Source organism: Silene latifolia, chromosome 1 (assembly GCF_048544455.1).
Source record: "Silene latifolia isolate original U9 population chromosome 1, ASM4854445v1, whole genome shotgun sequence".
In the NCBI taxonomy this organism is placed as follows: Eukaryota; Viridiplantae; Streptophyta; class Magnoliopsida; order Caryophyllales; family Caryophyllaceae; genus Silene; species Silene latifolia.
The window spans coordinates 161,589,391-161,661,479 of NC_133526.1; the positions used below are offsets into that span (position 1 = coordinate 161,589,391).

The 72,089-nt window shown below is 39.9% G+C and overlaps 2 non-coding genes across 2 annotated transcripts; one reads left to right on the forward strand and one right to left on the reverse strand.

Annotated features, from left to right (window-relative positions):
- The first annotated feature begins 18,035 nt into the window (after nucleotides 1-18,035).
- LOC141621468 (small nucleolar RNA R71) lies at nucleotides 18,036-18,142 on the forward strand. The gene has a single exon (XR_012532362.1). It is a non-coding gene; the product is annotated as a small nucleolar RNA R71 (small nucleolar RNA).
- Nucleotides 18,143-37,940: 19,798 nt separating this feature from the next.
- On the reverse strand, nucleotides 37,941-38,047 carry LOC141624460 (small nucleolar RNA R71). The gene has a single exon (XR_012534271.1). It is a non-coding gene; the product is annotated as a small nucleolar RNA R71 (small nucleolar RNA).
- Between the last annotated feature and the right edge of the window lie 34,042 nt (nucleotides 38,048-72,089).

The window sequence follows — 72,089 nt, forward strand, 5'->3', positions numbered from 1 at the left end:
CTAAGTAATCGAAATATTTTATTACTTAGATGAAGTTGTTGTTTACGGAAACAATTAAAAGGAATGAATTGATTATTATAAATACAGAATGTTGTGATTTATGACTCGGGATCCCATTACGGTACAAGTAATTATGAATTACTAGCTTAACTTTATAAGTGACATATTTTATTAATATGTTGATTTTTAATTGTTAAAAATACATTTTGTATACCTAATGTCATGAAACATGTTACATGTGACAAATTGACAAAATAATGTGTAAAATGGATTTTCCATTTTACACCATATGTGCCGAAATAAGGAGGGTGTATTAGGCTTATTTTTGTGTTAATTATGTTTAGTGGAAGGCATAATCATAAGACCTAATGCATAGCCTTACATGCCTATAATTCTTGGGAATATTTGAAGCTCATGCATTGGCCACTACCCACCCCTCCTGCCCGATTTTCCTTGTGAAAAGGCCAAGGGTCTTTTGCTCATTTTTCTCTAATATTCACTACATGCATACTAGTGAATTATTATTCATTTCTTACATCTAAAAATAAACAGTTTTTAGAGAGATTATTCTTCCTTCTTCTCCCTTCTCTTAACCGAAAATTAGGAGACCAAATTCAATATTTTTGGGTCAATTTTATTTAGATTAATATTATTCTAGTATTAATAATATTAATCTTTTAAGGGGTTACCTTGGGTATTCATCTTTGGGAGAGATTATACTCTTGAATATTTGTTCATCCATATTAGGAGAGCTCGAGAACAAGTGAGTAGGAGAACTCGTTTGTGCCCAATAATCCGAAATCTCAATGTAAGAATGACGATTTTTCTTCTATATTTATTTATGTTTGCATGCATAAGATCTAATTAATTTTATGACTAAACTAAAGTGAAACATATATGAATATGTTGAAATAATGAGATATAGATTTCTAACAAGCGGTATCATGAGCCTTAGGTTGTTTGCATGCAAATCGGTTATAGTTTTTCCGAGTTATACGATTAACATATAAAACTTATAAATTTGTGTTTATTATGATATATCACGAAATCAATCATGCATGTTAAAGTTTCTGGTCCTAAAATGTATTTTGGATATTTTGGTTAATTTATGGATTTTTATTGTTCATTTTATATAATAATGGCTTTAAAATGTGATTTTATGATAAAAATGTCATTTTTGGACTAAAATTAGCTAAACTTCGATTTTTCTAGTGGTTTTTGGATATATTTTCACATATATTATCTTATGATGACCTGTAATTTTGCATAATTTTATGAGTTCTTATACTCGAAATATGGCTTTTTCAAGATAAAATCGAATTTAAATGGAAAAATAGGTTAATATGAGTTATATTTCGAATCTGGTCATAGAAGTTTAGTATGTTGTCACATGCAATGTTACAAGATGTGTGTAAAATAATTGGCTATAATGAAGTCTTTATGCATGATTTATGAATTTTTGATTAAAAATAACCTAAATAGTGACTTTAATTAGTATAAATTACTAAAACATACTTCATGACTAAGGAAAAATGTCACATGTTACATTTTATCACCTATTTCAGATCTAAAATTGAAAAGTTGATAAAAATAATTTTTTCTCATATTTTTATGGTTATATTTGATAAATCAGATAAACCGCAACATTGTTTTTCTCGATAAATTTCGAAATTTTTAACCTAAGTTTTTTGAATTTTATGAGTGTCATTGTATTTTTCCAGAATGTTCATGAGTTTAAAATTTCAAATTTATTTGAAATTTTTATGATTTATTTGAAGTTTATAGCATTATATTGAAATTTTGAGTCCATTTATGAACAATTTTAAGAAATTTAAGTTAATTATTGTCAATATGTTAGTGGAGACTAATTTTGAGTCCTAAGATGGTTAGGGTAATTAACTAATACATAAATATGATTTTATGTAATTTATTGTGATTTTTAAAATGTTAAATCACGCAAATCCGTAAAAACCGATTAATATACGATATTGGGTCCTTAAAGGCGATTTAGCATAAAATTGGGCATGTTCATACATATTATAATGCTGCATTTTATTTATGATTGTCATAATTTTATTTTATGTAATTTTTGAATTATGTAATTTTGCTTATTATGGCCTTAGTTTTTAATTGGTATTGCCAGAAATGTATGGGAATATCGATTCGGTTGTAATTTATTGTGATCTCGTATCACCGTTTTGTAATTTAATAGATTTATTTTATTTTAATTACAAATGTATAATAGGAAATTATGTAATTTTATATGTAATTTTATATGTAATTTATTTATTCCGGAGATCCTTGAAGACGGTGTCACTCGAGAAGGCGATCCATTAAAGACGTTGTTACCTCGAGATGCGTGCCAAAACCGAAGTTCAAGGGACCAATGGAGTTGGTTTCCGAATTTGTAATAGTTTATTAGATTTACTATTTTAGGAAGGCCATACTAGGATTTATATTTTATGCTTTGCATTTTATTTATATGTTGCATGCATCGCTAAATCGCCATAACTAAAACATGCATTATCATTTTATCGAGTTTATCGACCGTGTCAATTACAATTATCGTAGTTCACCGCTTTAGTTCACTTAAAACGTGATAGATGATAAATTGACATGACCTCTCGCTAAAAATAAACAATTGAGACTTAGCCTTACCAAAAAGTAGAAACCATGAAAACCTATTTCATGTGGGAGTGCACTCGGCCAGACCGGGGTACAAACCTTGTTACGTAGGGGAAGTGGATGATAAATGTCTATCCACCGAATTCATGTTGATAAGGGATGAATCGACTACACCGTGCCCAAGTTAATGTGGATTTGGATCATGGACACATTTATTCGAAATTTGGGTTGAACTCAACAAAAGTATTAATAAGGGATGAATCGGCTACACCGTGCCCTTGTCGGATGTGTTTTGGGCTAAAGATAAATGTTAATGTAAGTTTATCGACCAAGAGTTCTAAAAGTAGAATCCATTAAAGAGTTAATCTACCGAGTTATATTGATAAGGGATGTATCGGCCACACCGTGCCCAAGTTAATATGAATTTGGATCTTGGAATCATTTATAATAGTTGGGTAGAGGTCACTATATAAATGCTCATATCTTGTTAATTTATTTACAAGTATGATATAAAAAAGACAAATGTTAATATTTCCTTTTCCTACATACTTGTAGTTCATTACAATGAATCCATCAAACGCTACTACACCGATAACTATTGAGTCTTGCCACAATGTTTTTGACGACGTTTGCTTCAACAATGATTTCGGCACTACTAGAGAACTTCATTTTGGGATTGGTTCGGATGGAAACCTAAACTTCATCACTTCTTCTAAACCTCCTACAAGATCTCTTGTGAGCCGGTCTCAGGAAGCTTGCCTCATAAAATCTATAGGATCTTTGTCTTTGGAAGATAAAGATGCCAAAACTAGTGGGAGCTTAAGCAATCAAGTTCTTGCTTCAAAGGGCAAAAAGTTCAAGAAGAAGGGAAAGAAAGGGAAAAACTTCAAGCAAGTTGAAGATGAGTGCCATTATTGCTATGTCATGGGGCATTGGCTTAGGAATTGTCCCGTATATTTGGGAAATATAAGGGAAGGAATCATCGTTCCAAGAGGTAAAAATTCCTAAGGAAATTTATGTTATTGATATAAATTATACTTCCACTACGACATGGGTACTGGATACCGGTTGTGGTTCTCACCTTTGTAATCATTTACTGGGTTTAGAGACGTGAAGAGGCTTAGCAAAGGAGATGTGGATCTACGCCTTGGAAATGGAGCTCGAGTAGCGGCCGAATCCAAGGGAACTTATGTATTAGCTTTGCCTAATGGGTTTGGGTTGTATTTACATAATTGTTTTTATGTGCCTACACTTTCTAAAAACATTATTTCAATCGCTATGTTAGACATGGACGGTTTTTGTTTTGTCATTAAGAACAATCGTTGTACTATTTCTAGGAATGACTTGGTTATAGGCCAAGCTTCTTCCATTAATGACATTTACATTTTAGAAACCTCGAATCTGACTAATGATATCTATAACATCCAATCAAAGAAACTCAAATCAAGTGACCCAAATGAATCGTTCATTTGGCATTGTCGATTAGGTCACATAAACGAGAATCGCATCAAAAGATTAATTTCGACTAATGTGATTACACCATTTGATTTTCAATCATATGGAACATACGAATATTGCCTTCTTGGCAAGATGACTCGTAATCCTTTTAGCGGTAAAGGAACACAAGCTAGTGAACTATTGGGACTCATACATACCGATGTATGTGGACCAATGAGTATCACCGCACGAGGAAATTATGACTACTTCATAACCTTCACCGACGATTTGAGTAGATATGGGTATATCTATTTAATGAGGCATAAGAGTGAAGCTTTTGAGAAATTCAAGGAATTTCAAAATGAAGTGGAGAACCAATTGAACAAAAGGATAAAAGCACTACGTTCCGATCGTGGTGGAGAATATCTTAGCCTTGAATTCGATTCACACTTGAAAGGTTGTGGTATTATATCACAACTTTCTCCACCCGGAACACCACAACTCAATGGTGTTGCCGAAAGGAGAAATCGAACCCTACTTTATATGATCCGATCAATGATGAGTCAAACCGAGTTACCAAACTCGTTTTGGGAATTTGCGATTCAAACCGCAATTAGATCTTTGAATACTAGTCCCACGAAATCAACTGAAAAGACTCCATATGAGATGTGGACGGGAACAGTTCCTAATATATCCTACATGAAAATTTGGGGATGTGATGCTTACGTCAAGGCAAAGACCGACAACAAGCTTGCCCCAAGATCCGAAAAAAGCATCTTTGTAGGTTACCCCTCGACCTCTCGAGGTTACTACTTCTACAAACCTCAAGAAAACAAAGTGTTTGTGTCTTGCGAGGCTGTCTTCTTAGAAAGAGAATTTATATCTAAGAGACAGAGTGGGAGAAATTTTGAACTTGATGAAGTTCAAGAGCCACAAACCGAAGTAGAGATGCAAGAAGATGTTCCTTCGTCATCTAGCGCGGTTGTCCCTCCTCCTCTTAGAAGAACGGGCCGAGTTATTCGCCATCCTGATCGATATGTGGGACTTATCGAAGAAGATGGAACACTCGATCTGTTGCTTTTAGAAAGTGACGAGCCCGCCACCTACAAGGCCGCAATCTCTAGTCCAAATTCCTCCTTATGGCTTGAAGCCATGAAGTCCGAAATGGATTCTATGCATGAAAACCAAGTTTGGAACTTGGTAGATTTGCCTAAAGGGGCAAGACCTCTTCAATGCAAATGGATTTTCAAAGTCAAGAATGGTATAGAAGGACATGATGATGTCTACAAAGCTAGGCTAGTTGCAAACGGATTTACCCAAGTCCAAGGTCTCCATTATGATGAGACCTTCGCCCCCGTAGCCATGCTAAGATCCATATGGATTTTGTTAGCGATTGCCGCATTTCATGATTATGAAATATGGCAAATGTATGTCAAAACCGCTTTTCTAAATGGGCATTTAGAAGAGGAGGTGTACATGATACAACCTGAAGGTTTTGTTGATTCTAAGAATCCTAACAAAGTGTGCAAGCGTAAGAGATCCATTTATGGACTTAAGCAAGCATCTAGAAGTTGGAATCATCGATTCGATCATGTTATAAAAGAGAATGGTTTCACTCGAAGTGTTGAGGAACTATGTTTATATATGAAATTTAGTAGGAGCAATGTTGTGTTCCTAATCTAGTATGTCGATGACATACTACTCATTGGAAATGATATTTCGATGTTGTCTTTTGTTAAGAAGTGGTTAGGTAACTACTTCTAAATGAAGGATTTAGGAGAAGCACAACACATATTAGGTATCCGGATCCATAGAGATAGATCCAAGAGGATATTGGCACTAAGTCAAGAGTCTTATGTTGATAAGATTCTTCGACGGTTCAGCATGGACAAATCTAAAAGGGGATTGGTACCTATGGTAACTGGGATAATATTGAGCAAGTCTCAATCTCCCTCCGAACCCCATGATGTTGAACGCATGAAGATGATCCCTTATGCTTCCGCTGTTGGATCAATCATGTACGCCATGATATGCACACGTCTTGATGTCTCGTATGCCTTGAGCATGACGAGTAGATATCAAGGAAATCCAGGTGAGAGTCACTGGATAGCCGTCAAGAACATCCTTAAGTACTTGAGAAGAACTAAGGATTCTATCTTAGTGTTTGGAGGAGCCACCGAGCTACGTGTTAATGGATACACGGACTCAAGTTTTCAAACGGATAGAGATGACATGAAATCACAAGCTGGTTTCGTTTTCACGCTCAATGGTAGTGTCGTTAGCTGGAGAAGCTTCAAGGAAGTCGTGGATCATGATTCAATAACGGAGGCTGAGTACATTGCAGCATCAGAAGCTGCCAAGGAACCTGTGTGGATCAGGCAATTCACGGAAGGTCTAAGAGTAGTACCTACTGCCAATGATCCCATCACTCTCTATTGTGATAATAGTGGGACGATCTTCCAAGCTAAAGAGCTAAAGTCTAGTAATAGATCTAGACATGTACTTAGAAAATATCATGTAATTAGAGATTTCATTGAAAGAAAGGAAATTGCGATTTATAAGGTTGGGACGGATGACAACATAGCCGATCCACTCACCAAGCCTCTATCGCAGGCCAAGCATGATGGACATGTTGCGTCCATGGGACTTAAACGTGTACCAAGTTTATGTTAGATTTTGAAATGAAATAAAAGTGTTGTTTTTGCTCATGTTCATAATCGCATTTGTCTTTTATCTTTTCTTTATACATTGTTACATCCAAACGGGTTGTAGTGACAATTGAACCCCGTTAAAGTGAACACGGATTAACATAGTATTTGCCCATAGTCACTTGTATGAGGTGACGTCTTGAAGTGACTAGATTGTGATGCGATTGATGGCAAGTTCAAGTGCCATAGAGTCATATGAGAATGACTAGTGGATCACATAGGCAGACTGTTAGAAACACTATGTCGGGCCTTATGACCGCTTATAGAGTTCTGGCAAATTTGTATAGCCTGGTCGTGGCGAGAGCTACTTTAGTATTCTAATGAGTCGATTCTTTTGACTAAAGACTTTTTGCCTAAGATGGCACAGTTTAAGATTAACTTTGATTTGTGTTACTACGACCTTCGTAAATGGGGTCAAATGGGCATATTTTGGGTTATGATGGCTGTGGCTAGTCGAAGGAAATGAGTGCGATAGGAATTGTCCACTCCTTGTCAGGGTTATAACAATATCTCAGGGCCACTCGAGGAGTAATGAACTGGAAATGCGTGGCCACGCTTGGAAGTTATCCAGAGTGGATAATTCCGGTCAATCAGTTATTCTCCAGAACGAGGAAACCACTCTCGATATGATAACTTGCAAATACGACCTGAAAGACACCTTGCATTGAGTGGGAGATAGTAATAGGACAAGAGAATTGGTGACGCACACTTGTCGAGGACAAGTGGGAGATTGTTGGAATATGTGTCCTCCGACAATAATGCGTTCACAACTGTCGATCATGATGATCACATGTTTAAGTCTCATTTTAAGAATACAATTGGGAAGTAATATTTTACTGTCAACTGGTCCACACATATCGGTAATGATTGGCTGACTAGAGTTTGACATTACTGTCGTGCGACGGTGGTGATAAGTTGACCCCCTTAGGTCATACCTAAAGGGTAACACTCTTAATTGATTATTTAATTGATCGTATGTCGATACGAGTTAATTAAATTACTTTAAATTGACGGACGATTTTGGAAGTAATATTGACGTATCTTATTATAATTTGATTAAATAAGATACGGTCTAAGTAATCGAATTATTTTATTACTTAGATGAAATTGTTGTTTACGGAAACAATTAAAAGGAATGAATTGATTATTATAAATACAGAATGTTGTGATTTATGACTCGGGATCCCATTACGGTACACGTAATTATGAATTACTAGGTTAACTTTATAAGTGACATATTTTATTAATATGTTGATTTTTAATTGTTAAAAATACATTTTATATATCTAATGTCATGAAACATGTTACATGTGACAAATTGACAAAATAATGTGTAAAATGGATTTTCCATTTTACACCATATGTGCCGAAATAAGGAGGGTGTATTAGGCTTATTTTTGTGTTAATTATATTTAGTGGAAGGCATAATCATAAGACCTAATGCATAGCCTTACATGCCTATAATTCTTAGGATGATTTGAAGCTCATGCATTGGCCACTACCCACCCCTCCTACCCGGTTTTCCTTGTGAAAAGGCCAAGGGTCTTTTGCTCATTTTTCTCTAATATTCACTACATGCATACTAGTGAATTATTATTCATTTCTTACATCTAAAAATAAAGAGTTTTTAGAGAGATTATTCTTCCTTCTTCTCCCTTCTCTGAACCGAAAATTAGGAGACAAAATTCAATATTTTTGGGTCAATTTTATTTAGATTAATATTGTTCTATTATTAATAATATTAATCTTTTAAGGGGTTATCTTGGGTATTCTTCTTTGGGAGAGATTCTACTCTTGAATCTTTGTTCATCCATATTAGGAGAGCTCAAGAACAAGTGAGTAGGAGAACTCATTTGTGCCCAATAATCCGAAATGTCAATGTAAGAATGACGATTTTTCTTCTATATTTATTTATGTTTGCATGCATAAGATCTAATTAATTTTATGACTAAATTAAAATGAAATATATATGAATATGTTGTAATAATGAGATATATATATTTCCAACAGGACTAACCATAGTTCCTAGTTCGAATGACCCAATCACCATCTATTGTGACAATAGAGGTGCCATCGGCCAGGCCAAGGAGCCTAAGTCTAGCAACAAGTCTAGACATGTACATCGGAAGGCTCACTTGATCCGTGATTACGTGGAGCAAGAGAAAATAGTGATTGACAAGATTGCTTCGGATGACAACATCGCGGATCCTCTCACTAAACCATTGAAATATGATAAGCATGAAGGGCACGTTATTTCCATGGGAATTAAGCGTGTTCCTGAGTTGTATTAGTTGCTTATGGATTTGATACATTTTCTTTTTCATATGCTATTTATAACTTCATCGTGTTATTTCATATTTTGTTTTTCATGTGGATTGTACGACAACATTGAACGTCACAAAGTGAACTGAATTACATTATATTTGTTTTGGTCCGTAATCGCCTACATGAGCTGATAACTCTGGCTATTATATTGTGAAGTTGATTGATGGTGGGTTCAACGAGCCATAAGTCAAACGGTTGGCTGATCGATCACAGATGCGAGTTATAACGATACCTCGTAGGACATTGTGACAATGTAATGGAGTCCTAAATGTTTAAAACATTCGGTGCCAGGTCATGGATTGGACATCCATTGTGTTCCTAGAGTCGATTCTTTTGACTATTGGTTGTCGCTTGAGATTAAGGCAGTTTTTGGGTGACTTAGGTTTCTTTCTCATGGTCGACTGTAACAGGAGGCTAAGCAGATTTTTACTGGGTCATTTCATACTGTGCTTGTATCTGCAGGATTCGAGTTGAAGAAAATATCCAACCTTTATCAGGTTTAGTCATTTCTCAGGGCCACTCGAGGAGTTGTAAATCGAAATGCATGGCCATGCTCGAATGATGATTCGTTTATCAGTTAAGTTACTCTCTAGTCGGGAAAACCACTCTTGATATTGATCACTTGTAAAATACGACCTTTGTGAATACGGATTTTGCAAATTGTTTTACATTGCGTGGGTGAAATTAAGGATATGAGAATCGGTTATCGCACATACACTTGTGAGGACAAGTGGGAGATTGTTGGAGCTAGTGTCCTCCACAGTTAGTGTGATAACGTGTATAAATCTCTTATAGGTTCACAGGGTATACTTAGTATTTTATCAGTTGATTAACGTTTACTAATAACGGTTGACTTGCTATAAGTTTGACGTTATTATCATACTGATGGCGGTGATCAACTGGTCCATAAAAGTCACACCTAAAGGATGTGTTTGAGAGATGTGATTATATGTAAATATAATCACATTGATGCCTTATATGACTAAAAGGTTAGTCCATGTATTTGACTAAAAGGTTAGTCAATGTAATGATGAGTCAATTATTTAATACAATTAAATAATATCAGCTGAGACGAATTAATTGTTAATTCGTAAATTGAATATAAACTGTTATATTTAATTAATGTATATAATGTTAGCTTAAACGAATTAAGATGTTAATTCGTAATTAAACGTAAACGGTTATATTTAATTAGCAAATTATAAATATGCGATATTTATAGTTAATGTATATATTATACGAAATTGTCATAATAAATAATGACAGACCGGTATTAATAAATCGACTACAAACTGTTGTGTGTGGACTTATTAATACGGGACGACATAAATGACAATTGATAATAATACACATTTTATACAATGGCCCTGTTTGGTAATCAGCAGATTGATATTAGTAGAAACAGATTGGTCAAGCAGATTATAAATGACAGATTGGATTAACAGGTTTGACTAGTATATTTCAATTAGTAGATTTAGTAGAAGTGTTTGGTAATTAGCAGATTTTGGTTAATAGATTGTTGTATCTATGTGTAGATTGTTGACGGATTCATATTTCACAATCTACTAATGTGAATATGCTGGCTAGAGCAGCATATTGGAAAACAGTAGATTGAGCTCCAATCTACTCTTTCAATATGTCATTTACCAAACACTCAAAATATGATAACAACCTAAAATAAGAAGATTTTCTCCTTAATTGTTTTGGTTGTTACACGAAAAAGAGGAGAAAAAAATAAGAAAAATATCTTCCCCATTTCTTTCTCTTTTGGACGGTTAAATAAGAGAAGAAGAGGATCATTTTTCCTCTCTTGATTTTTAACCTAATACTCTCATCAAAACCCTAAAAACTATCCTAAAATAATGAGAAATTAGGGTTCTCTTTCTAGCAAGAAAAGGGCATTTCTCGAAGCATCTTGGGTGCAACGATTATGAGAATATCAATCTCGATATTTGTTCTTAGGCCAAATTTCTAGGACCAGAGGTTAATTTTAATCTCTATACTTTTGTTTATGCAATTTCGTTTATGACTCGTAATTTCATATGTCATAATTTCGTTATAATCCGAATTTTCTTGATGAGATATACCGATACTTCCCACATCACTATTTATACAAAAATGATCAGCGCGTTTTTCAGAAAAAGGGGAGAACCGGCTTCTATCGCCAGGCTGCTCGCGCCTCTTTGAGACTTCCCCAGGATTCCCGCTGTTGACTTGTCTCTTTCAACTTGTGTTTTCTCCTGACACCTCAAACCTCCCGCCAGGATGCCCGCGCCTCTTCGGGATGATCCAGGACATTTTTTTGTTTCCTCACACTCACATTTCCTTGTTTTCGCGTTTTACGAAATCAGACACGGTTTCTATGACGCAGCTTTAAACATACGGATTTTTCTTTCTTTTTTTTAAGGGGGGGAAGGGCTAGTCGCCCCGATCCGCGACGGATCGTTTCCATGTCAGTCGAAATTCCGAAATTTTTTCGCTTTTTTCGCAGATTCTCCATCAAAATAAAATCGAAAATTGATAACACGACGTCAATTTCCCTCAAAATTCAAGCACTCACAAATTCGAGTCTTGACCTCAAAAATCAAATACACTCGTGAAAATCTCTTCTGAAATTCATCCCTGGTGGTTTGAGTTTGAATTTTTCGAGTCACAAATCAATTTCAACATTCCGATGCAATTTAATTCAAGACACGAGTTAATTGCTCAATTTTAAAATTAATTCCTTTTGGAATCCAAACGAGACGACTCGTCGCGGGATTTTTCAAAATTCATTTCATTTTTCAAAATTCAATTTTAACTTCAAGTCATCTTGGTTAATTTTGTATTCAATCAAATGCTTTTACGTGTTTACTGATGCCCGTCGTTGTGTGCACCAAAAATAATATTTATAAACCTATTAAAACTAACATAAGCTAGTGGTAACAGGGTCGAACCACAAGGAGGCGAATGTAATTAATAATTGTCTAATTCTAGTCTAAGGTAACGAATGTGGGGGTTGAATTGATTTGATCTACAGCTAAAGGCAATAAACTAAATAGACGGATAAAACAGATAAGAGAAGGGGTACTAGAATGGTCGGTTCACTATAGTTTCGGCGGCAGCATACTAAGTAGGTCTAAATCAAACACATGAGGCGGGAAAACCAGAGGTCCTCTCGGTCCACTCTTAACAAGTAGCATCTTTCGATCTCGCTACAAGTCCCTAATATCACTAATACTGACTCTCGTCCTGAGAAGTGACTAACGGTCTAAACTTTATCTATCTTTCGATCTTAGCATAGTTTAGTCATTTTAATTGGTGATCTAACAATTGTCCCTATCTCTCGATCTAATGGGTCAGTCATATCCTAAACATTCAACTAGTCGTGTGCACTCGATTCGTCGAATAAAGAATTAAAACAATTAAAACGAAGGTAACACCTCACGTGGTCAGTCGATCGACCAGGTATGGCGGTCGATCGACTGACACGCGATTTCAGGCTACTATTCTACGCCGCCTAATCCTACAGATTCCCTACATCCTAGCACGAATAATTTAGCTACTCATGACTATAGTGGAAACAACAATAATATTAAGGATTAAAGCTACTGATTTCATGCTTGGATTAACGGAATAAAAGATTAGCATAAAACGATAATTATGGCTTTGGGAAACTAACTAGCAATTCCAATACTATCAACGCAATAAAGATGCACTGAAATAAGAAGAGGGGAATACCGAAATTGCAGAGGAGTTGTAACGGAAAGATCAAAAGCACGAACGAAAATCCAATGCGAAACAATATTCCGAACCCTAATTATTTGATATTCTAAAAACTGCTAAAAACTGAATGTTACTGGATTGAAAACTCAATGTCTATTCTCAAAACTCAAGCTGCGTTATAAAGGAAAAGTACGCAGCTATTATTTCTAAACCTAATATATCATGGGCTTGCTAATTCTCGATCTTCTAATTCACGTCTGAGTTAGCGTCTTGGTCGATCGATCATTGGGACCGGCGATCGACGGTCTATGCTGAACAAGAGCTATCGAACTCGTGGGTTGGTCGATCGACTGAAGGCAGTGGTCGATCGACCGAAGTAGCTGACACTTGACCTCTAACTTCTCGTGGATTTGTCTTTTGGGCCTTGAAATGCGCACCAAGCTCGTTCCTTAAGTGAATACTTCACGTCAAATGCAGTGCAAGATACTTGGGGACATATTTGGCTCAAAATCTACTCATTTCCGCATAAATCTGCAATATTACATAAAAATACGAAAGTAGCCGAAATGGGACAAATAGTAGCTTTAAACTACATAAATGAGCTCTGAAATGCGTGTAAAATAGGGTGTAAAACATCATATAAATGACACGCATCAAACTTCCCCAAACCAAACCCTCGCTTGTCCTCAAGCAAGAACTAGACTCGATCTAATAACCTATTAGAACGAGTTCAATCTCAGAGCGAATTGCAACATGTAAAGCCTTAACCATTTTAATGCAACAACTAACAATTAATTAGCAATGCGAATCATGCAAACGAATTATGAAGTCCTTAAAAACTGCTGAACCGTCGACTATAGAGACTTATCAAATTGGACTCTCGCGGGTCGCTCATATCACACATAAGCACAGGTGAATATATAAGAGGATAGAAAGAATTCATTTTGTAAAGACTCTCACCTAACTACGACCTATAAGAACATGCCTGCAATATAATATGAAAGTAATCTCTATGACCGTACATATGCATTCCAACCGAACTAATGACCATGACACATGGCGAGGTATATATGGATATGTGAGGTATGGGTAAGAAGAGGCAAAACATTTATGGAAAAGTGAAGGTACATGTGATCAAGCTAGTACCAAAACAAAGCCATATGACAACATCCAACTTCTTACTCAAAATCAATCGATACGGTGCTATAGCAAGCACAAAACTCACAATCTCCGGTATAAAAGTAATCAACTCCCCATAAGATATAAATGAAACATGGGAGCAAAAATCGCCACCTAATAAAGACTTGAATCATGCGAAATTGATTTCTTTTCTTTCTCGAGCTTCAGTCGATCGACCAGAAATGGCAGTCGATCGACCGCTTTGAACAGTACATAACTCTTTTTTTCTTTTTTTTCGATTCAGTTTTTTCTATTCTTTTTTTTTCTTTCTTTCTTTTTCCATCTTCCCAACACCATCTCAATCAAGGAGCAAATGCCACCAAAAACATAGTAACAATCCCAAAAACTAAACTACTAGCTTGACCAGGGCAGGCTAAATGTAGGACGTAGTTAACGGGACAAAAAGGCTATTTTTGGCAGTGTGGAGCATATGGGCAAAATGAGAAAAGGGGAACCTCTACCACATGTGTCAACAAACCACAAACCGAATGCATACAGGTATTAAGCAGATTAAGTTCATATTTATGCACATTAATGAAACATGTCTCATAAGGAGTACTACTCACATTCCTAGATAAACTGGTCATAGATGACACCAATTATAGGCTCTAAACTCAGAAAATGATGTAGTTTGCCAAAAATCAAAGTCAAGTCTCAAGCTCAGCAAGAAATTTAACGAAAACTCGTAGACTATTCATATATGATTCTACTAATAACACGTCAGTTAGCACGGCTTAGGCATAAAACAGATGCAAATGCAATGTCATCATTGAAATACTACCGTTCCGACTCGACCTATATGCTAAAATAAACGTGCATTTTTTTGAATTTTTGAAATTTTTCAATTTTTTTTTCAATTTTTGTATATATGAGAAAGTAAACAACAATGCAAGACAAAATATAAACGTGAATGCAAACAAATGAAGTGCAACGCAAAACCCTTCCCCAAACCAAATCGCACAATGTCCCCATTGTGCAAAATCATGTAATGAAAGAAAAGAGAAACGGGAATTTGCGAGAAGATAAATAAATATCACATGAAGTGGAACTCGGGAACTCACAAGACTTTAAGCGCAGCAAAAGGAAACCTCCCCAAACCAGCGTGAGCTAGTAGGTTTCAGTAGCCAGCAGTGCTACCAATAAGTACCTGAAAGACAAACAAAAACCACGCATAAAACCTAGAAAACAATAACGAAGCGGTAATTTTGTGCACAATTTAGAAAAATAGAAGAAATAAATAATATGACGGAAGATAAAGTGGAGTAGAAAACTCCCTCAATTCCGCAAATCAACCAAACACAGCAGGGGAGAGGCCGTGAATAGGTACAGCAGTGCAGGGCGGTCGATCGACCACATAGCCCAGTCGATCGACCAGAGTGAACAGGAACAGAAGCTCCTGGAACTGTGCAGCCAGTCGATCGACCATACAGACCAGTCGATCGACTGAAAATACTGCTATAACTTCTGATTTCTTCGTATTTGCTCAATAACTTGAGCTAATGAGGTCCAAAAACCTGCAAATGCACAATAATACGCTCCCAAAATTGCGCAAAACCCAAAGTAGAGTCTAAAGTGCTTAAAAATCCTAAGCAAAATAATTAAATGCGAAGTCTCGCGCACACAAAAGCACTAAAAAAAGTTCAAAAGCAATAAAATTTAAATGTTTTTGAAGAGGCCTTAATCAACTAATAGTTGATCAAGAACGGCCACGGAATGGCCCACTTGACTGGCTTCTGGCTACAAGAGGTAACCTCAACGATGCTCATCTTCTCAGCGGCACTCTTCTCAGCTTCAGCACTCAACAGATCAACATGTCGGGTCTCTTCCCACTCAATGACCTCTTCAGACTCGTCAGAATCCAAGTCGGACTCCGTTGCTTTGACCGGTTCATCTTCAGGCTCCTCATTAGTGCCGTAGCTAAGGCATCCTAGACCGCCTCTTTGAACTATCGGCTCCTTCACGGCTGGAGCAACATGTGGCTCTTCCTTCCCCAAACCAGCTCCTGCAATATCTAAAACAGTAGAATCTTCCTCCACTTTGCTCCCAGTCCGGGGCGGAGGTGTCACAACAGGAGTAGGAATAGAGACAGGCATATCAGGAAGTATAAAATAGGGTTTCTTTTCAGAAACCGTATTTCAAGTGACAGGCCACATGGGGTCCTTCTTCCTAGCTGTATGGGCAAAGACAATGGAATGCTTGCCTACCTTAAAGGTCAAAGTACATGAACCGACATCAATGACTGCACCAGCAGTGTGTAGAAATGGTCTACCTAATATGATAGGTATGTGTGCATCTTCGGGCATATCTAGTACCACGAAGTCAACACGGAAGAAGAACTTCCCTATTTGCACGGGGATGTCCTCTAAGACTCCTATTGGCTGGACCGCAGAGCGATCAGCCATCTGTACTGTCATGTTTGTGACTGCAAACCTATTCAACTTCAGCTTTCTAGCAAGACTCAAGGGCATTACACTAATACTGGCTCCTAGGTCACATAAGGCTTTCTCAATAGGAAAGGTGCCAATATTACATGGGACTGAAAAACTTCCCGGGTCTTCTAGCTTAAGGGGTGCAGTATGAGACAAATAAGAGCATGTCTCCTCAGTTAATGCGACAGTATGCACAGTTTCAAGTGACTTCTTTTTAGACAGTAATTGCTTCATAAATTTCATGTAAGCAGACACTTGATTAACTAATTCTAGGAAAGGTACTTGTACGTTTAGACTACGAACAACATTTTCAAATTTATTGAAAGATACCTGCTCCTTTGTCGGCACCAATTTTTCCGGATAGGGGGCTGAAAGTAGCAACTTAGCCCTCTCCTCTAAATCTCTCATGCCGGCATCGGTGGACTTAGGCTGAATGTCCACTACCTTCTCTTTGTTTTAGCTTGATCCTTCTTCAGACCGTCTCAAATGTGAACCATTAATTGACATAGGGTCGTACTTCAGAACCGGAACGGACCCATCAGCATTCGGGTCTTGACTCAATACTTTCGGAGTTGTCGTACCCCAAAACAAGTGATCCCTCAAGTTATTTGGCATTGGAGGACGAAAAGAATCACCTTCAGCAGCAATATCAGTCGATCGACCAGATTGGTCAGTCGATCGACTGACCTGTACAAGACCAGAAGCTACTGTTTGTCGCGCTTCAGTCGATCGACCGGGTATGTCAGTCGATCGACTGACATACCTGCTGTTCGTCTTTTTCTTATTTTTGTTCGTTCTAGCTTTCTTTTGACTCGGTTCCGCCTCATTTTTTTCAGCAATGTCCTCAACCATAATGGGCCCATCAAGGGTAGACCCACTCCTCAAAGTAATGGCATTGAGGGCTTCTTTTTTATCCGTCTGAGTTGGTAGGTGTCCAGGAGCTCGAGTTGTACTCTTGCTAGCCAATTGAGAAATTTGGCTCTCTAGTAGTTTCATCCCGACCTCTCTAGCTTGGGACTCCTTTTGCAACATATTCTTCAACTCAGCAAAGTCGGAATTTTGGGATTGTTGCTGCTGCGGCACATAGGGAGGTGTTTGAAACTGTTGATGCTTATGAGGGGGCACATTAGTTTGCTGCTGCTGCTGCTATGGAGGTTGAGTAGGATTTAAGACATTTTGGCTACTCCACCTCAAATTGGGATGAACATTAGGCTCATAGTAGGTGTTTGTCTGCCTATAATGTTGAAAGGCAGCACAAGACTCAAAGGGACTGGGACAATTTTCTGAAACATGTCCCTCAGCTCCACATCTTTTGCAGACGAAGGGACCGTCTGACACAGCATTTACATGGTAGATCCCTCCTTTTGAAGCTCCTCCCAACTCGTACTTGTCAAATCTAGCTGTGAGAGCTTCAAGTGCAGCCACAGAAAGAGATTCAGCACTTCTCCTTTGATTCCCCCTGGAATTCCCATACTCAGCTTTATGGGTGGCTAAGTCATCAATAATCTTCCACCCCTTAGTTTCTCCCATATTCTCAGCGAATCGGCCACTGGCTGCAGCATCCAAGATAACCCTCTGATCGTCATACAACCCATTCTAGAACTGATTGCATAGACTCCACTTTTCGAACCCATGGTGCGGAATGGTTCGCACCAACTTCTTGAAACGAACCCATGCTTCATGAAAGTTCTCATCGGGGCCCTGTTTAAAGCTCGTGATCTGAGCTCTAATGGCATTAGTCTTTGAGGCAGAGAAGTACTTCTTATAAAATGCCAAGGCCAAAGAATTCCAGTCGGTGATACCATGAGCAGCTCGATCCAGGTCTCTATACCACTCCCTCGCAGCATCACAAAGAGAGAATATAAACATGGTTTCCTTTATCTGGTCCTGAGTCACACCGGCCGGCGGGGGTATAGAGCAGCAATAATCAATAAATATCTCCATATGCTTGGCTGCATCTTCATTTGCAGCTCCCCGGAATTGGTTCCTTTCAACCAAGTTGATATAAGCGGGCTTCGGTTCGAATTTCCTATCAGCTCCAGGTAATTCGAACCCCTTGTATAAATTTGCAGCTGTCGGCTCAGAGTGACTTGCTATAGTTGCTTCTTCAGCCATGACTGGAATTTCCGGAGATGTGAATGTCTCAACTGAAGAAGTAGAAGCAGGAGATGTAGGTGGATCTTCTTCGAACAGCTTGTTCTCGTAGTAACTAGACAGAGTACTCAACTCTTCCTCTGTCGGCAATATCCTAGATGATCGTCTCAACTCACGCAAGGTCTTCTCAATCTCAGGATTGAAAGGTACTAATTCACCACCTTGTGACCTGCGCATAAGAACAAACAACAAAAAGAATATGAGAATAGTTTAAGGAACGAATGTTCCTTAAACTAAGAAACAGACTAAAATAAAACAACTAAAAACTAGAACAATTGCCTCCCCGGCAACGGCGCCAAAATTTGATGCCCGTCGTTGTGTGCACCAAAAATAATATTTATAAACCTATTAAAACTAACATAAGCTAGTGGTAATAGGGTCGAACCACAAGGAGGCGAATGTAATTAATAATTGTCTAATTCTAGTCTAAGGTAACGAATGTGGGGGTTGAATTGATTTGGTCTACAGCTAAAGGCAATAAACTAAATAGACGGATAAAACAAATAAGAGAAGGGGTACTAGGATGGTCGGTTCACTATAGTTTCGACGGCAGCATACTAAGTAGGTCTAAATCAAACACACGAGGCGGGAAAACAAGAGGTCCTCTCGGTCCACTCTTAACAAGTAGCATCTTTCGATCTCGCTACAAGTCCCTAATATCACTAATACTGACTCTCGTCCTGAGAAGTGACTAACGGTCTAAACTTTACCTATCTTTCGATCTTAGCATAGTTTATTTATTTTAATTGGTGATCTAACAACTGTCCCTATCTCTCGATCTAATGGGTCAGTCATATCCTAAACATTCAACTGGTCGTGTGCACTCGATTCGTTGAATAAAGAATTAAAACAATTAAAACGAAGGTAACACCTCACGTGGTCAGTCGATCGACCAGGTATGGCGGTCGATCGACTGACACGCGATTTCAGGCTACTATTCTACGCCGCCTAATCCTATAGATTCCCTACATCCTAGCACGAATAATTTAGCTACTCATGACTATAGTGGAAACAACAATAATATTAAGGATTAAAGCTATTGATTTCATGCTTGGATTAACGGAATAAAAGATTAGCATAAAACGATAATTATGGCTTTGGGAAACTAACTAGCAATTCCTATACTATCAACGCAATAAAGATGAACTGAAATAAGAAGTGGGGAATACCGAAATTGCAGGGGAATTGTAACGGAAAGATCAAAAGCACGAACGAAAATCCTATGCGAAACAATATTCCGAACCCTAATTATTTGATATTCTAAAAACTGATAAAAACTAAATGTTATTGGATTGAAAACTCAATGTCTATTCTCAAAACTCAAGCTGCGTTATAAAGGAAAAGTACGCAGCTATTATTTCTAAACCTAATATATCATGGGCTTGCTAATTCTCGATCTTCTAATTCACGTCTGAGTTAGCGTCTTGGTCGATCGACTGCTGGGACCGGTCGATCGACTGGTCTGTGCTGAACAGTAGCTACTGGAACCCGTGGGTTGGTCGATCGACTAAAGGCAGTGGTCGATCGACCGAAGTAGCTGACACTTGACCTCTAACTTCTCGTGGATTTGTCTTTTGGGCCTTGAAATACGCACCAAGTTCGTTCCTTAAGTGAATACTTCACGTCAAATGCAGTGCAAGATACTTGGGGACGGATTTGGTTCAAAATCTACTCATTTCCGCATAAATCTGCACTATTACATAAAAATACGAAAGTAAACGAAATGGGGCAAATAGTAGCTTTAAACTACATAAATGAGCTCTGAAATGCGTGTAAAATAGGGTGTAAAATATCATATAAATGACACGCATCATTTACGTTTATGCATATGTGCTATCTGTTGCCTGTTTTCTACACTAACGATGCAGGAACTGGTGCGAAGCAAAAAGGAGAATCAACAGCCGATAGCGCTCCTCCGAAACACAACACAAAAAAGCCAAAAATCAAAAAATAAACCACAATCCCAAAACACATATATACAAACCGCCTCACGCAAAATACATCGACACACGTTTGATACAAACAACTGACCGTACCAACAGGATTCAGTACAGACATCTATCATACAGACACTGGCCTAAAAGAACCGTCTATCATACAGACACTGGCCTAAGACAACGAACTGGGGGCTATCCGCCACCTACCGAACTAAGCACTCTATATCCTCTCAAACAGAAAAGAAAGGGAGCAACACAAGGAACAGAGGAGCAACAACGGAAGCAGAGGTGGTTACCATGACGGTAATACCTCGTTCCTGCTCCACGACAAAAAGAAAAATGATGCCTGGCAGACTTCGGACGACACGACAACCGAGGATCATAACTCAGCACATTACCCCGACGTTGACCTCCAATCAGCAGAATTCAGGGGTGAAAAGGGGCCTGGACAACGGATACTACCCCGATGTTGAACCCCAATCAGCTGAATTCAACGGCGATTGAAAGCAGCAACAAGGGATAACACGCCCGTATTGACCCCCAATCATCAGCCATCCTGTCTATGAGCCACAATGAAAAGGACAAGCCGGACACATCAGCCGCCTCTCCTCCTCTACGGAAGCATCCTCCACCACCGCCTCAAATCCGGCAGCCTCCTCGGTCGTCTCTTCCCCTCCAGGATCATCCTCCTCCTCCAGTACCTCAACAACGGACCCCATAGGTCCCAAATGGTACCCTGCGATCAAAAGAATAAACGAAGAACGTCAGCCGAAATTTCGGCATTATGACGGTGTAAAAAAGACAAACCCAAACAACACAACCTGGAAGGCAAAACAAGGGCAATCCCGCCCAAAATCCAACCAAACAAAACCTTTCAAAAAAAAAAACAACAAAAAGCACACAAAAAAAACGACTCGCCTCTCTTTTCAAGCAAAAGACGAGTCAAAACCACCACAAAAAAAAGCGGCATTTCAAGACCCATACAAGGTCCGCCAACGAACCAAGAATACATTCCCAAGGCAATGGGAAATTTTTCTACGGCTCGAAAAGGCAATTCATGCGCTAATTTGAGCACAAACCGGTCAAAAATTCAAAACGACCGCAAAAAGGCAAACTTGATTTTATCACGCCTCCAGGTGACCTAAAGGTCTATTTCAAGGCAAACTGACTCAATTCAAGCTCAAATAGACGCTTATTTTGTCAAACATAAGACCGTCACAAAAGGCAAAAATTCCAATTTTGCCCACAATACCCAACAAAGGTCCACAACGGCAAAAATGATCTTTCCCGACTACAATGCAACCTAGTGGGACCCATTATCCAAGCAAATAAACTTGGCATTACGAGATGAGACGGTTTCTCACCTCACTCACGTTTTTCAAGCATAGGGAGCGGGAACGGGGACCAAAATGCAAACTAAAAGCACCCCTATACTGCAAAACAGGTTTCTAACCTAATGCAATCATCAATTTCACTCGAAATGGGCTCAATAAAAAACGCCCAAATCGATTTTCTAGGGTAAAATTTTGCCCTAATTCAATTAAGCTAAAGACCAATAAAAACAAATGGATTCAAGAGGAAATACATACCTTGAGATGACATTGTGGTTGATGGCACAAATGGAAGCTAGCAAAGGTCCAACAATGGCGATTTTTTGCGGGTTTTTATGTCGGAGGTTGAAGATGAATGAGGAATGAAATGCAGTCCAACCTCGCGTCTTTTTACATAAAAAAGGTATGCCCCTTTGGTTCGCCAGGTGGCTCGCGCCTCAATCAGTCGTCCCTTACTCTTTCAGCGAATTTTGGGCTTTAGCCCAATTTCCACATAACAAAATTCAAATTTTCATTGACGATATCAAAAATCGTCGTTCTCTCAAAGACAAAAACAAATAGTGAAAATTTAACTTCGCTATTTTCAAGGACATATCCGAAGATGCCTCAGGTATGACTCCTTCCTATGGCTGGCGAGCTTTTGTACGTAGTCTAATGGACTTTAAATGACCCGCACGGATAGTCGACAGACTCTAAATTGTTCCCGATGACAGGTCCTTGACTCGTACCCTCGAGTCGCCCTTCCCGACGGCAGGTCCTTGGCCCGAATCCTTTCGAGCCGCCTCGACGTCGCTTGGGTCTCCAGGTTGTAATCTTCGATTGACCTGAGGGCTCTACTTTGACTTTCGCCTGGCCAAGCCTCAGTCAAAGTGGGGGCTCTGTAGATACCCAGTATCTGCTGAGACTCCAACAAACACCCGATGATTATCGGACTACAACATGTTTTGGAATCGCGGCGTTTGATCGACAGTTTGTGTACTACTTTACGTCGGAAAACTTAAAACGATTTCGAAAATAAAATATTTTAAAACATTTCAAAAATACCTGGAGTGTTTAATGCACGACGACGGGGTCGCAATGACACTAACTAGAGTCAAAACCGACACCGGACCAAAACCGACTCAAAAATTCAAATCCCGACTCCAACAACGAGTCAAACCGAGTCAACCACCAAAAACAAAACATTTCAAACCTTATACCTTAAGTTTTCCCGGATTTATGTTTGGTCAAGTAACAAACATATGACTACAAAACCTAGGATAGAAAAAATCATGATTACGTTTGTGTGAAAGCGACAACACACCTCGAAGACCCGCGACGTGGCTCGCGCCTCTTTGAGCAGCCCAGGTAGCCACGTCGCTCAAAACTCACACAACCACTCATTTCCCAATAAATACCCCTCAAATGCCCCCATTTGAGAGTTACGCGAGCGTCCGCCCCCTCTTTTCTCCCTTAAAATTCTCGACTCGACTTCTTAAGTCACAATCCGACGCGTGTTTACGACCTACCGAGCGTAAATACAAGCCTTACACATTGTTTGGTACCGTCATCGTGCATTAAATCACTTGACCGACCACTTCGACCACTACACTGTCACTAATCTGAAAACACTCTTTTCACTTACCAAAACGGTTTTAAACCGAGTTTTTTCCGACCAAACGAGTTGTTACACTTACGTCGGTCACTCGCTATAACCAAACATGTAAGTATGAGGGTGTAAAAATCCTCTTTTATCATGTTTTCAATTGTTTCATGACTTTAACATGCTAAAATGTGCATAACATGAACCAAAACATGGGATAAACGAGTCAAAACTGATTTTTGGCCTGAGACAGAAGCCCCTTGGTTCGCCGACTTGCCCGCGCCTAAATAGGGTGTTCAGGTCAGAGATCAACCGTGTTTGTTCTCATCTTTCCCCTTTAATTCATTTTCATATTTGTAATCGGTTTTTACCATTTCAAATATTTTCAAACCCTTTTTATTTTATTTCATTTGTTTTAACCATAAAAAAATTTTCACCCTTGGTTCCTTATACCATGACGGTTAAATCCGTGTTCGGTGATAATATTTGGTTAATAACATTTAAAAGGTATTTTAAAGCCTTTTATTTTATTTTTGGGAGGTATTTTAAAGCCTTTCATCATTTCTTTACATTTTCAAAATAAACATATTAGTCACCAACACAAAGTCATCCTTGGTTCTACATACCATGCCGGATTTTAACCAGGGTACGATGATGAGTATCGACTAATTATATTCAAATGAACTTAAAACAATAAGTTCCTATATATTTTCAAAACTATTCATGTCAAGTTTGTCAAAGTCGAACCCGACACCGAATATTATCAAAATAATGATGATTATTCGAGTCTAGTTCTTCAAATCAACAAATGCGGTCTAAACGACCCTTTCAAATCAAATCGGGTTCAAATACCCATTTCTCAACACGTTTAATAATGTTTTCAAATGGTCAGAACACGGCATATAACCGTAGGCTGACCCGTCCCTCAAGCAGGCCTTTTCTTTCTCATTTTCAGAACCAGGGGAGGCCCCTTTACACCGCCGGCTGGCTCGCGCCTCATGTAGCCGTCTGATACAGGGCCTATTCCCTTTCCAGCATTAGTCTAGGACGATCCCGACTCCGGTTAGCCTGGATATAGGACGGATCAGATGAATATTTGCTTATTCAAAATCACATTTGCAAAATGCCTTACTAAGACAAATGGATCACGTTATGCACCCTAAACCTAATACGGTAAATGGATGTTTAATTTCTGTCTTGGATGCAAATCAATCATTAATCAAACTCGACATCTTATACTTGATACTTGGATTAAATCAACCGACTTAGAAAGCTCTCACATGTTAGGTTTAAATTATTGGATGCGCATTCATGCATTTAAACCGTTTTATCAACTTTTGCATTCAACCAACCAAGATCGATCAGTAGAGGCCGCTACCGCGGGCGGGATTGGGTGTCTGATTAAAGGGCTTCCCAATACGTACCTTCACCTCTTACTCAGAAACTTTGGATAGTGGACGACCTTATCCAAGGCGTACGAGAGTCATTCTAGAGATAAGATGCTAAAGAGGGACGATTTCCTTATCTTTAGTACCTATGTCAAACGCTGCTTTGTGCTTCGATTTGACCGAGGTATAAAGTGGAATTCGAACGGGTTCCAGGCATCCCACAAATGCTTGGTGGTGACTCCGAACATCTCTAATCATTTCGAGACCCTTACCGAGACGAAACTGACCGACCTAAAACGATCCGGTCGAAAGCATTTTTACGCCGCAGAGCGTGGCTTTCAAAAGACCACTGCATGTCCACAGATTGGCCTGGCGTGTAGGTGGTCCGCGAATACGGACCGGTAGGTGGCCCAAATCCACAGACCGAGACGTGGCCCATGTCCACAGCGAATCAAGCTCTAACTTTGGAGGCAACAAAGGCTTTGTCTTTGAAAGTTCTCAACTTTGAGATGAGTCTCAACGCCTAAGCTGCTAATGTTCGGAGTTGCTTTGATCGTCTTAATTCTTTGGAATTTCTTAGTCGTCCCGACTATGTTAATCCTTAAAAAGGCCGTCACCCTTAGCCCTGCCACTCCACTGTTTTCGGCTTTCTTTTAATTGCCATACTTTTTTTTGTCTTCATTTTGTGTAGTTTTCTTTCTTAAACATGATTCCTATTCGGCCCATTTTGGCATACTACTTGTGGCTTGGCCCTGTAGTTCTAAACATGTTATTTCATTCGGCCCATTAGGCTTTAAAACATGTTCTTTTGGTTTGTATGCTACTATATTTTCGTAAATACTTATGGGTATTTACGGTTTATCTGTTTTTATTAATCGTTCTTATCTCTTGCTTCGTCATCTATTATTCTAGTCATTCTATGTTTGTTCTTATCTTTTCGATGGTGTCAAGAGGGGGAAAAAACGACCATGGTAAGCATTTGACTAAGCTTGCTCCTTGTTAGAACCAATTGTCTCTTAGGGTCCTTAATGTTTTGGTCTTGTGTATATTTGTTTAATCTTGCATTAATCTTTATCTATAAAGATGACGGTATTATATTGAGGGGGAACTATATACTTAGTCACAATTTTAGGAGACTTGGCATCATCAAAAAGGGGGAATTTGTTGAACCATATAGATATATATGTTTATGTTTTGATGATGTCAAGAGGTCTTTATATTCTATATACCCGTTGCGCGTAATTGTTTGTTTAGTCTTTTAGATTGGACTTACTAATCGCAAACATTAAGGAATTGTGATGGAAGCATGATGTTGAGTTTATACTATGATCAAGCCCTCAATCAAGGATTAAGATATTACAAGCTGTTAAAGTATTATTCAAGCATTCATGAGAAGATGAAGCTCACTTCAAGATTAATCAAGCTTGAATAATGAAGAAGCCTACATTCGAAGATCTCCTAAGAAGATTAGAATAGTGTAGGTGGTTATCTCGTAATGGTAATGTAAGAGTGCACTTCTTAGATTGGTAAAGTTATAGCATCACAGCTATAACATGGCTTATATAAGAACTCAATGGTATAACTCTCTTACTATAACATTGAGATGTCAAGTTTATATAATACACGACTAAAATGTTTTCAAATTATTTTTGAAAAATGTTTTTGTTTCTTTTAAATGTTTTAGCAAAAAGTATTTATTTTACAAGGAAGCCCATATTCATATTAAGCATGGTTTTATTTCAAGCTTATAATTAGTAATTATGTTAAATCAACTTATGAGTTGAGTCATATTACTAATTAGTGTTTCTAATACTATTCACTCTTAAACCATAAATCTAACTTATTCTCATGCTAAGGTTTTCACGAAAAACAAGGCTTATGAGCCGTGTGGTTCTCGTGTAAGCTTAATAATATAAGTTGATTATTGTTAAGATTTTATTCTCTAGGATTATCTTAACATATCTTTTATATTTAGCATGATATGGTTATATATGATAAGGATCTTTTTGTTATGGAAAAATCTTATCATATCTTAAGATTTAAGGAAAGATAAAAGGAGAATATTTGATAAAATTATCTTTTAGTTATTCTCTATTATCTTCTAAGATTTTAAGGATAGAAATAATAAGATATGATTTGTTTACATATCCTATTATTTTGGCCTCTAGAGTTTTAATGAAACCGAGTGCCATGCTTCCTCTTTTTCTATAAATACTTTACTCTTTGCTACATTCAAAAGTAAGACCATGAGCATAATTTTGATTTTATTTTCGAAAGCAAAAACCGTGTTTTAGAGCAAGAAAACCGTTTTGTTTATTTTCAAAAAAGGTCGTGTGTTTTATACTTGTGCATTCGTTCTTTCGTTATCGTTGTAAGATAATAGTGCTTAATTGATTTCTTACTCGTTCATTAACGTGAACCTTTAGTAGAATCATTAGTGCTTTCTTATTAGCGTAAGTCAGTCACTCGTGTATTTAACGATACTCACATGAGTTACAACTAGGGTTAGTTGTACGAGTTGGGTTAGTAAATTTGTAATCCGTAGAAAGGTACTAAATTTATTAATCGAGAATAGTGGACGTAGGTTTCGATTTGTGAAACTGAACCACTTCAAAAATCGTGTGTGTCTCTCTTCTCTTTCGGTTGTTTTTATTAACGCTTTGTTTTAATTCGTTAATTAGTTGATTAATTAAAGTTTAATCAATAAACTTTAAATAATTAATTATATACTTACAATAGAAAAATAGGCTAAAGTTTTTAATCCTTAATTCCCCCCCCCCCTCCCCCCTCTTGAGTATTTCGGATCGATAGACTCTTCACCACAACACCTTAAGTAAGACAGTTTCACCCTTCCTTGTCTTGCGCACTTTTCGATCCAAGATCTCTTTCGGTGTTTTGACATAAATGAGTGCTTCATCCAATTAAATATATTCAACCTCAAGTACGTGAGATGGGTCAGTCACATACTTCTGAAGTTGAGAAACATGAAAAACATTATCCACCCGATCAAGCGCTGGTGGTAAGGCCAATTGATAGGACACCTCGCCTACACGATCTAGAATCTCATACGATCCAATGTACTTATGACACAACTTCCCTTTCTTGCCGAATCCCATGACACCCTTCATAGGGATCACTTTTAAAAGGACCTTGTCACCCACCTGAAACTCCACCGCTCGGCGATGTAAATCTGTATAACTCTTTTGTCGATCCTAGAGTGCCTTCAGCTTTTGCCGAATCAACTTTACTTATTCAACCATCTCATGTACCATTTCTGGTCCTAGAACCACGGCCTCCGCACTGTCATCCCAAAAATGGGACTCATACACCTCCCTCTATATAAGGCCTCATAAGGTGTCATTCCAATACTATCTTCCCAGCTACCACCAAATTCCATCACACAAGCCCTCAACATGTCCTCCAAGGTCTTTATAGTTCACTCGGTTTGTCTGTCCATCGCAGGATGGATTGTTGTAATCATCTTTAAAGTAGTACCTATCAACTCCTGCAATTCCTGCCAAAATCGTGATATAAATCTTGCATCCCTATCTGACACTATGTCTTTCGGTACCCTATGCAACCTTACCACATGCTTTCGATAACCAGTAGCCAGTTGCAGCTTGCTTCATGTGTCTTTCATTGGAATGAAGTGAGCTGACTTGGTCAGTCGATCCACAATTACCCAAATCATGTTGTTGCCCTATTGAGTCCTCGGTAGCCCCACAATGAAATCAATTGAAATAGATTCCCATTTCCACTCCGGTACCTCAAGTGACTGAACCTTACCTTGCGGTCTTCATTGTTCACTCTTGACCCTCTGACAAGTCAAACATCTAGGTACAAACTCCGCGACTTCTTTCTTCATCCCGGACCACCAAAAGGTCTTTTTCAAGTCTTTTTACAATTTGTCACCACCCGGATGCACTGAATACGGAGTGAAATGAGCCTCAGTCATTGTTTTAGCAAGATTTTACATGGAAGTATTGTCTTGCAGGGGAATATTTTGCAGGGTGATCTAACTCAATAAACAATGCCTGACTAGTACGACAAATAAATAAAGAGTAAGCAATAAAATGAGACACAAAGATTTATACGTGGAAAACTCTGGGAATAAGGGAAAAAACAACAGGCACCCAGCCAGGAGAGATTTTGCTATAGTTTGACGTATCCTGACAGGGAATAAATATGTCAGGCTACTAATAATGTGTTCGTATGTAGAATTGATTATAGTGTGTACAACAAAGTGAGAGTATATGAGTATGTAATTGATCTCTGTATGTCTTCTTTTCATTTTCTATCTATAGTGGTCTTCAATGATCTTAACGGCTCCTCCCAACGTCAATATGGACGTTGCTGATTAATAGGCCTTGTGCCCTATTAATCCGGATGTGGACTTCTTCCTTTAACCATATTTTGTTCACGGTCTTAGTCTTGGTTAGTAGCTTTTCCTCTTTTGTAGGCTTGTAGAATAGGTCTTCCATGAAAGTAGGAGTTGTCTTCCTATGCCTTGACCGTTGCTTGATGTGTGTCAGTTGTATTTAATCATGCTAGGCATATAATTCTTCTGGGCAGGTAGGATATGGACCCCTGACCTGCTCTTCCCTCCTGGTTGGTGTCAATATCTATAGTGGGTACTTGGTTTTGGGTTGCCCATGTCTGGGCTGGCCTGATAGTTATCGCCTGACATTTGTCTAATAAGGCAGGACAAATATTGGTTTAACAATTGCCCCTTATCTCCTTATTTTCATTGGATCTGGCTAGTAATGAGGAGATAAAAATCGGGCCAAGCAGAAATGTGAGAGTCATACTGAAAAAGAGTTTGAGTTCTATTCAACTTCCTAACGGCTAGTGTCCATTAAATGAGAAAGGTTTATCAAACCATAGGAGAGTCATGATTAAACTCATCCACTTGTGTTATTTGTTAGCTTTATTTGTGCCAATAAATTGACTTGAGCCATCGTTTGTTCTTTCCTTACTTTCATCTTTCCAATTTTCCAAACGTCTGTTCTTCTTTTTTATTACTTTTCAAGATAAAACCATGTTTCAATAAACTTCATATTTAATCAAAAAATGGCTGGTGAGAGAAGGAGAATTGCTGCACCAAAAACTGTTGAGGCTGAGCAACCTCCGGTGGTGGTTGATGTTCCTGATGTCATCTCTGAGGATGAAGTTATTGAAGTCTCTACCCCTGTAGAAATTCTGGCTATTATGCATAAAGGTGTCATCTTTGCCCCTCTAAAGTCGTTGTCTGCTTCATTTCCTGAGGCCAATCAACTAAAACCCTCTTTTGAACATTATTTAAAGGGTAGAGGTCTCTTTCCTAGTGATGCCGAGGTTTGGATCCCAGAAAGTGATCCAGTCAGGGCCAACTGGTGCAGTCCTGCTGGTTTTGTATTTTTGAATGGGCGTTCAAGGGGGTTGCAAGCTGCCTTTTACTCCATTTATGATTGATTTTATGAGGGCTATCAAGGTCGCTTTTTTCCAACTCATGCCTATGGTTTGGAAAAATTGTTCAATCCGTTGAACATTTATGTGCCAAACACAACTTGGTGATCACTGTTGAAGATTTCAAAATTGTCTATCTTCTGAAGAGTTATACTACTGGGCGTTTTAATTTTCGCGTCAGGGCGAAGATGTCTCACTTGATAACCAACTTTAACTCAGGCGATGATAAGGGTTGGTACAAAACTTATATGTTTATCAGGGCAGATTCCTTTGCCCCTGATCTGGACTACATTAGTTATCAGGCCGTGGAGGGTGGTAAGTATTTCCCTGTATACAATTTAGAGAATAATAGTCTGTAAATAATTTTTTAATATAAACTTACTTGAATTGTGCCACAGTGGTTGATTGGGCTTGTGATCCTTATTTTGAGGGGTCGGCTCATCGTATTGTAGCCTTCATGGCCCTGTCACAGGAGGAAAAGACCTGGCCTGCTTGCCTTGTCCAAGATCCTCTGCCTCGTTTTAAGAAGGCCAAAATGAGTATCTACAAGGCTGCTAAGAGTGCTACGGCTTCAGGGGCCTCAACATCTGGAAGTAAGTTCGTATTTCTGCGTTGATATTTATGCCTGAGCATATGTTAGTATTGCTGATAAAGGATTTCGTCGTGTAGCTACCAGGGCTTCTGCGAGGATTGCTGGCTTTGGCCTGTCCGTAGTGAAGGCATGGACTTCCCAAATTACTGGGGAGAAGTCTCGGAGCAGCAAGGCTACAGGGAGTGATAGTACACTTAAAATTTAGGTTCCTACTCACCAAGCTCAACTGGTGTCTCCTCCACAGGTTGTGGGTGATGCTGATGAGTCCACGCAGGCTAGCAAAAGGAAAAGGCAGGAAGAGGTTTCTGAGGGAGTTGGAGGCGTTGGTGAAGGTGTAAGCAAGGTTAGGGAAGTCAAGGCCAAGCTTGGTGATGTACAGTTCGCCAAGGAGCATATCCAAGCTCATTTCTTCTTGGTTGATGATCCTTACTCTTTGTATCAGGCTGAGGAATCGTCTGCCCAGGCTGTAGCTGCTATGTATCATTCTAGGGATTGTGTTGCCAACTTGGTTCCTATGCTGCAGGGGGTATGGTTGTTTTTCCCTGGTTTTTGTCTTAATTTCTCAATTTATGGTCCTGCTTACCTACTCGTCATTTCTTTGCAGAATGTAAATGATATGTTGAGGGGTGCTTGCGAACTAAAGTCCTCTAACGCCAAGAATAATGTCTTGGACTGGGAGGTGTAGTGTTTGAAGAAGGACGTTGAAGCCTTGAAGAATGATTTGGAGGCGCTAAAAGAAGAAAATGATGGTTTGAAGAAGGAAAATGAGGCAGGCAAGGCAAAATTGGTTATTGAAATGTCCAAGGTAGGGTCTGCTCAGAATGCAGTGAAATCTGCTCAGGCCAAACTTGCTACTGTCCAGGATGAACTCAAAGTTGAAAAGCAGGCTATGCAAGATCTTTTGAAGGCAAATGAGGAGCTGGCTATTGAGAGGGACAAAGTGCAGAGCAGGTACAAGGATGTTGCCTTGTATTTTTTTTTTTTGCAAGGGTCGGGTTGATGCTATGAAGGAGACTGTTGAGATCAGGCTGTTAGGCCTGGAAATCCGCAGACCTTCCTGATCAGTATCTCATCTGAACCTGACTGCCAGGCTGTCAGGGTGTCAGGCTATCAGGGCACATGAAGACAGGCGCCAGGCCATAGAGAGGACAACGGTCAAAATATCAGGACGATATTAGACCATATACGCGTGTTATAAAGGAATTATATACGCAGCATTAAGTATGAAGATTTCGCAGTAAATGCAGTAATTAAGGGAGGAATAGTTGGCAATTATTATTGGTAATTATGGAGAATAATCCGCATTTAGTACCATATCAAGCAGTCGTTCAAGGAGGAAGCCTATATAAGGAACACTTTGAAGATATTGAGGGCAGCTCATACGCACACAAGAAGAAGCACACGCAATACAAAGAGAAATATTAACATTGTTATTTTTATACAATTATTCTCCCAAACTATATAGTGAAATCCTCTCCTGGCTTGGTGCCCGTGGTTTTTTCCCATTCAAGGGTTTTCCACGTACAAAATTACTTGTCTTATTATTGTTGTTATTATTTCATTTACAGCTTATTATTGTACCCTGACGACCTGGCTAACAGACTATCTAGAGCAAGTTAACCTTACACAACTCTACCGTGACCTGATTTCGCCTTGCGCAAAATCCACACAAAACAATTGGCGCCCACCGTGGGGCATCTAGCTCTTTAAATCCTTTTTTCTTATCTTACAAAATCTCAAAAAACCTACAAAAATGGCCCAACCCACCGTTGAAGAACAATTGAATGCAGCTCTCCAAAAAATCGCTGAGTTGGAAAGCCTGAAAGAAAAAGTGGCCCAGACTGAAGCAGAAATCCTGCAATTAAAAGAATCTGAGTCAGCTCTAACGCAAAAATTAGAGAAGACCCAAGGAGTAGGTTCTAGATTCCAACCAGGAACCCCATTTTCATCAATCATTAAAAATATTGATTTTTCCAGTTTTGGAGCCCAAGTATTCCTAAATCCATTAACGTTGATGATAATGATGAACCAAAAGATGATGATAAGGAGAAACCTGATGAATCTGCAGCAGCCATCATGATGGCAGTAGTTCAGGAGATCAAGAAACTCAACGAAAAATTCGATAAGATACCAGAGTACCGCCAAAGATGGAAGAAGTCGCCCGATAGCTATGCTGATTCGCCTTTCATAGACGAAATAGAAAAAGTAGACCTACCAAAAAAATTCACAATTCCATCCATGAGGGTCTACGATGGAACCACGGATCCACAAAATCACGTGGCTCTTTACAAACAAAAAATGCTGGCTGCATCTATTCCCAGCGAGTTCAGACAAGTTTGCATGTGCAAGGGATTTGGAACGACCCTGAATGGCCCTGCCCTGCAATGGTACATCAACCTGCCAACTGGCAGCATCCATTCCTTTGCCAACCTGATCAACAGCTTTCAACCAAAGCAGTTTGCGGGTAGCGAGGAGTTGGAGAAACGATCCAAAGGACATTTACCGAATTAAACAAGCTCGATGAAACTCTCGGATATTTCTTGCAAGACTCAACAAAGAGAAAGTATCTATACCCAGTGTGACGTTGGAACAAAGAAAGGAGGCATTCAGACAGGGGGTTACTACCATATAGTGACTTATACAAATAACTCACTAAGTATCCCTACCACACCTTCGAAGATGTTCAGCCAAGACTCTTGCTTTCATCAGCCGAAGAAGATAAAAGTTACAAACTTAGATCACCCAAAGAGACCAAAGGATCATGAAAGAAGCAATAGGAAAAGCAACAAAGGAAACAATTATAGACCTACTCCATATTCCAGTCGGATCGGTCGGTTAACCTGGCCCATGAGTATCAAGGTAAGGTTAAAGTTTATCCACCTATCTCCGAACATAACTTCGTGTTGATATTGCAGATTAATCCATAGACTTGACAACATGGGATCACCGTTAGATGGCCCGGAAGTCGAAAAATCCAAATCCCAGAAGAGACAATTCAAAATGGTGCGAATTTCACATAAATATTGGACACACCACGGATGATTGTTTGACCCTGAGGAAGGAGGTAGCCTACCTGTTAAAATCAGGGTACTTGAAAGACCTGATCAAGACGAAGGGCAGGAACGTAAACCAGGATAAGGAAAATCAGGAGCATAAGTAGGATCGTAGTCTCCCTCCACCACCACTAATCTATGAAGTAAAATTCATATCTGGCGGTTCAGAGATTTGCGGCCTGACAAGTTCAGCAGCAAAGAAGATAGCCAGGACGCTAAGGACTGTGTCACCCTGCAAGCCGAATCATGTCCCGACAATCACTTTCAATGATTGTGACCTGGTGGGCATCCCTGATGTTCATCATGATGGCCTGGTAATTTCTATGCAGATTGGAACAGCCACGGTAAGAAGGATCCTGGTAGATGGAGGCAGCTCAGTGAACCTGATCATACTTAACGTGCTGAAAGCCATGAAGATAAATGAGGATCAAATCATCAAGAAATCCAGCGTCCTAGTAGGATTCAGTGGTGAAACCCGGAGCACCCTAGGAGAAATCCACCTCCCAACCTACGTGGAAGGAGTCTCATCTTATGAGAAATTTGGAGTCCTTGACTGCCTGTCATCCTACAACGCTATCCTGGGCAGACCCTGGATTCACAATGTCAAGGCCGTACCATCAACCTATCACCAGTGTATCAAGATACCAACAGACTGGGGCATAGCCACAATCAAAGGGGATCAGAAGACAGCCCAGGAATGCTACACAGCAGCCTTGAAGCCTTCCAAGGCAGGTAAGTCCATGGCATAGAAATTACAGTACCCTGTTAAGAGCACTTATGTGGCACCTCCCAGAATGGAAACAGATCAGGTAATCCTAGACCCTGAGTACCCTGACAGGTATGTTTTGATAGGATCTGATGCACCAGATAGTGTCAGGCCTGAACTGGTAAAATTCCTTAAAAATAAATCATCTTGGTTTGCTTGGTCACATTTTGATATGACTGGAATTAGCGCTGATATAATTACTCATAAACTCAATGTTGACCCATCTTTTAAGCCTGTACAGCAGAAAAGACGCAAGTTTGCAGCTGAAAGAAATACCATTATTAATGAGGTAGTAGAAAAACTCTTGGATATGGGGATGATCAGGGAAGTAATGTACCCTGAGTGGCTGGCTAACGTAGTTGTTGTGCAGAAAAAGAATGGGAAGTGGAGAGTTTGTGTAGACTACACTGACCTGAACAAAGCCTGTCCTAAAGATCCATTCCCCCTGCCTCATATTGATGCCATGGTAGACGCAACAACAGGCCACGAAATGCTGACATTCATGGATGCTTCTAGTGGATTCAATCAAATAAAGATGCACCATGCTGACCAGGAGTGTACTGCATTCATTACAGACCGACGCATATACTGTTACACTGACATGCCTTTCGGCCTGAAGAATGTTGGGGCAACGTACCAGCGCCTGGTCAACATGATGTTTAAAGACCAAATAGGTGACATCATGGAAGTATACATAGACAACATGGTGGTGAAATCCAAGAATGCAGAAGATCATGTGAAACATCTAGAAATAGCATTTGAGATACTGGAAAAATATAACATGAAGCTGAACCCTGCAAAATGCCACTTTGGAATCTCTGCAGGCAAATTCCTTGGGTATATGGTCACAAAGAGAGGCATAGAAGCTAGCTGATGTGACCATAATTAGAGCATATTTAGTCCCTGAATTAGCCTTGTTCCCATGCTTTTTAGTGCATATTTGGGTCATTTATTGTCTTTAGTTCTTTGTTTTGCATATTCTTTGAGGTTTTGTGTCCTTGGTAGGAAAGGAGTACAAACCTTGCCTTTTCATGGCAAAATGAGGCTAAATTGATTGAATTCAATGACCAAGCATCAAGGAGAGACAAGATTAGAAGGCCTTTGTACATACTATAGTAGATGGGCAATGATGAGAAAAGATCCTTGCATCCCCGAGGAAATCCTCAAGGATTTTATGAAGAAAAAGGAAGAAAAGAAGAAGGAATAAAACTGTTTGACAATCCGAGCGGATTGCCCTGAAGACGCCCGTCCAAGGCCTACAATCCGAGCGTCTTCCCCCACAAGACACTCGGGCAAAACCTCCAGAAGACGCCCGGTTTCCCTGACAGTCTTTTCGTCTTCTACAACTTCAAGGAAGGATGCGCATCTTTTCTAAGACCGGCGAAAAAGAGACCGGAGTCTCCCTAGAGACAGGCGATTCCTCAAGGACTTAATCGTCATTTAAGCCCTTAGTAAACCCTAATTTAAGTAACTAATCCCCAATATAAATACCCCATTAGTCTAATTAGAAGAGCATGTTCTTCTTAGCAATCTTTAGTGTAGTTAATATCAATCAAATCTCTCTTTAATTTTATAATCAACATTTAATAAAGTTTTAATACAAGTTTTATTTCCTTAATCTCTCTCTTGTTCATCCTTTATTTTGGGTAATTGAAGATTATTTGGGTTATTATTGGGAGATTGACAACCTTCCAATCAAGCATCAAGTACTTCTATTATTCTTTGCTTTATTATTGGAATCATTAGTAGGTATAATTCTCTTAATCCCTTTTTAATTATTGTTAATTATCTTCATTTATTCATGATGTTTTACTTTGTTGGTATGATTGACAACCTTGCTAGCATGTTCAACATGATAATGAATGAGTAGTTTCCTTAGCTAGGGTCAATGGGTAATTAGGGGAAACCAACATGGGGAATGATTCATGCTTAATCTAATATGTTTTCATAGTTTATTTGCTTGCTTGTTGTGATCTCAACTCATGCACATGTTATGTTTGATGAAATGCGAGCCTATGAATCCTTGTATTTTTTACCCATCACCTATCTTTTCAATGAGACTTGTAAGACATAAACCAACTCGAGTCTCATTAGACCATGCATGTAGTTGAGTAGGGAAGATTAAGTCGACTTGTAGGTGTTGTACAATCTAATCGATTCGGCTCCGGGACCCAAACTTTCCTAGGATTGTAAGATATAAACCAACTCGATCCATCACAACAATAATTGCTTGCTTATAATTTGAGAATATGTTTGTATGATCAATTCCCATGAATCCCCTATGACCGCATGACACCCTAGTGCCTTTTATCAATTGTTTACATCCCTTTCAATTCATCTTGCTTATTTACTTTTATTGCTATTTAGTTTAGTGATCTTCTACTTCAAACCCCAATTGTGACACCCTTAGACACCACTAGTTGCAATAGAAAATCTCATCTCAATTCCCGTCCCTTGGGATCCGATCTTTACTTGCCTCTTTACTAATTGCAGAGTTGTTTGTGAAGTTATAAATTGTGTTTTGGTCTAGGTGCTCCTAACGACAAGTACTGAAAACTAAACTCTCAAGAGGGATCACGACCAAAAATGGCGCCGTTGCCGGGGACGGTGTTAACTTGATTTAGATTTTCTTATATTGTTATTAGTTGTGTCTTTCTTTACCTTGGGGAAGTAAAACTCCTCAAGGTTCGTTCTAATTATTTTCGAGTTGTTTGATATTTTGCATGTCTAGAAGATCACAAGGTAACTTGTTACCCTTTGATTACGAAATTGAAAGGACTTTGACAACCAATAGAAGACTTGCTAGGAGAACTTTGACAGGTATTGGTGAGGTTATTCAACCAAATACTATTGAGTTCATCAACCCTTTTGCAAGAGAAGGTGAGGAGAACCCAACATAAAATCAACCCACAATGCCTAAGTTTTCATCACATTCCGTACCCACCGAGGAGAACCTACCCAATGGTACTCCCACACCACAACATCTAACAGGAAATTTCATTGCCAAATCCGCATTTATCCAATTAGTCGAAAGAAGCCAATTTGGGGGCATGCCTAGTGAAGACCCTCACTCTCATATGGAGACTTTTTGTGACTATTGTGATGCGATATCTCAAACCGGTGTAACTCAAGACCAAATTCGATGGGTCTTATTCCCTTTTTCTCTAATTGGCACCGCGAAACAATGGTTGAAAGGCCTTGATAAGGCTACTCTTGGAATTGATTCTTGGAAGAAATTAGCTCTAGCTTTCTACAAAAAGTTCTATCCACCGGAAAAGACTAACATGCTAAGAGCTCAAATTACGGGCTTTAAGCAAAGAGATGAAGAATCCTTGTATGAAGCTTGGGAGCGATTCAAAGGAATTTGTCGCTCATGTCCTCATCATGGACTTAGCGAGTGGTTCTTGGTACAACAATTTTGGAACGGTCTTTATGAAGATTCAAGGAACATTCTCAACATGGGATCAAATGGAATGTTCACCGAAGTTGATGACAATCAAACTTGGAACAAAATTGAGGAAATGGCGGTCCATAACTCACAATATAGTAGACCTCGCAAGGCTACTAGAGAAGGAAAGCATGAAGTGGACTCCATTACTCAATTGGGTGCTCAACTTAGTGCTCACATTGATACCATCAATTTGAAGTTTGAAAAAGCCATGGCTAGACTTGAAGAAGCCTCAAAATCACCAAAGTATCATGTTAATGCCATGACGGCATCTCCATCAATCCCAAGTGGGGTATGTGAGAATTGTGGAACTTTGGGACATGACCAAAGTGAATGTAGGGGAACAAATGAACAAGTGAATGCTTTTCAAGCATACAAGAGTGGTACCCCTTACTCCAACTATTACAATGAAAACACCAAATTCCACCCAAATCTCTCATACAAAAGCCAAAATGTTCAAAACCCTCAACCAACATACACCCCACCCCCCATGAGAAACCAAAATCAAAGACCCTTTTACAACCAAAACCAAGGTTACCAAAATCAAACTCCATACAATCAACAAAATGACCAAGGTTTTGATGTTCAAAAAGCGATCCTCCAAATGCAAAAAAATCAACAAGAGTTTTTGACTCAAATGCAAAAAGATAGTCAAGCAAAGGAAATTACCATCAACAACATCCTAGCTCACACCAAAATGTTGGAAACCAAATTGACTCAACTAGCATCTTCAAACTCACAAAGACAAAAGGGGCAATTACCACCTCAAAGTAATCCCCCAAGACATGAAACGGTTAGTGTCATTCACTTGAGGAGTGGTACAAGGTATGAAGCACCGAAGAAGCAAGTTGAGGATGAGGTTATGGAAGCTAGTGACAAAGAAGAAATTGTGCAAAACTCCAAGGATGGAGAACAATCAAAAGAAGAAATTTCAAAGAAAAATGAAGACAAGGTCAAGGAGAAGGAGCCCATTGTGATTAGACTTCCTTTTCCGAGTCGTCAAGCCAAGCCCAAATTTGATGACCAACTTGGAAAATTTATGGAAATTGTGAAGAATTTGGAAGTCTCGATTCCTTTCACGGAATTAATCAATCACGTGCCGGCCTATGCAAAGTACATGAAAGACATCCTTATAAAGACGAAGTCGATCCGGAAGCTTGAGACTATCGCCTTTACTAAGGTGAATAGTGCAATACTTCAAGGGAGTTCACCTCCAAAACTTAATGATCCGGGAAGCTTCTCAATACCGTGTACCATTGGTGAAACCACGATCAACAAAGCCTTATGTGATCTAGGGGCTAGTGTGAGTGTTATGCCATACTCGGTGAGTAAAAGGATAGGGATGGGAGAGCTTAAATGCACCAATATCACACTCCAAATGGCCGATAGATCGACGAAGACACCATTAGGGATATGGGAAGATGTTCCCGTAAGAGTTGTGATTTTTCATCCCGGTGGACTTTGTCATTGTTGACATGAAAGAAAACTCCAACATTCCAATCATTCTAGGAAGACCTTTCTTACACACCGCGGGTGCAGTGATTGATGTGAAGCATGGAGAGCTTACTCTAGAAGTGGGAGATGAGAGCATAACTTTCAATCTTGACAAGACCATGAAAGCTCCCCGTTTGCATGAACCATGTTTTATCGTTGATCATTATAGCCGGAAGGATGATAGGAAGAAGTCGGAATCCCAATGGAAGAAGAAAGTTGATGATGCTCCATTCAAAGAGCAAGTGAATTGTAACAAAGAGAGCTTGAAAAGCTCACCAAAGTCAAGCAATGAAGAGGATGGCCTCATTGGCCAAGACAAGAAAGTGGGAGAGTTGTCTCTATCAACTCAAGAGATCTTTAGTGATCAAGTAGATGAAGTTTGTGGTCTTTGGGACGATGAGTTTGACGGGATTTTCAATCCCTATATTGGTAATGCTATCGATAAAGACCAACATGAAGGACAACAAGGGCAAAGGTCTATTGAAGATCTTTATCATGATAATGAACAAGCTTTTGACTACTTCTTCAAGGTGTTGAGCAACATCAACAACACCTTGGACATGCCCCTATGACATCTCACTAAGGATAAGAGTTTGGTGGAGTCCTCTCCAAACCAACATTTGTAAATATTTATAACTCCTTAACTCGCATTTTAATTCTTACATTGCATTTTTGTTATTTTTGGATTTTTATGCTTTGATCAAGGTAATTATCATTTTTGAGAGAAGTGAGGGAGGGACTAATGATTTAATTGATGTGTAGTGCTTTAGCTTAGTATGGGGATAGCAATTGCCTAGGCTATTCATGCCTTTGTAGTGCCCCTACAATAAGGAACACGGGATTTGAAGAATGAAAAATGACACGGGATATGCAAAAACACAGATGGAACTGAATCCGGGTATACCAGAGAGAAGCCGAGCGTCTTCAGCAGAATCCGCTCGTCTTCAGAGAATCCGGGCATCTTCGGCAGAATCCGTCCGTCCTTTTGAGCTGTAGAATTGAAATTTTGGGACTGTCGAAGAATCCGAGTGTCCCAGCAGAGAAGACGCTCATCTTACGGAATCCGCCCGTCTTTGCAGAAAGACGCCCGTCTTTTTGCCTGTGCAAAATAAGAAAGCTTGCTGTATCAGAATACGCCCGTCTTCAGCAAAATCCGCTCGTCCCTCAGTCGAAGAATCCGAGCGTCTTTGCTGAAAGACGCCCGTCTTTAGGCGAGAATCCTGAACCCAGAATAGGCAGAATCCGAGCGTCCCGAAGGAAAGACGCCCGTCTTCCCCTGCAGTTTCAAAATTTTCAGGTGTTTTAAATACCCTTCCCACATTCATTCCTTCATTTCTTCATTCAAAACACTACCCATAAACCCCAAAACTCAAAACCCTCATCCTCTCCATCACCAAAACAAGATTTCCTCAACCAAATTCAACAAAATCAAATCCAAACTTCCTTTTAACAACAATTAATCACTCCTCTTCCAACAAAAATCAAACCAAGCACCAAAATCTTCAACCTTTGAGTCGATTTTTGAAATTCCAAACGCAAAGCCTTTCATCTTAAAATCGATTTGGGTACAATTGGAAATTGAAGGTTTTCACTCTTTTCTTGGTATTTTCATCAATGGCAAGAAAAAAAGGATCAACAAAGGCACCTAAGGCAAAGGCACTCTCAACAAGGCAACAATGCCTTCAAGCAAAGAAAGCCTCTTTGGCTATGGTGGTTGCTAGTGCAAACTTGGAAGTTCAACAACAACAAAATCCTCTCTTGGAAGCAACAACATCAACAACTCCGGAAATTGCTCAATTATCAAACTATCCGGAGTTAATTTTCATTTCTAACTCCCATAGGGATACATTTGCCAAGTATGCTAGGAAATCCTTTCTACCCACCAAATTCATATGTGAAGATGCCTTGAACAAATTGGGTGTCCTCGAACAAACAAAAGCCTTCTTTGAAGCCATGGGGTTGGGAAAATTGTTTGCTACAAGAGAATTGACATACCCCTCCCTTACCTTGGAATTCTTGAGTTCATTGAAAGTAACTAAGGTAGAGACTAGATAAAACATCGAGTTCCGCCTTGCCAATGTGAGTAGGCGCATCACCTTTGACGATTTGGGTAAAGCATTAGGTCTTAGTGATACACCTCGTTATTACAAGAAGTCCGAAAAATATGACCCCGCTCCTCTTTGGGAGGCGATTTCCGGGAGGAAATTTGAGAACTATCATGCTTGTCGCACTCTATTAGTCCACCATCCGGGCATTAGAGTGTGGCACAAGGTCATCGGGAATACTATCATTGCAAGAAAAGACACTAACCACTTTACCAAGCTCGATTGTATTCTAATTGAGTTGGCCTTAAATATTGGAAGGGAATTCACCAAGCCTTACAATTATTTAAGGCTTTTGGTTGAAAGATGGCTCAATGTTGATTGTGGAAAGCAAGGCACCGCTTTTATCGTAAATGGAGGTCTAGTCACTCTTTTGGCTAAGTACTTTGATCCGAATTTCAACAAGGATAGCAAGTATGTGGCGAAAAGAGGGAGTCATCTCATTGACATGGATGCCATGATTAACAAGTACAAGTGGGTTACGCATAATCCTCTTGACACCAAATATGGGTGGCTCACCAACGATGCTAGATCTTTTACTTTGCCTTCCAAGATATGCCGTTTGAGTGTCCATCGGACCAACTACCTTCTTCCCCTCTCAAAAGAAGCCGAATACATCATCTGTCAACAAAGGGGCAAAATTGAAATGCCCTCTTCCTCCATTGTCACACCACCCTATCCATTCAAATATCAAGAGTTCAAAACCGAAGGTGTTGAAGTGGGCAATGACTACATGACTCTACTTATGCAAGAGATGCACAAACAAGCTTATAAGGATCGGGAAGATGCATACTTAGCCCAATATCCACCCCTCCTTCATTTAGCTAGGCAAGGACTACTTGATCCTTCATGTCCTTTGCCTAGTTGGGCGGATATGGAAGTCTTCTTTCCAAGTGCATCTAGAGGTGAGATACCGGGTGACGATGAGGTTGTCAGTGATGAGGTGGTTAATGAGGACATTGATGAAGAGGCAAATGAAGAGGAAGAGTCTAATGAAGAAGAGGATGATGAAGGAAGTGAGCAAGGAAGTGAAGAGGGAAGTGGTGATGAGTCCACTTCTATTGAGGAAGATGATGACAATGATGATATGGTGGAAGACTAGCAAGCTTTGGAGGCTCCTACCCTCTTGAGATTTGTCTACTTCTTTCTTTGTTTTATTTATTTTATCTTGATCATGGTTGGAGAGTCCTAGCAACATTGAGGGCTAACACCTCGGCCACATTGAGGTGTTCTTATTTTATTGTTTCCACTTTTGAAAATCCAAAGTGACAATTTAGTTTCATGTATTGCATCTTGTGTGCATGAACTACCCCCAACTTTAGGACATTAGAAATAATGTCTATCTCGGTTTGGGGAAGTACATGCATACGTAACGGGAGGTAATCTAAATTACGCTCTCCGTCATAAACAAAAACACATGCATCATGTAGTGTAGTATAGTTTAGCTTGCATTTAGTGTAGAATTCATGCATCATGTTTGCATAATTTCCCATCATTTCCGCCATTGAGGACAATGCCCATATTAGTGTGGGGATGGGGAATTCTAACTTAACTTTTATTCAAAAATAAAAAAAAATCAAAAAATTTCGAAAAACCATAAAAATTTGAAAAATTAAAAAACCAAAAACAAGTTCATTTACTTTGTAGTATAGTCTTGTATATATTGTTGTATATATCGCGTTTGTTCTATCCTTGTTCACATTGATTGACTACGCCACATCCGAGACATGAGGATATTGAAGACCGCATGGTATGATCTTTCCAATCTCCTTTTTCCTCTTTATGTTAATGACTATGTGGTTTTATTTTGATTGATGCGGTATAACAATGTGAACTTAGGACTTGCATTTAGTTTATATGACATACTAGTTGGTAGAATCATATGCATTAGGTTGTGTATATGCTAGTTACATCATGGCGTGTAGTTGCATGTTAGAAAAATTTTGCGAAACCGTCTACTTGGGAAGCTTGACAAGTGTACATAGGCCCTAGTAGATGCTTTTTCTTCTTAAGACTTTGCTTGTTAGAATACTTGTAAAACACCCTAGGATGTGTCATGCTAGTATCCTTCGACCCATGGATTAAGGCCTAGTCAAGAGTACCTTGTGGTGTGATAACTCCTTGGCTACCGTTTAAGCAAAGGTGACCCTTGAAACCATGCATGCATCCATCATCCATGTTCTACCATATTTTTGTCATCAAAGGGAATGGGCACAAAAAGAAATCAATTTGAGTTCAATGAAATGAAAAAGTGAAAGAAAGTTTGCAAAAATGCATCAAATGAAAAGAGGAGCAAAAATAGAACTCCTAAAGCTTCAAATATAAGGCACCCTCACTACATATGGGGTGACTTTGAAAATGTTCAAAAAGAAATGCAAAGAAAAGTTGAAAAGTTGTCAAGTGTTGAAATGTCAAACATCAAAGAAATGGCAAAAGAAAGTGTTCTCAAATGTTATATGCCACAAGAAATTGGGGGGAAAAACAAAAACAAAGCAAACTCCCAAATGAAACTCGAATATCTATTGATCCCTTTATCCATCGTATCCATTTTTATGCATGGTAGAGAGGGGACGACCCTTCTTATTGTCTAGGCAAGAGGGGGAATTCCGTGATCCTCCAGTGTTTCTAACACCATAGGGAGTCTATTCTTGACAAAAGCATTTAATGATTGAGGACAAAGGTACCCTAGCTTGACACAATTTGGAGGTGATTTATTGGTATCCTTTTAGGCTTAGTAGTTTGAAGAAATTGCATCTATGAAGGAGTGTGTACCCTTGAATTGCTTCCCTTGTAGATAATTTCCGCCACTTAGATGAGGAAAGTGGCTATTCTTTTGTAGATGCATCCATTACTTGATTTTGTGTGCTTTAATACTTGGATGTGTCGCCATTTTGGCAAGACCCACCTTGCCTTGCAAGAAGGCATCCTACCTCATGGTTGTCTTGTTGTGAGTTGAAGGTGTGGAGTGAGACCCGCTAAATGTCTCATATCGGCTATGTTATTAGGTTAGTTTAAATAATTATAATACCCAGGATATTTAAGAACTCTGTTGACCGACCTTGTTGACCAAACAGACCTTAGGGATGAATGGGTGAGGGATCAAGCTTGTAACATGAGCTTTATAGGTTGGTTTACTCGACCTAGTTGAGACTACTCAGCCGAGTATCACTTATACTCGACCGAGTAGGGCCTACTCGGCCGAGTACTCCCGTACTCGACCGAGTATGGCTGCTGTCGACATGTTAATATAAAAAGGCAAGTTCGCGAGATTCATTTCATTTTCCCATTTCCTCGACAGTTTATCTTTCTCTAACCCTAGCCTATCTCCCTCTCCTATCACCCCATCTCTTCACACTCTAATGGATATAGCCTAACTCTCCACCATGGGAAGGACGGGATTCGCTAGGGAAGGATGACGTGTGTGGTGGCCGTCTATGTCACCGCCGATGCGTACTGTTAGGTAAGTCTCTGCCTTGTGTTCTTTTGGGCGATTCTTTGAGTATAGTTGTGTAATAGGAGGTAGCTATCATTGTTAGGATGCCTATTGGAGTCGTGCGTGACTGTGTATGGATGTCTTACATGCTTTGCGACGAGGTAGGTTTTCCTACTCAGTTTTACTGTTAATTGTTATGGCATGATTGTTTCGTGATTATTGTTAACTGCTGATCATCGGAGTATGGGTGTTGTGGTGACGGTGTTGGTGTGGAGAGGTTTGATGTGAACATTATTTGCGCACATTTAGTCCCCTAATTGAGCCTATTTTACATACTATTATAGCATTTTATGGCCATTTTATCCGTCAAAACCTTCCTATTTGCTTTTCTATCGCATTTCATATGTTTTGTAGAAAAGGAGACAATAAGGCGGAAATTCTCGTTTTTCGTGCATATTCGGAAGCTATTTGACAATGCTTGATGGAATAGTATGAAGAGGAAGCAAGAACTAAAGACCAATCCCATAAGAATAAAAAGAAAGTGAAGAAATAAGACGCTATCACAGAAGACGAGTGGATTCCCACGAACCTGCCCGTCTTGCAGTGACAACCCGTGCGTTCCAGCATCAAGACGCCTGGATACCTCCAGAGAACCCGAGCGGATTCCCATGAAGACGCCCGGGCACCACCTCAACAATCCGCCCGTCTTCACCCCAAGACGCCCGGATTCCCTTACAGCGATTTTCGCCTTTTTCTTTCTCCGTGAAAGATGCCCATCCTTCTAAAAACATTAGCATCTCCCTGCTCTAAACTAAAAAGTGTAATTACTAATTTAGCCTTAGTTAACCTAATGAATCCCTACTATAAATACCCCATTTGTAGTAATCAATAAGGGGGGCTCTCTTATCTAGAAACAAATCCTTCTTTAGATTAGATTAGGAGTAGATTAGAATAGATTACTCTTTAATCTTTCCACAAATCTCGCATTAATCTCTCCTTAATCATTGTTCAAGTTTATTATTGGGTAATTGAAGATTATTGGGTTATTATTGGAGGATTGACAACCCTTCATCAATCAATCAAGTTTCTTCTATTATTCTTTGCTTTATTATTTGGATCATCTCAAGTTTGGTATAATTCCTTTACTCTTTAATCTTTATTGTTCATTTCTTCATTCTATTATCATGTTTATACTTGTTGTGATGATCGACACCATTAATGACATGTTTTCCATGATAATGAGTGAATAGTTTCTCTAGCTAGGATTAATGGGTAATTAGGGGAAACCAACATGGGATTGATTAATGCTTAATCTAATATGTTTTCATGCTCAAATTGCTTCCTTGTTGTGATGTCAACTTTATGCACATGTTATGTTTGATGAAATGCTAAGCCTATGAATCCTTGCATTTTTTACCATCTCTTATCTACTCAACTTGACTTGTAAGATATAAACCAACTCGAGTCTTGTTAGACCATGCATAGAAGTTGAATAGGAGGAAAGTAAGTCGACTTGTAGGTGTTGTACAATCTAATCGATTCGGTTCCGGGACCCAACTCTTCCTAAGAACCGTAAGACATAAACCAACTCGGTTTCTCCACAACATTTATTGCTTGCAACTTTGTAAACATGTTTGTATGATCAACACCATGAATCCCCTATGACCCCATGATATCCTAGCACTTTTAATCATTTGTTTACATCTTTCCTTTTATTGCTTGTTTTACTTTATTGCTTGTATTAGCCTAGGACACAACTAAAACCCAAACAAATTGTGACACTAGCATAAATTGAGATAGATAGACTTAGAACCCAAAGCACACCATCCCATGGATCGACCTCGACTTACCGCTAACTAGTAGTTTGTTGAGTATTATAAATGTGTTTGATTGGATGTGACCCGACGACATCACCTATCAAGGTTGTGACAGCTGTGATGCTGTGTGTTGTGATTGTGGTGGAGTCACTTGCGGGAGTGGCTTCACACCCTAGTTCGCCCTCCGTGGAACCCGCCACGGGAGGGGATGTGCACATTAAGGGACAGGGATTTGTTTTAGTCGCTCGTTGATGAGCTGGACTTGGTGGGATCGGCTGCGGTCACCCACTGGCGGCGTGGATTACCTGTTGCGATGGGGTAATCTGGCAGGGCTACACACCTCGGTGTGTAGTCGGTTACTATGTGAGATCGGGAGACTGGGAAGTGTGGATGATCAGCTAGTTACCTTATTGATTGCCTTATAATGTTTGAGTAATACTGACCCCGTTGTTGTTGTTGTTGTTGTTTTGTAAAACCTACGGTGATCCATTCGGGGATGGTGAGCAGTTGGCTTAGCAGGTACTGTTGATTGTGGCTGCTAGGATTGGAGGGATCGAGTCATCACGCTACCAGCCTAGAGATGCCGTGTCATGAGTGTTGTAGTTGTATCTTTGGTGTAAGGAGTTTGTAGTGAGTCACTTGGTATGGGATATGTTAATATTTTATAATTGTTCTTTTATTGTCTATTTTGATCTACTTCCTCGGGCAACCGAGATGATGACACCGTCATACACTGGGATGGTCCTTGGTAAGGCGTCCTGGTGTGCGGGGGTGTTACAAAGTGGTATCAGAGCCGACGATTTTGGAACCTGAACCAATGAATTTAATGAATGTAGGGTGTCAACTAAAATGAACATGGTGTATGTGCGTTGGGAGCCCCAACCGATGCTAGATTTTGGGTGAGAAGGCGCCCTCATTTCAAAATCATGGCCCCATCGAACTTAAGCCAGACACGGGAAAAGGGTAGCTAGTGAGAGTCGTTGATTGCTTAATGATGATTGTTGTGTGCATCTACGTTTATGATAATATGTGTCAAGGTGTGTGGGAAAAGTTTAGAGTGAGTGATGGAATGTTTGCGATGTGCGACCAGAGGTAAGTTAATCAAATTGTTAAACGATGATTGCGTTGTGTAGTGATTGATGCCTGGTAAATGTGGTTAATGTGTATATCTTGTGAGTAGTGGAATCTGTGATGATGTGTTATAGGAGCTAAACCATGTAGGTACAGTAATTAATTGCTAAGTATGTTAAAAGGTAGGGTGTAAACGTTTCATAGCAAAGTGAGGAATGAAGGTAGGAATGATGATCGAATTAGTAGTGGATGTTCAAAATACGTGTTGATATGTGTTTATGTGGTAGAATTAAGCTCTAATAGTGACGAGCCGGTTGCGCGGAACTCCGAACGATATTATTTATTTTGCAGAAACAATGAAAATTTATGATTTCCTCTTCACTTTTGGAAATTCGACCGAGTAGAGTACTGTACTCGACCGAGTAGACTATACTCGGCTGAGTATAAACCTACTCGACCGAGTGTCCGTTTGGTGAAAATTATAATCGCTACTGTCCTTGAAAACTCGACCGAGTAGTCGACACTCGGCCGAGTATGCCCAATACTCAACCGAGTATTGTTGTAGCGGGACTTACACGGGTTATACAAAAACCCTATTTTCGTCCCATTCTTTCTTTTTTCCGCCTCCCATCTTCACATCTCCTTCTCTCTAAAACTCCATAACCTTCCTTTCTCAAGCTTTTGGGGTCAATCCTTGGTGGTTAATTAATTCTCCCTTGCTATAAACCAATCTAAGGTAAGGTTTTAAGTTGATTTCTCTCTTTATTTTCAAAGTTATGGTATAATTTCAGCTATATTTCGAATTCTCTTTGTGAGCATCTGAAATCGAGTATTCATCTTACTAATTCTTGGATTTAATCGTATATAAACCTTGTGTATGGCCTTGTTTAAGCAATTTCATAGTTTAAAATTTGATTTCCATATCTTAGGGTTGCTAAGTACGAAACCCTCTTTGTTTGATGTTTATCCTTTGGTTTTGAGACAACTTAAAACTTCTAATCATATAATTTGTAAGGTATTTGGTTATTTTCTGATAAAAATTGTCTTAAAAGAACGTTTCAAAATCTGTATACAATGGAAAACAGTCCGTCTTTTGCTATAAGAGTTGTTGTGTCAATCCCCTGTTAAAACTTGTTCTTTTGCAGTATGGTGAATACTAGAGGCTTACCCAGCAAAAGAACTCGTGGTAATGTTCATCTTGAGACGGGTCAGTCCAGTCGTGAACCCGTAGTTCCACCGGTGGAAGCACATCCATCGGTAATATTCTTTGACTTCAATCACCGTAAGGCTTTTGTGGCCCTTATGCGTCGTCCATTCCGCCCCACCCGCTGTATTAATCCTGGAATTCTTGAGAATTTAGGGATTAAAGAGGACATATTTCACATCTTTAGGATTCTGGGTATGGAGGGGTTATATCACCTGAGGAAGAAATCCTACCCCCACTTGACTTTGGAGTTTTTGAGCTCCTATGTTTATGATAAAAAGGGAAAGACTGTCTCCTTTCATCTCATGAATGAGGATCATGAGCTTACCCTAGATGAGTTTGCTGACCACTTGGGTCTAGAGGCCGAAGGGGAGGGGTACCTTAGTGATGTGGCCAAGAACAGCGGTGCACCTCTTTACCTTCCATACTTGACTGGCCGACCTACTCCTAGCGCTAGTTCCATGCTAATTAATGATGTTCAGAATGTTGTTCTCCGTATGTTCTTAAGGATGTTGACCTGCCTGTTGTATGCGAGGGATGGCGTGAGTAAGCTTAATTCTCACGAGGTCATGTTGCTTATGTCTTATCTTAACCTACACCGTCAGAAACCGTTCTACTACAGTGCTCCAGGGGTAGTGTGCTCTAGCCTTGAGCGCATGGCACAGTCCGATACCCGACACATTGCTTGCGGGGCCATAGTGACCCGCCTAGCTCAGTGCCTAACAGATTTTGAGGCCCCACCTCCTGAGGGGAATGAGTATGTAGAGATTGTGCCTACCATGGACGCTCAGTACTAGCGTCAGAACTGATGGTTGAGGAAGATGGATGACGGGTCTTATGCCTGGAGGGTGAGGGGATCTATGTGGATGGTGCTTCCAGACCCAGCCCATCTCCCTGTGGTTGACCATCTGGCTGAGTGGGAGCCTTGTGCCCTTCCTAGACCTGCGCCCCAGACCTACCTGATTGACCCCAGGATCCTCCTGGACTTACCTGAGCCTGTCACCGTGCCTGAGGGGCAGCAGCAGGCACCTCCTCCACCTCGAGAGCGCCGTAGGGTGAGGCAGTCTAGGGATGACCCGGTTGTACCTAAGCCCTCTTACTCCGCCCCTGACTTCTACCTTTACCAGTACTCGTCCTACCCCACAGTGCATGACCCCCGGATGCAACCGAGTGACCTGGCTGAGCGGATCTCCACTACTTTGGTGCTCCGCAACATGCATGAGATGGCCCTTAACCAGGGCATAGGGACACAGCTAGCACAGCCTGTTTGGTGGAGGGGACCAGGAGTGGACACAGGTGTATTCCACAGCTACGGAGTTGACCCAGGTTACTGGAGACCTCCGGAGGAGACTGAGTTTGGCTGCCTTGCGGGACCGTGGGGAGCAAACTCTGGCAGTCAGCTAGGAGGAGATTCATCATCAGCAGCAGCAGGTTTTTCAGGTGTGGGCAGTTCAGGCGCAGGTGGTGATGATGACATGGAGGAGGGTCCCCGTTATTGACCTGGTGTTGTTAGATTGCTTGGAGTGTCTTCTTTGATGTGGATTTATTTATTTTGTGTTGGACTTATTACTTTTATGTTGGATGTTTACTTTCGGGATTTATTAGTTACTATGGATGACTGTACTTGGCCTTAAGGCCGTTACCTTTATTTTGGCTTAACCGTGGATCTCGTGGAATCGGTTATATTCCGTATTGTAGTAGTATGTTTGGATGCAGATGTTAGACTGCAATTGTTGGCTCTCTGCCTGTTACAACTCGACCGAGTATAGACAATACTCGACCGAGTAGGACTTACTCGGCCGAGTATCACCTATACTCGACCGAGTAGAGCCTACTCGGCCGAGTAACCATTCATATTCGGCCGAATTTTACTGTTACAGGGATTTTTATGATGTGCACTTATTAACTGTCAGATGTATGTGGTTGTCTACATGTTAAAGTGGGTGGGTGTTTCATAGTATCATTTAGCGTAAACGGCCTACGTTGGTATGTATGTACTTGGGGTAGTATATCGATTCATGAAGGTTAGACATTTTGTCACGATCAACATGAAGGATCTTAACTTGGTCATAATACTAGAGGAGTTCTTATTTTAGTGTGGAATACTAAAACATAGTAAGAACGTGTCACAACTGCTCCGAGTCTATACATTTGCATGTTGATGATTCAATGCAACCTATCGTAACTTCCCTGTTTGGTTATAGTTATATACGGCCAACCGGATAAATGAACCTGGTGGTTGGTACATGTCTAACGTAAAGGCTAACGAACAAAGTGTGATTATTCGTTAACCTCACCGCTGGTCTATATAGAATATTTAAGTGCTGTCACATTCTGTTGCTATGAGTCGCAATTGTGTAATGTCATAGAGTAAGCCTTGTAAAAGTAAGTAAGGTCATTTATAGTTATGGGTAATGTCACAGTTGGAACGTATGTGTTGGTTCGCGGTACGGAAAGTTTTTAGCGGTGAACTTCGGGGACGAAGTTCCTTTAAGAGGTGAAGAGTAATGTCGCAGAGATAAATGTTTAATTATGTTTATAATATTTCGAATCACGTGTATATTATGTATGTTAGTATTCGGAATTGCATTTATGTTTCCTTGAAGTTGTATCCATAGTGTACTCAAGTGATATGAATGTTATACTTTGTACCTATGTTATACTGTGTATGGGTGTATGGAATGTTGTGGTTGGGTTTTGTTTTGTTTTGTAGTTGTGTATGGTTGCTAGTTGTTGTGTTGCTTTTAACAAGAGAGTGCAGATGAATTCATTAATTTCTGTAAGTCATGTGTAATAGATAGTGATTGGTATTGCTTGGAGGAATAGCTGTGGTAGATAGTTGTTGCATGAGTAATGTGGGGTAGCGGTAGTGGTGAGCGGAGTGTGGACCGAACTTCGGGGACGAAGTTCTTTTTAAGGGGGGAAGACTGTAATACCCAGGATATTTAAGAACTCTGCTGACCGACCTTGTTAACCAAACAGACCTTAGGGATGAATGGGTGAGGGATCAAGCTTGTAACATGAGCTTTATAGGTGGGTTTACTCGACCTAGTTGAGGCTACTCGGCCGAGTATCACTTATACTCGACCGAGTAGAGCCTACTCGGCCGAGTACTCCCGTACTCGACCGAGTATGGCTGCTGTCGACACGTTAATATAAAAAAGCAAGTTTGCGTGATTCATTTCATTTTCCCATTTCCTCGACAGTTTCTCTATCTTTAACCCTAGCCTATCTCCCTCTCCTATCACCCCATCTCTTCACACTCTAATGGATATAGCCTAACTATCCACCATGGGAAGGATGGGATTCGCTAGGGAAGGATGACGTGTGTGGTGGTCGTCTAGTCACCGCCGATGCGTACTGTTAGGTAAGTCTCTGCCTTGTGTTCTTTTGGGTGATTCTTTGAGAATAGTTGTGTAATAGGAGGTGGCTATCATTGTTAGGATGCCTATTGGAGTCGTGCGTGGCTGTGTATGGATGTCTTACATGCTTTGCGACGAGGTAGGGTTTCCTACTCAGTTTTACTGTTAATTGTTATGGCATGATTGTTTCGTGATTATTGTTAACTACTGATCATCGGAGTATGGGTGTTGTGGTGATGGTGTTGGTGTGGAGAGGTTGTGACAGCTGTGATGCTCTGTGTTGTGATTGTGGTGGAGTCACTTGCGGGAGTGGCTTCACACCCTAGTTCGCCCTCCGTAGAACCCGCCACGGGAGGGGATGTGCACATTAAGGGACAGGGATTTGTTTTAGTCGCTCGTTGATGAGCTGGACTTGGTGGGATCGGATGCGGTCACCCACTAGCGGCGTGGATTACCTGTTGCGATGGGTAATCTGGCAGGGCTACACACCTCGGTGTGTAGTCGGTTATTATGTGAGATCGGGAGACTGGGAAGTGTGGATGATCAGCTAGTTACCTTATTGATTGCCTTATAATGGTTGAGTAATACTGAACCGTTGTTGTTGTTGTTTTATAAAACCTGCGGTGATCCATTCGGGGATGGTGATCAGTTGGCTTAGCAGGTACTGTTGATTGTGGCTGCTAGGATTGGAGAGATCGAGTCATCACGCTACCAGTCTAGAGATGCCGTGTCATGAGTGTTGTAGTTGTATCTTTGGTGTAAGGAGTTTGTAGTGAGTCACTTGGTATGGGATATGTTAATATTTTATAATTGTTCTTTTATTATCTATTTTGATCTACTTCCTCGGGCAACCGAGATGGTGACACCGTCATACACTGGGATGGTCTTTGGTAAGGCGTCCTGGTGTGCGGGGGTGTTACAATAATGGTCCTAGTCTTTGTCACCTCTTTATTCGGGACGAGCAAAGGTTCGGTTTGGGGATATTTGATGTGACCATAATTAGAGCATATTTAGTCCCCGAATAAGCCTTGTTCCCATGCTTTTTAGTGCATATTTGGGTCATTTATTGTCTTTAGTTCTTTGTTTTGCATATTCATTGAGGTTTTGTGTCCTTGGTAGGAAAGGACTACAAACCTTGCATTTTCATGGAAAAATGAGGCTAAATTGATTGAATTCAATGACCAAGCATCAAGGTAAGACAAGATTACAAGGCCTTTGTACATACTGATGCGTGTCATTTATATGATGTTTTACATCTCTTTTTACACGCATTTCAGAGCTCAAAAGTGCTATATATGCCCCTATTTCTCTATTTTCCTCTACTTTCGTGCTTTTGTACCTTATTGCAGAAATGTGAAGAATTCGACGGGAAATCAAGCCAAATCTGTCCCCGAGTAACCTGCATTGCAAATGACGTAAAGGATTCACTTAAGGAACGAGCTTGGTGCGCAATCCAAGGCCCGAAAGACGAGTCCACGAAGAATAAAGAAGTCAATTAGCAGCTCACCCAGTCGATCGACTAGACCCATCAGTCGATCGACCAACTATCGGGATCCAGAAGCTACTGTTGCTGAGGAGCAGTCGATCGACCAGCCTGAGTAGTCGATCGACCAGATTTCTTTAACAGACGAGAATTAGAAAGTCGTGAATCTCAAAGCCCGTGAGGTTTAGGTTTTAGAAATAAGTTGTTGCGTTTATTGCTATATAACGTAACACCAACATCGAGAATTAGGCATCGAATTTACATCAAGTTTTCATTAAGTTTCACATCACAATAGTTTAGTTTATCTTCTGAGTAATTAGGGTTTGATATATCGACTTTAGCATTGGAATTTCTGCCCTTTTGTTCTTAATCTTTCCTCTGGAATTTTCGGTATTTGTTCTGCCCTAATCTTAGTTTATTGCTTCGCTCTCATTAATAGTATAGAATTGATAGTTAGTGCCCCAAAGCCAATTGTCATATTTTCGCTGTTGTTATTTACATTAAGCATGAATACAGTAATCGTTGTTAGTTTATTTGTTGTTTTTACCTTCACCATGAGTAGCTAAATAGTTAGTGCTAGGATGTAGGCGATTTATGGCTAGGCGGCATTAGATTGAACACGGACTGAACCCGCGTGTCAGTCGATCGACTGACATAGTTGGTCGATCGACTGACCTTGTAAGGTTGTTATTCGTTTTAATTGAATTTAATCTCGTATTTAACAAATCGAATGCATGCGACCAGTTAGATACCTATTTTGTGACCGACCCATTAGACCGAAAGGTAGGGTAGGTTATTTGACCGTCAATTAATTCGACTAAACTGTGCTAAGATCGAAAGATAGGTATAGTTTAGACCATTAGTCACTTTTCAGGACGAAAGTTAGTATTAGTGACATTAGGGACCTTTAGCGAGATCGAGAGATGCTATTTGTTAGGAGTGGACCGAGAGGACCTCTTATTTCCCGCCTTACCTGTGTTTAAATTCAGACCGACTTAGTTTGCTGCCGCCGAAGCTATAATGACCCGATCATCCTAGTACCCTTCTTTTATCTGTTTAATTCGTATTTTTAGTTTATTTTCCCTTTATTGCCATTAGCTATAGAACAATTCAAATCAACCCCCATATTAGTTACCTCAGACTCAACATTAATCAACTAAAGTTTACAAAATCGCCTCCTTGCGGATCGACCACGTTACCACTAGCCTAGGTTAGTCTTAATAGGAATTATAAATTTTATCTTTGGTACTCACAAAGAGGGGTATCAAATTTTGGCGCCGTTGCTTAGGGAGGCAATAGTCCTAATTTTAGTTGTTTTAATTTTTCGTCTTTCTTAGTTTAAGGAACATCCGTTCCTTAAACTGTTCTTATATTCTGTTGTAGTTTCCTCTTATGCGCAGGTCACAGGGTGGAGAATTAGTACCATTGAACCCTGAGATTGAGAGATCCTTGCGCGAGTTGAGGCGAACACGCAGAGTATTACCGACAGAGGAAGAGCTGAGTACTCTGTCAAGCTATCACGAAACGAATCGTTCAAGAAGACCCACATCTTCACCCGTTTCCACTTCTTCAACCGAGACAGTTACTTCTCCGGAAATTCCAGTCATGGCCGAGGAAGCAAGTATAGCTAGTTTTTCCGAGCCGACAGCCGACAATTTATACAAGGGGTTCGAGTTACCGGGAGATGCCAGGAAATTCGAACCAAAGCCTGCTTACATCACCATGGTCGAGAGAAATCAGTTTGGGGGAGCTGCAAATGAAGATGCAGCTAGACATATGGAGACCTTTATTGACTCACTGCTTTGCTCCATTCCCCCACCACCGGCGTGACCCGGATCAAATCAAAGAGACCATGTTCATCTTCTCCCTTCGTGATGCTGCAAGGGAGTGGTATAGAGATCTGGACCGAGCCGCTCAGGCTATCACTGATTGGAATACATTGGCCTTGGCGTTCTACAAGAAGTACTTTTCTGCTTCGAGGACGATCGCTATTAGAGCTCAAATCACGGGCTTTAAACAAGGGCCAGATGAGAATTTCCACGAGGCATGGGTCCGATTCAAGAAGTTAGTGCGAACCATACCGCGCCATGGGTTCGAAAAGTGGAGTTTGTGCAATCATTTCTACAATGGGTTGTACGACGATCGAGGGCCATTTTGGATCTTTGCGACCAATGGGAGATTTGCTGAAAATTTGGGAGCAACCAAAGGGTGGAAGATCATTGACGATCTAGCTACTCATAAGGCCGAGTATGGGAATTCGAGAGGGAACCGAGAGGAGAGTGCTGAATCTTCCTCTGTTCTTTGCACTTGAGGCTCTCACCGCGAGATTTGACAAGTATGAGCTAGGAGGAGCCTCTAAGGGTGGGATATACCAAGTCAATGCCGTTTCAGACGGTCCCTTCCTTTGTGAAAGGTGTGGAGTAGAGGGCCATGTCTCGAAGAACTGCCCTAGTCCCTTTGAATCTTGTCTTTGCCTTTCAACACTACGGGCGAGAACAACACCTACTACGAGCCACAAAGATCCGAACTTGAGTTGGAGAAGCCGAATGTTTTGAATCCAACTCAACCTCCGCCACAAAGAAGAGCCCATATGTGCCTCCGCATCAAAAGCAACAAAGAATACAAAAAGCCTCCTTATGTGCCGCAAAAGAAGAACAAACGCAAAATTCTGAATTTTCCGAGCTGAAGAATCTGTTGCTGAAGGAGTCTCAAGCAAGAGAGGCCGGGATGAAGTTACTAGAAAGCCAAATAGCTCAGTTGGCTAGCAAAAGTAACACTCGAGCTCCCGGACACCTACCCACTCAACCCGAACAAAAGGAGACCCTACATGCCATCACCTTGAGGAGCGGGTCCACCCTTGATGGTCCCGCCATGGTCGAGAAAGTCTGTTGAGAAGAATGAGGCGGATCCGAGTTCAAACAAAGTCAGAACGAATAAATCAAAAAAACAGCCGTCTGCCGGTATTTGATCGATCGATCAAGTTCCTAGTCGATCGATCAAACTCGGGTTACTGAGGAGCTTCGAATCAGGCTATGCGGCCCGATCGATCGAGGGGGGGTGGTCGATCGACCAATATCAGTGCTGATGTTGAAGAGTTTCGTCCTTTAATGCCAACTAATCTACGAGACCACTTGTTTCGGGGTACCACGGTCCCGAAAGTTTTGGGGACAGACCCGAGTGCTGATGGGTCAGTCCCGGCTCCGAAGTATGATCCAATCACGGTTAATGGGTCTCATTTGAGACGGTCTGAGGAGGGGTCTAGCTTCAACAAAGAAAAGGTGACGGACTTCCAGCCAAAGTCCAAGGACGCCGGCGCGCGCGAATTAGAAGAGAGGGCTAAGGTGCTCCTTACAGCCCCATATCCGGAGAGACTCGTGCCAACCAAGGAACAGGTATCTTTCAGTAAATTTGAGAAAGTTATTCGTAGCTTAAATGTTCAGGTACCCTTCCTTGAGTTAGTTAACCAAGTGCCAGCGTATACTAAGTTTATGAAACAGTTGTTGTCAAAGAAAAAATCACTTGAACATGTTCATTCTGTTGCGTTAACTAAAGAGTCTTGCTCTTACTTGTCTCACACTGCGCCCCATAAGTTAGAAGACCCGGGCAGTTTTTCCGTCCCTTGTAGCATAGGTACCTTTTCTATCAAAAAGGCTTTATGTGACTTAGGAGCTAGCATAAGTGTCATGCCCTTGAGTCTAGCTAGGAAGCTTAAACGACCAGGTTTGCTATTACCGAGATGACAGATCCGGATGGTGACCGCTCTGCGGTCGAGCCTATAGGAGTCCTAGAGGACATACCCGTCCGGATAGGGAAGTTTTCTTTCCCTGTCGACTTTGTTGTCCTTGATATGCCCGAGGATGACCATATTCCCATCATTTTGGGAAGGCCATTTTTGCACACCGGTGCGATCATCGATGTCGGTCTAGGTACCTTGACTTTCAAGGTGGGAAAGCACTCCATTGTTTTTGCCCAGTAGGCTAAGAAAAAGGATCCCATGTGGCTGTCACTGTAACACGGTTTACGAAAAGAAATCGTATTTTGTGCTTCCTGAATTGCCTGTCCCTATTACTACTGCTGTGTTAACCCCTCCGCCCCAGACTGGGAGCAAGAAGGAGGAAAAACTTGTTGTTTTAGACATTGCAGGAGCTGGTTTGGGGAAGGAAGAGCCGTTGGATGCTCCAGCTGCGACAGAGCAGATCGTTTCAAGAGGAGGTCTTGGATGCTTAAGCTATGGGACTGACGAGGAGGTGGAAGATGAGCCGGTTAAGGTGAAATGGGCAGATTTGGAGTCCGATGATTCCAAGGAAATCCTTGATTGGGGAGAAGACGAAGCTGATCAGCTGAGTTCTCCGTCTGTCGAAGCTAAGAAGGGTGCAACTGATAAGATGAGCACCATTGAGGCTACCTCTAGTAGCCAAAAGCCGACGAAGTGGGCCATACCTTGGTCTTTCTTGATCAACTATTAAGTTGATCAAATGCGTTATAAACTTCATTTTAATTTTGTTAAGACATTTTTATTGCTTTTGTGTGCGCGAAAACTTCGCTTTTATTCTTTTCGCTTAGGATTTTTATATGCTTTAGACTTCGTTCTGGGTTTTGCGCAATTTTGGGCGCGTATCATTGTGCTTTTGCAGGTATTTAGAGCTTATTTGCTCAAATCATTGAGCAATTACGAAGAAATAAGACGCTGCAGCAGTATTTTCAGTCGATCGACTGGCACCATTGGTCGATCGACTGAATTGCAGGTTTACAGGAGCCACTGTTCACGACCACCTGGTCGATCGACTGGGTGATGAGGTCGATCGACCACTGCTGCTGCTATGTTCATTCACGACCTTTCCCCTGCTGTGTTTGGTCGATATGCGGGCCTAAGGGAGTCTTCTACTCCACTTTATTTCCGTCAAATTGTCTATTTCTTCTATTGCCTCATTTTTTGCACAATTTTACGCTTCAAAATTGTTTTCTTCGGTCTTTTGCGTGGTTTTTAATTGTCTTTTCAGGTCCTTATTGGTAGCACTGCTGGCTACTGAAACCTCCTAGCTCACGCTGGTTTGGGGAGGTTTCCTTTGCTGCGCTTAAAGTCTTGTGAGTTCCCAAGTCTTTACCTTATGTCTTTGTGTTTTTATTTCCCTTTTCTCGCAAATTCCCGTTTCTCTTCGCTTTCATTACATGATTTTGCACAATGGGGACATTGTGCGATTTGGTTTGGGGAAGGGTTTTGCGTCGCATATCATTTGCTTGCATTCACGTTTAATTTTTGTTTTGCATTGTTTCATTTCATTCCTACATAAATCCAAAAATCCAAAAAAATTGAAAAATTTCAAAAACTTCCATAAAATGCACGTTTATTTTAGCATATAGGTCGAGTCGGAACGGTAGTATTTCTATGATGATTTAGCATTTGCACCTGTTTTGCCTAAGCCTTGCTTGATTAACATGTTATTAGTAGAATCGTAAATGCATATCTACGAGTTTTTCGTTAATTTATTTGCTGAACTTGAGACTTGACTTTAATAATTGGCAACCTACATCATATTTCTGAGTATTAGAGCCCATAACTGGTGACATTCATGACCAGTTCATCTAGGAATGTGAGTAGTACTCCTTATGAGACATGTGTCCTTAATTTGCATAATTATGAATTTGATCTACTTAATACCTGTATGCATTCGGTTTGTGGTTAGTTGACACATGTGGTAGAGGTTTCCTTCTCTCATTTTACCCATAAGCTCCACATCTGCCAAAAATATCCTTTTTGTCCTATTTGCTACATACTACACATAGCCTGCCTTTGTCAAGCTAGTAGCCTAGTTTTTGGGATTGTTACTCGTTTTTGGTAGCATTTGCTCATGTTTGAGATATTGTTGGGAAAATGAAAAGAGGGAAAGAAAGATAGAAAAGAGAAAGAAAGAGAAAGAAAAAAAAAATGAAAATGATTCGAAAAAGAAAAAAAAAAGAAAAAAAAAGAGCTCTGTACTGTTCAAAGCAGTCGATCGACTGCTCATTTTGGTCGATCGACTGAGTTTCGAAGAGAAAAGAAAAAAAAAAAGTCAATTCGCATAACTTATCCTTATCTTTTGGCGATTTTTGCTCCCATGTTTCATTTATATCCCATGGGGAGTTTATTGATTTGTTAGTTTGGAGATTTGTGAGATTTGTGCTTGCTATAGCACCGTTTTATTTGTTTATGAGAGAGAAGTTGGATGTTGTCCTTTGGTTCCGTTTTGGTACTAGCTTGATCACCTGTACCTCCACTTTACCATAAAATGTTTTGCCTCTTCTTACCCATACCTCACACTTCCATAATTATACCTCGGCATGTGTCAATGGTCATCTGTTTGGTTGGAATGCATATGTACGGTCATAGAGGTCTTCTTCATTATTTATTGCTGGCATGTCTTCATAGGTCGCAGCTAGGTGAGAGTCACTACAAAATTAATTCTTTCTATCTTACATATTTATCACCTGTGCTTTATTGAGTGATTTGAGCGACCCGTGAGAGTCCAGTTTGATAAGTCTTTACAGTCAACGGTTCAGCAGCCTTTTAACGACTTTATAATTCGTTTGCATGATTCACATTACTAATTGATTGTTGGTTGTGCATTAAATTGGCTTAGGCCCTACAGTTTGCATTTCGCTCTGAGATTGAACTCGTTCCATTAGGTCATTAGATCGAGTCTAGTTCTTGCTTGGGGACAAGCAAGGTTTGGTTTGGGGAGATTTGATGCGTGTCATTTATATGATGTTTTACATCTCTTTTTACACGCATTTCAGAGCTCAAAAGTGCTATATATGCCCCTATTTCTCTATTTTCCTCTACTTTCGTGCTTTTGTACCTTATTGCAGAAATGTGAAGAATTCGACGGGAAATCAAGCCAAATCTGTCCCCGAGTAACCTGCATTGCAAATGACGTAAAGGATCCACTTAAGGAACGAGCTTGGTGCGCAATCCAACGCCCGAAAGACGAGTCTACGAAGAATAAAGAAGTCAATTAGCAGCTCACCCAGTCGATCGACTGGACCCATCAGTCGATCGACCAACTATCGGGATCCAGAAGCTACTGTTGCTGAGGAGCAGTCGATCGACCAGCCTGAGTAGTCGATCGACCAGATTTCTTTAACAGACGAGAATTAGAAAGTCGTGAATCTCAAAGCCCGTGAGGTTTAGGTTTTAGAAATAAGTTGTTGCGTTTATTGCTATATAACGTAACACCAACATCGAGAATTAGGCATCGAATTTACATCAAGTTTTCATTAAGTTTCACATCACAATAGTTTAGTTTATCTTCTGAGTAATTAGGGTTTGATATATCGACTTTAGCATTGGAATTTCTGCCCTTTTGTTCTTAATCTTTCCTCTGGAATTTTCGGTATTTGTTCTGCCCTAATCTTAGTTTATTGCTTCGCTCTCATTAATAGTATAGAATTGATAGTTAGTGCCCCAAAGCCAATTGTCATATTTTATTTGTTGTTATTTACATTAAGCATGAATACGATGTCGTTGTTAGTTTATTTGTTGTTTTTACCTTCACCATGAGTAGCTAAGTAGTTAGTGCTAGGATGTAGGCGATTTATGGCTAGGCGGCATTAGATTGAACACGGACTGAACCCGCGTGTCAGTCGATCGACTGACATAGTTGGTCGATCGACTGACCTTGTAAGGTTGTTATTCGTTTTAATTGAATTTAATCTCGTATTTAACAAATCGAATGCATGCGACCAGTTAGATACCTATTTTGTGACCGACCCATTAGACCGAAAGGTAGGGTAGGTTATTTGACCGTCAATTAATTCGACTAAACTGTGCTAAGATCGAAAGATAGGTATAGTTTAGACCATTAGTCACTTTTCAGGACGAAAGTTAGTATTAGTGACATTAGGGACCTTTAGCGAGATCGAGAGATGCTATTTGTTAGGAGTGGACCGAGAGGACCTCTTATTTCCCGCCTTACCTGTGTTTAAATTCAGACCGACTTAGTTTGCTGCCGCCGAAGCTATAATGACCCGATCATCCTAGTACCCTTCTTTTATCTGTTTAATTCGTATTTTTAGTTTATTTTCCCTTTATTGCCATTAGCTATAGAACAATTCAAATCAACCCCCATATTAGTTACCTCAGACTGAACATTAATCAACTAAAGTTTACAACTGCCTCCTTGCGGATCGACCCTGTTACCACTAGCCTAGGTTAGTCTTAATAGGAATTATAAATTTTATCTTTGGTACTCACAGCGACGGGTATCACATATTATAGTAGATGGGCAATGATGAGAAAGATCCTTGCATCCCCGAGGAAATCCTCAAGGATTTTATGAAGAAAAAGGAAGAAAAGAAGAAGGAATGAAACTGTTTGACAATCCGAGCGGATTGCCTTGAAGACGCCCGTCCAAGGCCTACAATCCGAGCGTCTTCCCCCACAAGACGCTTGGGCAAAACCTCTAGAAGACGCCCGGATTCCCTGACAGTCTTTTCGTCTTCTACAACTTCAAGGAAGGATGCGCATCTTTTTCTAAGACCGGCGAAAAAGAGACCGGAGTCTCCCTAGAGACCGGCGATTCCTCAAGGACTTAATCGTCATTTAAGCCCTTAGTAAACCCTAATTTATGTAACTTATCTCCACTATAAATACCCCATTATTCTAATTAGAAGAGCATGTTCTTCTTAGCAATCTTTAGTGTAGTTAATATCAATCAAATCTCTCTTTAATTTTGTAATCAACATTTAATCAAGTTTTAATACAAGTTTTATTTCCTTAATCTCTCTCTTGTTCATCCTTTATTTTGGGTAATTGAAGATTATTTGGGTTATTATTGGGAGATTGACAACCTTCCAATCAAGCATCAAGTACTTCTATTATTCTTTGCTTTATTATTGGAATCATTAGTAGGTATAATTCTCTTAATCCCTTTTTAATTATTGTTAATTATCTTCATTTATTCATCATGTTTTACTTTGTTGGTATGATTGACAACCTTGCTAGCATGTTCAACATGATAATGAGTGAGTAGTTTCCTTAGCTAGGGTTAATGGGTAATTAGGGGAAACCAACATGGGGAATGATTCATGCTTAATCTAATATGTTTTCATAGTTTATTTTCTTGCTTGTTGTGATCTCAACTCATGCACATGTTATGTTTGATGAAATGCGAGCCTATGAATCCTTGCATTTTTTACCCATCACCTATCTTTTCAATGAGACTTGTAAGACATAAACCAACTCGAGTCTCATTAGACCATGCATGTAGTTGAGTAGGGAAGATTAAGTCAACTTGTAGGTGTTGTACAATCTAATCGATTCGGCTCCGGTACCCAAACTTTCCTAGGATTGTAAGATATAAACCAACTCGATCCATCACAACAATAATTGCTTGCTTATAATTTGAGAATATGTTTGTATGATCAATTCACATGAATCCCCTATGACCCCATGACACCCTAGTGCCTTTTATCAATTGTTTACATCCCTTTCAATTCATCTTGCTTATTTACTTTTATTGCTATTTAGTTTAGTGATCTTCTACTTCAAACTCCAATTGTGACACCCTTAGACACCACTAGTTGCAATACAAAATCTCATCTCAATTCCCGTCCCTTGGGATCCGACCTTTACTTGCCTCTTTACTAATTGTAGAGTTGTTTGTGAAGTTATAAATTGTGTTTTGGTCTAGGTGCTCCTAACGACAAGTACTGAAAACTAAACCCTCACGAGGGATCACGACCACTAGCCCTGAACAGATAAAGGCTATCCTGGAATTACAGTCACCCAAGTCTGTCAAGGATATCTAAAAATTGACAGGCCAGGTAGCTGCTCTGAACCGTTTCATATCAAGATACTCTGAGAGATGAAAAACATTCTATAACCTCCTCAGAAAAAATAAACAGTTCCAGTGGACAGATGAGCATTAGACAGCTTTTCAGGATCTAAAATCCTATTTATCATCTCCACCCTTACTGGCTAAGCCAGAAAAGGGAGAGCCTTTGTCAGTATACCTATCTGTCACTGACACAGCAGTCAGCGCAGTCCTGGTGAAAGAACAGGACGGTCAGCAACATCCAGTCTACTATGTAACTAAAAGCCTGCTAGATGCTGAGTTGAGGTATGGACTACTTGAAAAATATGTCTTAGCTTTAATTATGTCATGTACTAAATTGCGACTCTATTTTGAAAGTCACCCCATTATAGTCAGGACCAATCTGCCCATAAAATTTGTCCTGTGTAAACCTGAACTTTCAGGTAGGATGGCCAAATGGTCAGTACAGATTAGCACATACGACATCTCCTTTGAGCCCAGGGCAGCGATCAAATCGCAGGCCCTAGCAGACTTTGTGGCCAACTTTAGCCCTAACCTGGAACCAGACCTGGTAAAAGAGGTCAACCAACTAGAAAATAAAACCTCAGACCAAGAATGGACCATATTCATAGATGGGGCATCCAACGCCAGGGGGACAGGGTTAGGGTTAGTACTTAAATCACCACAGGGAGATATGATAGCACAGGCTGTAAGCTGTGAGTTCAAAGCTACCAACAATGAAGCAGAATATGAAGCCCTGATAGTAGGCTTAAAGGTATGTCTAGACCTCGGTGTTCAAAACCTAAAGGTAAAAACTGATTCACTCTTAATTGCTAATCAAATAAAGGGAATTTATACGGCTAAGGATAGAAAAATGATTTCGTATTTAGAATATGCAAAAAACCTCACCACTAAATTTGCTTTATTTGACATAGATCAAATATCAAGAGACCTGAACACCCAGGCTGATGCTCTGGCCAGCCTAGGTTCAAATTTCACACCCACTGTTTTCGACAATATACCAATTGTGCACTTATTAGAGCCAACCATCAGCAAACCTGAACTGGTCAATCCTGTCAATCAGGATAGTAACTCTTGGACTAAACCCTATTATGACTGGTTTCTTCGAGGAATACTGCCTCAGGGTAGACATGAGACAAGGGCTTTTAAAATTAGAGCTTCAACTTATGCTATCATCAATAACACCCTGTTCAAGAGATCGCAGGCTGGACCCTACCTGAGATATTTGGAGCCTGACGAAGCCAAACTAGTACTTCAAGAAATACACGATGGACACTGTGGCAAACACAAAGGAGGAAAGAGCCTGGCAAGCAAAGTTCTCAGGACATGCTACTACTGGCCCACACTGAGGGCTGACTGCCTGGAATACTCTTCAAAATGTGAAGCCTGCCAAATTCATGCACCAATCATACATCAGCCATCTGAACTCCTCCATTCAATCTCTGCGCCCTGGCCATTCATAAATTGGGGCATGGATATTGTGGGAAAACTGCCCGTAGCTCCAGGACAAAAAGTATTCATATTAGCTATGACTGACTACTTCTCCAAATAGATTGAGGCTGACTCTTTCAGGCAAGTAATAGAAAAAGAAGTAATATCCTTCATGAGGACAAACATCATTTGCAGATATGGAGTCCCATCAGAAATAGTATGCGATAATAGAACTCAATTTGTGGGGAAAAGGACTCAAGCATTTTGCCAAGAATGGAATATCAACCTAGTGACTTCAACCCCTGGATATCAAAAAGCCAATGGCCAGGCCGAATCAAGCAATAAGGTAGTCATAAGCTGCCTAAAAAATAAGCTAAAAAGAAAACGAGGAAGATGGGATGAAGAACTTCAATTAGTACTATGGGCAGACAGGACAACTCCAAAAACTGCAACAGGCCAAACACCTTACTTCCTGGTGTATGGCTGTGAAGCTGTCATTCCTGCGAAAGTACTAGTACCAACATCCAGATGCACCCTGAACAACGTTGAAGAAAACAGAGACCTAATGCAAGACAACTTGGTCCTAACAGAAGAATTAAGAGACGCTGCCAAAATCAGGATGGCATCATATCAACAAGCAGTCGCCAGGACTTACAATAAAAACGCCAGGGTCAGGGTCTTTAAAGAAGGAGACCTTGTCCTACGCAAAGTATTTCCAAATAAAAAAGATTATATGCATAAATATTCAGGATTGAGGGCTACTCTACTATACATTCATGAAACAAAAATTTTTGCACTTAACTGTGCCTGGTGAGTTGGTAACCGCCACCAGATACAGTAAAGAGTCAGGACCAATCAGGCATGAAATAATTGCCTGACCTGACTAGGTTTACTGCCACGAATTACAACCGGCTGGACACAGCAAGACAGGTGTAAGGGTGTTCTCTCCCAAACACTTAGTCTAAAATGCCCTCTTGACAGGCCGAATACCAAGCCCTCCAGCTAGACAGGGGACATAAGCCCTCCTGACAGGCCGGTTTTCCCACCCCTTCAACCATTATAGCAAAAATCTATACTTGGTTGAATTACTCATGAATAACAAAATAAAACGAAAATAATGTGCAGCTTATTCAAACAAAATGTTTGACAGGCCCAACAGGATGAAACTCACAAACCAAGCAAAGTCAAAAGTGAAATCAGCCAAAAGAAGGCCACCATACCTATATCAAAAAAAAACCTTCGCCCCCTGGGGCAAAGGTGCCAAAATATTCATAAAGGCAAGGGATAGTCTCCCTGACCCAAGACAGGAAAATAAAAATATTGTTTGTCCAGGGACATCCCCCCAGGATGGGCCAAAATACCAACTGAAAAAATATATTACTGTTTCTCCTTAGAAACAGCAGCGACATCAACAACCTGCTCCCCACTCTTAGCCAGATCAGTGTCAACATCCTGCTCCCCTGGAGAGTCGACCTCCTGTTCCTTCTCCATATTAAGCAGGTCAGAATACTTTGAGGCAGCAAAAGCCATCTCAGCCTCAGCGTTCCACTTCGCCCTGGCCTCTACAGGCTCCGACATAGCAGCCGCCCTTCCCTTGATATAGAAGTAGAGGGAAGCATCATCCAGCTTGAACTACAAGTCATCCCTCTCTTGGGTGAGCTCCTCATTTCTGTCCAAGGCCTCCTGCAACAGCCGCTTGCTCGAAACTGCCTCAGTCTTAGCAGCATCCCTCTCAGTCTGCACCCTTGTCAAGTCAGCAGCTTTAGCAGCCAGGTCAGCCCGTGCAAAATCCATCTCAGACTTCAACCTATCATAATCTAATCTCATCAAATCAATTCTGGCTACCAAAGAAGTAGCCTGATAGGCATTATGGAGACAGGTCGCAGCACCCTGATCAAAACCAGAAAGAAAAGCATGAGTAACTTACACCAATAATAGAAAACTACCCAAACAAAACACACATAAACATTGTTCCAGCTTTCCTCCCTTACAACAGCCAAGGCATCAGCTAAGAGGCTGACTGAATGATCCACTGAAGCAACTGCCTGAGTAGCAGTTGATGTGAATATTATTTGCGCATATTTAGTCCCCTAATTGAGCCTATTTTGCATACTATTATAACATTCTATGGCCATTTTATCCGTCAAAACCTTCCTATTTGCTTTTCTAGCGCATTTCGTATGTTTTGTAGAAAAGGAGATAATAAGGCGGAAATTCCCGTCTTTCGTGCATATTTGGAAGCTTTTTGATGATATTGGATGGACTAGTATGAAGAGGAGACAAGATTGATGACCAAGGATGTAGGAATAAAGTGTATATAGAAGGATCAAAGGGTTAAGAGTAAGGATGACGAGAGGGAAGGCATTACAAGAAGAAATTGCTCGGAACCAAACCAAGGGTTGCTCCTTTGGCTCTGAAAGTATGCTAGATGGAACGGCGTCAAAAAAAACAAGTGATCTAGGCTTTTGAATCACTCCAATAGGAGTCCGGATGAGAAAATGACGTCCGTTTTACAATCCAAGGTCAAACAAAGAAGCTGTCCGCCAATCCGCTCGTCCTGAGACCAATCCGCTGAGATTCCCTTACAACAACTTTCGTGTTCTTCTTGTTCTATGAAGGATGCGCATATTTTTCAAAGACCGGCGAAAAGGAGACCGGAGTCTCTCTTGAGACCGGCGATTCCCTACCCAACAATTAGCATTGTTAAATTACTATTTTACCCTTGCTTAACTTAATGATGCTCTACTATATATACCCCATTTGTAATAATCAAACCATCAAGTTATCATTAGGTTAATTCAATCCTTCTTTAGATTAGATTAGGAGTAGATTAGAATAGATTACTCTTTAATCTTTCCACAAATTACACATTAATCTCTCCTTAATTATTATTCAAGTTTATTATTCAAGTTTATTAATGGGTAATTGAAGATTATTGGGTTATTATTGGAGGATTGACAACCCTTCATCAATCAATCAAGTTTCTTCTATTATTCTTTGCTTTACTATTTGCATCATCTCAAGTTTGGTATAATTCATTTACTCTTTACTCTTTATTGTTTATTTCCTCATTCTCTTATCATGTTTACATTTGTTGTGATGATTGACACCATTAATGACATGTTTACCATGATAATAAGTGAGTAGTCTCTTAACTAGGATTAGTGGGTAATTAGGGGAAACTAACATGGATTAATCTGTTGGTTATTTAGACCATATTAATACTCATTTTATGATATTAAAATTACAAAATAATTATAAATGGTCTAAATCTACATGCATGCAAAAGAAATGTATAAAGGATGGTTTTAAACCATCTTAAGACAAAAGTTCCTTACATTGCTATAAGGCAAATATGGGCACTACAAAGGTCTCCTACCTTTATAGTTCTTGAGCTATTCAACTTTAGATGATCCTCCAAGAACACCAATTACCAATATAGGTAATCTCCTTTGGTGGCACCCAAGATTAACCCAAAAATACTACTAAAATTAATAACTAGTTAATAATAGTAGTAACCTTGTATATTGTATTTTTGATGTACTAATTAATATTATTACCTTGATAATATTATTAGTTAGTTTTTATATGTGTTTTAAGATAAAAACTATGAACAAAATAAGAAGAAAAAATGGTCTAAGGAGTAGTATGCAAACCGTCCAAGTAGAGCACCAAAGACCAAGTTTTCTTCTAATTTTTTTCCACTCATGAATTAGGTGAATATTAGGGTATTTATAGCAAAAATATGGGGACAAAATAAAGACAAAGAGGACACTTGTTGTGTGTTCTAAGAAAAACGGTCCAAGTGAACTAATTTGTGTCCAATTTAATTTTCGACATTTGCCCCACAAATGCTTATAAGTCTTATATTTAATTATCTTACATAATTAAATATTAATTTAATTATTTAACACTTAAATAATACAAATTAACTACTAATGACCATTTAACTATTAAGTGATCATAAGACTATTTTATCAGCATACAATGTGTTAATATTACCCCATTTAGCTAATTTTACAACCTCTTGTAAAATATAAATAGCTAATTAATTCCACCTCAAAACATATACACATATCGCATAAAATTAATTAATTAACAATTAATTAATCATTTATTATTTAAATATCTCATAATTAAATAATAAATCTCTTTATCTCGAGTTCGTAACCCGTCATCAAATAATACATTTATGTGACTAACTAAGAGTCAAATAATACAAGGAATTAATTATTTCGTATCTCATACAAACAATTAATTTATTCTATTTGGGTGTTATCCTATAGATGTGACCTAAAGGCATCACCGATCACCGCCGTCACACACGACAAGAATGTCAAACTCTAGTCACCCAATCATTACCGATTAACGATGACCACCGACAAATAAATAAATAAATCCACGATATTCCTTTTACGAGATTTAATATGTAAACGCACTCATTGTGGAGGACACTACTCCAACAATCTCCCACTTGTCTGACACAAGTGTGCGTTTCCAATTCTCTTGTCCAATAATATCTCCCACTCAATGCAAGATGTCTTTCAGGTCGTTCTTGCACGTGATCATATCATAAAGTGGTTTCCTCGATCAGGAGAATGACTGTCTGTCCGGATAATCTACTATAGATATCATCCGAGCGTGGCCACGCATTCACAGTCATCTCTCCTCGAGTGGCCGTGAGATAAAATATGACTTATAAGGACAATCCTGTTGACCTATTTTCTTCATTCGATACAGATCACAATGACCCAGAAAATGCTCGTCGGCCTCCTTTTACGGTGCGACCTAGAACAAAAACCAAAGCCACCGGAAAACCGTACCAACTCAGACAAATAGTCACCAGTCTAAAGAATTGACTCGAAGGAATAAATAGAAGTCCTCGCCACGACCTAGCAACAAAAGGACTCTATAAACGGTCACTGTCCGACAAATTGTCTCACAATATGCCTATGTAATCGACCAGTCATCACTATGACCATATGACAGTCGAACCTGTCATCTATCGCCTTACAATCTAGTCACTCTGAGACGTCACCTCATTAAGTAACCAGGGACAAAATACATTGTAAATCCAGTTCACTTAATAGGGTTCGACATTGTCTTTACAACCTATTTGGAGAAAACAAAGTATATAAATTCAGACATAAAACTGAATATAACGATAAATGCAACTTATCACATATGAAATAATAAATACAATATTTGATTATTACATATCAAATAATTTACAATAGTTCTGGCATCCGTCTCAACCCCATCGAAACTACATGACTATCATGTTTAGCTTGAGACAATGGCTTGGTTAAAGGATCAGCGATGTTGTCAGCTGTCCCAACCTTACAAACTGTAATTTCTTTCCTTTCAATTAAATCTCTAATTACATGAAATTTCCTAAGTACATGTCTAGACTTGTTACTAGACTTGGGCTCTTTTGCTTGAAAAATAGCCCCACTGTTATCACAATACAAAGTGATAGGATCCTCGGTGGTCGGAACTACTTTCAGTCCCTCTAAAAATTGCCTAATCCAAACAGACTTCCTTTGCGGCCTTCGGAGGCCGCAATGTACTCGGCTTCCGTTGTAGAATCAAGATCACGACTCTTTGAAACTTCTCCAAAGAAACCGCTCCTCCGTTCAACAAAAAGACAAAACCACTGGGATTTCAAATCATTCCTGTCGGTTTGGAAACTGGCATCCGTATAACCTCTTATACGTAATTATGATTCTCCTCCAAACACTAAGAATGAATCTTTAGTCCTTCTCAAGTACTTCGAGAATATTCTTGACGGCTATCCAGTGACTCTCACCGGAGTTTTCTCAAAACGACTCGTCATACTTAAAGCATACGAGACGTCAGGACGAGAACACATCATAACATACATGATCGATCCAACAAAGGAAGCATAGGGAATCGATTTCATGCGTTCAATATCCTTAGGCTCAGTAGGACACTGTGACTTACTCAAAGTGATCCCACTACCCATAGGTAGAAAACCTCTCTTGGAGTTTTTCATATTGAATCGGTCAAGAATCTTATCGATATATGCTTCTTGACTCAATGCTAATATCCTTTTGGGTCTATCTCTATAGATCCGGATACCCAAGATGCGCTGAGCTTCTCCCAAATCTTTCATTTGGAAGTGATTTCCCAACCACTTCTTAACAGAAGCAAGCATATCAACATCATTCCCCATGAGTAATATGTCGTCCACATAAAGAAGTAAGAAAACAACTTTACTCCCACTAAACTTCATGTATAAACATGGTTCCTCAACACTTCGAGTAAAACCATTCTGTTTAATAACATGATCAAAACGATGATTCCAACTCCTTGACGCTTGCTTAAGACCATAAATGGATCTCTTAAGTTTGCATACTTTGTTAGGATATTTAGGATCTACAAAACCCTCAGGTTGTGTCATGAACACTTCCTCTTCCAGAAACCCATTCAGGAAAGCAGTTTTGACATCCATTTGCCAGATCTCATAATCATGAAATGCAGCAATCGCTAACATTATCCGAACAGATCTAAGCATAGCAACTGGTGCAAAAGTTTCATCATAGTGTAAACCATGAACCTGAGTGAAACCTTTTGCAACCAATCTAGCTTTGTAGACATCTTTATGTCCATCCATGCCGATTTTAATCTTGAATATCCACTTACACTGAAGAGGTCGAACATCTTTAGGTAAGTCAACCAGGTCCCATACCTGATTATCGTACATGGAATCCATTTCGGATTGCATGGCCTCGAGCCACAGCTTAGAGTCATAA